General features: G+C 44.8%; 2 protein-coding genes across 5 annotated transcripts in view; both read left to right on the forward strand.

Moving 5' to 3' along the window:
• The window catches only part of PRKAR1B (protein kinase cAMP-dependent type I regulatory subunit beta), a 103,250-nt gene extending 98,901 nt beyond the window's left edge, over nucleotides 1–4,349 (forward strand). For all 3 annotated transcript variants that reach the window (XM_080617848.1, XM_080617850.1, XM_080617849.1), the window contains 2 exons: nucleotides 1,467–1,548; nucleotides 1,966–4,349. In XM_080617848.1, coding sequence (XP_080473974.1) covers nucleotides 1,467–1,548; nucleotides 1,966–2,138 — 255 coding nt within the window. In that variant the 3' untranslated portion in view covers nucleotides 2,139–4,349. The remainder of the gene's footprint in view (nucleotides 1–1,466; nucleotides 1,549–1,965) is intronic.
• Nucleotides 4,350–27,784: 23,435 nt separating this feature from the next.
• Nucleotides 27,785–54,227, forward strand: PDGFA (platelet derived growth factor subunit A; the record flags this gene model as incomplete). 2 transcript variants are annotated; one of them, XM_080619102.1, is made up of 6 exons in its annotated part: nucleotides 27,785–27,847; nucleotides 28,929–29,025; nucleotides 36,355–36,459; nucleotides 38,580–38,767; nucleotides 46,090–46,216; nucleotides 54,094–54,227. In XM_080619102.1, 6 exons carry the CDS (start codon nucleotides 27,785–27,787, stop codon nucleotides 54,225–54,227), a joined length of 714 nt encoding a protein of 237 aa, XP_080475228.1. The 2 variants fall into 2 exon arrangements, with proteins under 2 accessions (XP_080475228.1, XP_080475229.1); XM_080619103.1 differs by lacking the exon at nucleotides 54,094–54,227 and adding an exon at nucleotides 47,808–47,863.
• Between the last annotated feature and the right edge of the window lie 17,606 nt (nucleotides 54,228–71,833).

The following is a 71,833-nucleotide window of genomic DNA, read 5'->3' on the forward strand; positions in this document are numbered from 1 at the left end:
GATGTTTTCCAATAAGTGGCATCAATCTTCCTAGCATTACTAGCACATTGCTGTGTCTTCTCTTCTTCCCTATCCTGGTTGGGGCATGATCAGCCCTCAAGTATTACTTTCCAAACTGAAAATCTTAAAAGCCATCGAAACATCAATGCTCTCCAACTGCACTGTCAAAAAATGGCTGTCCAGTCTATGTAAAGACCATGGCTTTTAAAAATATTTTTAATTTCATTAAGATATATTAATGTTTTGCCTTTCCCTATGTTTTTGGACTCAGAAGATAAATGAATTTTTTTTCCAGAGAAGCAGATAACTGTCTCTATTCCTCTACAAAAGCTTTATGCCACAGTAATTTAAGATTTCCTCCAGGTTAGAATACTTCTGCATTAAAACCTCTTTGAAGGTTTAAATTGGCTGTAACTGAGTTTTGACATGTATTAGCATGTGTCAAGTACAGCAGTTATTAAGGGTAGTGGAGACAAGACACATTCCATCTCTCCAACGACTGACTCGCAGGTGTCCAGATCACTACAGGCCACAAGTTGGCCAAGCCACTAAAAAAATAATCACCATTTGTTGCAACAAGCATTAAAAACTCCCTTTACCAATCATTTCAGCAACAGATCCATGAATGATCCAGTGAGGAATAAACTCTAGTTGCTTTCTTACAAAATCATGTCCCAAGGTTGTGACTGGGAAAGTTGCCTTTTTTATTCCTTTTGATGTAAATCTTTTCTGTGCCTCTTGTAAGGTGCTGTGTCCACACAGAACATATTTTTAAAGTGTATTCAAGCATACATTTGCACAGCATGGTGGGCATTAATTAAACAGGAGTTACTGAGGTCTGACCTGCTCCTCTTCTGAGTGAGCTGAATCTGTCTGCATCCAAATAGTTTGTAAGAGAGAAATCATTTGCAATACTGATAGATTTTTTTTTTTTTAATCCTTTAATTGCTTTCATTGATTTACAAGGAACTAACTGAAATTGTCATCTCCCATAGCAGAATTAAAGGAGTTCAGCCTGGAGAAGAGAAGGCTATGTGGAGACCTCATAGCAGCCTTCCAGTATCTGAAGGGGGCCTACAAGGATGCTGGAGAGAGACTCTTCATCAGGGATTATAGTGATAGGACAAGGGGTAATGGGTTCAAATTTAAACAGGGGAAGTTCAGGTTAGATGTAAGGAAGAATTTCTTTGCTATGAAGGTGGTGAGGCACTGGAACAGGTTGCCCAGAGAAGAGGTGAATGCTCCATCCCTGGCAGTCTTCAAGGCCAGGTTGGACAGAGCATTGGGTGACATGGTCTAGGATGAGAAGTCCTTGCCTGTGGCAGGGGGTTTGGAACTGGATGAACTTTAAGGTCCTTTCCTACCCTAACTATTCTATGATTCTATGAGTGGGACATGCAAAAGGAAATACTCAGGACTCGATGCTTTTTAAAGCATAGCAACTGACCCTGCGCTTCTCTCCCCAGGGCACAGCTTCTGTTCTGCAGCGCAGGTCTGACAACGAGGAGTATGTGGAAGTGGGAAGACTTGGTCCATCAGATTATTTTGGTAAGAAAATTCAACTCATATGTGGTTCAGAAAGCCAGGCACATGGACGTTACGTCAAGTAGTCATTGTCCTAATTAATGTTCTACTCTTTCACACGAGAGGGGTTATGTGTAGGTCAGCCGCTGCTCTCTGTGAAACTGAGAGAGATCAGTGGAGCTGAAACTGTTTGTTGGTTTACACCAGTGCAGCTGACAGGAGGCAGATCCAGAACCAGCAAAGGAGTCTGAAAGTGTTTGTTTTCAAAGGCATTTTACATGCATGCATTATGCATGTGTGATGCACTTGTACTGTCAACAGAATTATGTAGAGTGTCTATCATTAGGTACATACAGGGAGATGTTCTACAAATAAAGCAACTGAATATGCACCCACCAAAAGAGTCACAGAGCATGTGACAGTGTATTTATCCGTTTCCAGGTGAGATAGCGTTACTGCTCAATCGGCCCCGGGCTGCTACGGTGGTGGCACGTGGCCCCCTGAAGTGTGTAAAGCTGGACCGGCCCCGCTTCGAACGAGTGCTCGGTCCTTGTTCCGAAATCCTCAAGAGAAACATTCAGAGATACAACAGTTTCATTTCTCTCACCGTCTAAATGATTCCTTCTGGAAAGCTGCCTCTGTGTGACCTTGTGCACTTAAATTTGCTCTGCGCAGCTCCATAGCTTTATGAGGAAAAAGATTAAAAGTGTGCATTTTAAGCGTATTTTTTCTGTTCATGTCACGTAGTGGATGTCAGTTCAAATCTCATGTATCATGTAAGTAGGAAGACAACTGTTTGGATAAGACTAGCTTTGGAAGATTAGGCTCTTGGCTTGCAGGCAAGATTTTTACCTGTTGTTATATCATGTAGCTTAGAACTGTGTTTTTAACTATTTAAAATACGTATGAATTTGTATTTCCTCCATTATCTTTAAAGTTGGTCTTATTCACCTTTTGTCAAGCATCTTTCATCAAGAGATGTCCCTCTGCCTGTCACTTTTAAAAGACTTTTCACTGGTTCAGGACTGGAGGTTTCTGAAATCCCATAGGGTGAGTGGCAGTAGCATAGTTTAAGAGGGAAGGTTGGAGGAAGGTTTTGATCATTCCAGCAAGCCAGGGAAAAACAGAGCTTATGAGAAATTTTGTTTGTGGCTTAGATATAGGGGCCATATTCCTCCGTGTTACAAGCCCTTTCAAGTCTGCTTTGTAGGATATGCTAAACCAGACAGCCTGCTCCAGTCTTCTGGGTGAAGAGGTCAGGGGACAATGGTTTCTAAGAATTCAGGCGAAGCCTTTAGGACCCAAGTTATTTGCCCTCAGATCTTTTCAAATGAGGGTTTGCATTAGATCCCTTAAAAGTCCAGCAGGAACGTCCTTGCTGAATTAAGTGGGCTTCAAAACGTATTTATCTGCAGCAGTATCCTCAGCCACTTCTCTGAATATTGTAGGTAATGCTGAAGAGGTGGTGCCAGGTGCACCTCAGAGGCAACAACAACAGTTTGTTTTTAATAAGGTCCACTTAATTAAATGCCTTTCATTTAGTATATGACTAAATTTTAGGACTTTTTAGGATTTTCTGAAAGTCAAGTACATGCTTCAGGATTGCTGCCTCTCCTCCAAAAGACATTGCAAAACCGAAAGCACCAGGATCTTGCAAGAAGTTCTTAGAGCCCAGGTCCCTGCAGGCGTGGGCAGCCTTGCTAGTGGTTGCTGCTGCCGTGCCTAGGCATGGGTCTCCTCATGGATGGAGCTTTTTGCAGATCCAGACCTTCCTGTGCTGTGCAGCCCTCAAAGGTGGGAGCATCTAGATGATTCTTTGTGAAGCTACTCCCTTGAAGGAAAAGCTGTCTTTGGTAACAACAGCAAAACTCTGCATCTCAGCTACTCTAAATAGCACTGCCTGCATCTCAGTTGTGGCAAAACTCTATTTCTTCTTTAGGGTAACATTTGAGTACATACAAACTTTCTGTATCTTGTATATGCCAAAGGTTATGCAATGAAATAAGGCAGCAGTCTCCCTTTTAGAACTAGAGGTGTTAGTGAAGACCATGGCTAAAATTACTGATATGCAATGTGCTTTCTTCCTTAGAAGTAACAAAAACTAACTTGGGACTTTCCTACCGACTCCCACTCAGAGGGCCCAATGCTCCAGTAGCTGTAACCACAGAGGTCGTTACAGACCAAACTGCTTCTCGGCTTCACACGCCTCTCGTCACTTCAAGGTGCTTAATTTATTTCAGCATATTTTCAGAGGTCCTGTCAGTGTATATTCGTTGCTACTATTTATTATGATTCTGTTGTGCTTCTTGCACTTGTTATCAGATGTGACCATTCACATTTTTCAGCCTTGCAGTTTTTATCACGTACATTTCTATAGGCAGACCCCCATTCTATATATAGAGAGATAAATGTTTGTGTTTGCAAAACTTCTGATTTGCTTCACTGGTTTTGTATTCTCTTGTGCAGTTTTTAAAAGAAACATTTTTTAAAGGCTACCAGTCACTCATGGATGTTCTTTTACCTGTTGCATTTCTGTTGTGTTGGTAAAAAATGGTGAGTGTTTTGCATAACATGCAAGATACATTTCTTGTTAAACACCAAGTATTAGCTTTGCTGTTTAGAAGTTACTCAAGCACACACACACACACCAGATCCTTTGCTTTAAACCTTTACAGCTCATAGAAAATACTTTTGAATTATGGTTCTGTTATAAGCAATTTCAAGAGGAGTGTAACCATTTAACACCAGGATTCCTATGCTTTAAGTGGAACAAAATGATATTCAATGACATTTTAAAGATAATTGTAATATTTGCAGTGGATGATGGGACAGGATTATGGTATGAATAAAATTCTTCTACATTATGTGCGGCCGTTGTGCATTTATGAATAATAAGGTCTGTATGAATACATGTTCTAGTTAAAATCTGCATATCATAAAAAGTTTGAACTCTACTGAAAATAATCGGATGCAAAGGGACAAAAAATAGACCACGAATCCCTGTGCGATACATAGTAATGGAAACCAAACTGGTTTTCTGGAGGATTAATAATCTTCTGTTTAAATGTAACCATATATGTCTTTATAAAGAAACAGGGATTCAAGGTGTCTCCTGGACCTTCACATTGTTGTTTGAATGCCAGTTTAGGCAGCTGTTGAAGCGCATGTGGAACATGAAGTATGTGAGCTGCTTGTAGGAACCCTGTGTAGAGCTTTGAAGCTCACAGGGCTGCTGCTGAGACTGTTGCACAGCTAGCAGGAAGACTTGGGGAAGAACAAATACAAATACTGCTCCTTTTCCCCCAGTATCATATTCAAAGCCCATGTGCAGGGCTGCTGGACTCCATGCAGCTTCTTCAGCTTGTTCAGCCTGGAGAAGAGAAGGCTCCAGGGAGACTTTAGAGCAGCTTCCAGTGCCTGAAGGGGCTGACAACAAATCTGGAGAGGGGCTTTTTACAAGGGGATGTAGTGACAGGACAAGGGGAAATGGCTTTAAACTGACAGAAGGAAGATTTAAATTATTAGGAAGAAATTCTTCCTTGTGAGGGTGATGAGGCACTGGCACAGGGTGCCCAGAGAAGCTGTGGCTGCCCCATCCCTGGCAGTGTTCAAGGCCAGGTTGGACAGGGCTTGGAGCAACCTTGTCTAGTGGAAGGTGTCCCTGCCCATGGCAGGGGGTTGGAACTGGATGAGCTTTAAGGTGCCTTCCAACTCAAACCATTCTGTGATTCTCTGTGGTAGCCCCCACACAGGAATCCTGGGCGGCTCCCAGCATCCAAGGGCTGTCCAGCTTTCCATTTTTGGAGTGTGTTATTTTTCCCCCCTTTGCTATGATTCAGGAGGGAAGGACTCGTCTTCCCAGAGAATTACTCACATTATGTAGTAATCAAGTGACCACTCTGTCTGAGGTTCTTCCAGAAGGACGTTACCAGCCCACGCTCCCTAGAAAAGAGCATCTCACCACTCCTCATTGTCATTCTTTTTTCGGTAGGTTTTGTGTCACAGCCATTTCAGGAGTCCCAGGACTAAAGAAAAGACTTTTTTTTAATAGAAACTAATTGTACCTTCAGGATTTTTACAAGGCCCATGTGGCTGACCAGGCTCTAGTGTGTTATCAGGTTACTGTCAGCTCTTCTAAGCATTCCCACTGCATTGTGGCAGTGGGTGCCTAAAGCTGTTGAGTCATATGAATCCTTGATCCTCAAGCACAGTGTGACACTGTGTTACATGTTCAGGTGTCGGTGGAAAACAGGAGCTGTTGCAGAGAGCCAAGTCACCCCCGTGTATGACAGTTTGTTCTTTGGCTGCTGGTGGTTTTTTCTTGCAGTATGTGGTCTTCAGAAGCAGGGTCACCACACGAAGGGTGACATTCCTGCTGTTGTAAAGGTTGCACAAATTGTGTACATCGCATTCAGTTTCAAGCCTTAAATAGTGCCTAAATCCTTTCACTGTCCTGTTTATGGAGGAGATCATGTTTGTTCTTTGCACACATTTCTGCGTAGCTGCTGAGAGAGAGAATATTTTCTTGTGCAGAGGCAAAACCATGACAATCTCCTTAAAGAGAGCCAGAGATCCCATTGCCTGCTGTTCACGGCAGTGCCACATGAACACAAACTGACAGCAACTGCAGTAGAGTCCCCAAATACTGTTCCAAAAACCATTGCAGGTAGATGGGAGTTAGCAGAGTAGGAAGACCAAGTAGCTGATGTTAATCTTAATGATCTTAAGGTCCTTCCCAACCCTAACTATTCTATGATTCTGTTGCACCATTGATGTCCATGCTCATTGCAGGGGGATTGGACTAGAAGATCTTTGAAGGTCCATTACAACCCAAACTATTCTATGATACTGTGACCCAATGAGCACTAACCGGCTTAAAAGCTCACATCTGATGTTTTGAAGACCAGCTCACTGTTTAGAGACCGAATTATCTACTCTGACATTCCCAGACATGTTTTTTTGATTTGTTTCTAATGATTTGGCAACTCTGGAGCTCATTTTCGCCTTCTTCCAATGCACACGCCGGCTCAGAAACTCGTGTTTCCACAGCCAGAGTCACTTCTGTAGGTCCCAATTCCCTCTGGAGAGCATATTTGGATGTGAGCGTGTGCGTAGCCTTGAAGATCCGATGTTATGGGAATGAATTGGCTTCGGTGCTCCTCCTTCTCCAAGGATTTCTCTTTGCTGCTTGGCGGAGTTTTATCTGGGATGCAGCACTTGCACGACAAGCTGGCCTTTTCTCTGGAAAAGCCTGGCCAAAGGAGCTGGCATCTGCAGCCATCTGGTATTTTTGTGAAGGCTGAAGATGTTTTTTGTGCTTGATCAGGCTCCAATACCAGAGTGATTCTTCTGATGTCTAAAATTCTGGGTTTGGCTTTTAGGAAAGAGGCTGCACTTTGCCTGGGAAAGGAAAGCAAAGCACGAATGTCTCCTTGGGCACATACTCTGCCTCCTGTCTCAGAAGCGCCCTGGTAACTTTTTCCCTCCGAGTGCTCCAGCCCTTTCCCAGCTGTGTTTTAATCCTGATTTTCAAGTCATTCTCTGCAGAAGTATCGCAGAGAGCCTCCAGTGCCCAGACAGGCTGCAACACATGTCCCATCCTCGTGTGCCGAGGCAACTTTAAGTGTGCAGAGTTCTCTTTAAAACAGTCCCGAGCTCTCACGGAGGAAAAAAGTGGTCATTTTACCGAAGAAGACTGCTCCTATTCCAGTATAAACTGTCTCCAAACATGGAACAGCAGCATGCCATTTTCCTGCATGGGCCAGCAGTGCTGAATGAATTGGCAGATGCGGCAAGATCTCTGGTAGCTGGGCTGCGAGAATGCTGCTCCTCTCTACTCACAGCTTCAGTTCAAGGCCAAAAGTGTTGCTTTGCCAAAAGAAGTGCCCCTCGCTCAAGCCCTGATGGGATAAATCGAGCCTCATACTGCCAGGACCCGCTGAGTGTACTCACCTTACCCTTGGTGGTTGTAACAGCCTCTGCTCTTTGCAGGAGCTGGCAGTTGGAGACAGGATGTATAGACTAATGATGAGGTAGGGATTTTCTCACCACTGCTGCTGTTACTGGCGCTCTGGATGTCCATACTGCTGGCTCGAGGGAAATCAAGCCTTTCTGGGAAGTGGCTACTCCCTATCCTCTTTATACAGAAAATGTATTGTTATTATTTGAAAGCACTTTTGTATTCCCGTTAGACTACAAGCATGGCGATTGTTCCATTAGAAGACATCATGGTGCATAGCAGTGAAATACGACGTACAGTACCATGCAGTATGTATTTTCCAGATAAACTGGGAAAACAGTGAAATGGATCTGCAAAAGAGGGGGTACAATAGCTGCTTTGCATTCCTCCACATGTGTGGAATTTATGTGCTCTACAGAGCGACTCTGTTCCGTTCGCATGTGTTTACGATGATCGGATGATGAGCTGTATTTCTAGCTGGTTTCATTTTCTCTGTTGTATTTGTGGGCCAAGCACAAAGTCGCAGCGACTTCAGATCGAACGCAGCCATGAATTAGTGCTGGCTAAACCCTCCCACCGTTTATTTCCACTACGGCAGCAAGAGGGAACAGACTTAGCAGCTGAAAAATACAAGAGGTTATTTCTCCTTCTCATCCAGGGGCAGCTCAAGCAATTTGCCAGATAGAAGCAGTTGGCTGCATTTGCAGACTTGGGGTTATTTGATTGAGACTTTCCAGCCCGGAGGTGCATCTCCTCCGCACCGCACCCTGCCTGTGGAGCTGGATGTGCTGCGGAAGCGGGGAGATGTGTCACTGATCACAGTTTAACTTGTGTAATGATGACTGCAGAAACTGCTGCCAGAGAGGTATCTGCATCTCTTAGCACCGGCTCCTGCAGAGATGGAAGAGCCCCACTCTTGGTCCTGCAGTCAGGAGGGAATCATGCCCCCACACACGATTCATGCAGCTCCTGGCGAGGCTGAAGGTATCTGGGAAAGCAATAGAGCTGCTCCCAAGCCTGGCAAGTGTAAGTCACCACTAAAGGTGGCTTACACCGGCAGCATCATGAGCTCCGCTCCCACTGACATGGACCCTCAGATACATCCAGCACATGCTGCCATGGGCTGAGTTCCCATGCGATGGCAGGATGGTTCATATCCTTGACACATATCCAGTAAAGCATCACACCCTCTCCTATTGCCTTGCATTTCTGGCTCATAGCCCGGGATTCAGCTTTTAGAGAAATACAGGATTGGCCAAGGAGGGCTTTTTCAAACTTAGATTTGCAGGGGGCAGGAGAAGGTACCGAAATGACCAGAGGTTCCCGAGGAACAAGAGAACCAGCCCAACAAAGGCAGCCTTGTGCGAGCGGGGAGATGCGGCAGAACCTGTGTCCGGATGAAAGCTGCCCTATCAAAATAGCCATAAACAAACCCGCCTCCTCTGCTACAGAAAAGCTGTTGTGCCAGGAGCATATTAAATTGTATATGCTTTTTCTCAAGGCAAAAGAATTGCAGCAGTGACGGCAGCTGTGTGTGCTGGAGCCGAGCCACTGTATTCAACTAATGAAGGCCTTGCTGAGGACGGGGTGGGGGAAGGACTGCAGATGAATGTATTATTCACAGGGACCCACACTGGAATAATCTACCGGCACTGGGGATATGTGGTAGGGAAAAAAAGGTGAATGCCCGGACACTGAAAGCTGATGCATTTGCCAGAGCACAGGTGATGGGCCACATCCCTTCCCAGGCTGGCCCCTGCACTCCTGCGGGTGCTGCTGTTTACAGAGTGAGGGAAGATGTGTTTTCCCCTCCCCGGGTTTCCCTGGGGAGGTTCTGGGTCCCAACCCACAGGAGCAGAGCTGGGCTGCAGCTACTGCTCTGACCCAGGCAGAGGAGCAGGTTACAGGCAGAGGCTGCTCAGCTTGCCTGGTATGGAGTGTGCAGGAGGTAGGATTTGGAACCTGTGAGTTGCAGCAGACGTGGACAGCCCCATCCTCCGCATCCGTGGGCTCTGCTAATAGCCACCTGGTTGGTCCCAGGTGTGGTGGGTGAATGGGAAATACAGTGGGCTCATACCCACAGAAGGATTGCCTCAGCCTGCTTCTCTTCTAGCAGGGCTGCTCTCTTGGCTCGCACCTATGTCCTGGAGAGATGGGGTGCAGAGGGCTTGGGACTCATCCATCCTGCAGCCAGTGTCCCCCTTTTATGAGCCCACCTCTGTGTGAGTGTCCCTACACTGGGGATACAGGCTTGGAGGGGTCCCTCTGCAACCTCTGGATGTTGGTTAATTATGAACAAAATTGATTTCATCACCACTCACACTGTCTTAGCCATGTGTGAGAGGAACCTTGCAGCCAAGCCCTTTGCTCTGAGTCTGCTGCCCATGATTTGCTCTGAATTGCTTGGGTTACTAGAGGTTCAAGACTAAATCTTGCAGCCCCTGTGCAGAGGAGACACAGAGGTCCCACAAGAGCCCAGATCAGCCAGAGTCCACTGTGAAGCATGGTGAGTATCTAAAGTCTTTTTTCCACCTTGAGCTGCAATTCCCTTGTGAGCAAAGCTGATTTGGGAGTAAAGAATACATGATAATTTACCATTCCTCACAGAATTTAGGAATATCAAGAAGACTAGCATGATGCTTTCCTTATTGACTCAGGAGCATGTTAGTGTAGAAGCACCTCATGTAGATCCTCCTTAGTAAGGAGCAAAATAAATCAGAGTAAGTTCAGAAAGGATGACTTCTGTGGAAACACCTTGCAGGTGCTTCATCAAAGATCAGTTTAGCCCCAGGCAATACAGTTCAAACGCTGCAGCGAGGAAATGGGATAGAAGAGCCTGACACCCATCTCATCTTAAACTCAGTTGCTGCAGCTGTCCCATTCTTTAAGGCAGAAGAGGAAATTTATGGCTCTCCTGCAATGTGAGCAATGCCCTGAGCACCCACAAGGTAAATGCCCTTTTGTGCTTGAATTTATTCTGTATCTGAAGTCACTGTGCACACAGAGCTAACACGATTCAGTGAAGGAAAACCCATTTTAGTTGCTTTTTAAGCAGATTACAGCAGATTAGCTGACTAATCTGTACGGAATCCTGTCTCCAACTATTTCAAACTGTAAACAAATCCAGCCACTTTTGTATTGCACATAAATATTTGCTGTGGATTATATGAAGATTAACTGCAAATTACATTTGCAACAATGGTTTGGTTTTGTGGCTTGCTACCTTCAGTAATGTAAACCCTTTTGGAAGAAACATACCTTCAGCAAAGTGTGAGCATAAGAACCATCAACTGTATAGCATGTTCCAGAGCAAGTACACAAACAGAAACTGAGTATGTTAGTGTGGACGGATGAAGGAAGCTAAGAATAAAAGCTAGTGGTTCAGAATAAAAATGCCAGGGATTATCATAACATGGAAGTAAAATCTTCCCTATAATATCCTCTGGTCCCTGTAGGGCTGTGCCTGGGGCTCTCCAGGCCATCCAGCTTGGGTACTACTGCTCTAAGAGAGTAAAGCCGGCCTTGCACAGCATTTGGTTGGGACATGGGGAATGTTGTGTCTACCAGGCTACTGAAGGAATGCTCAGTTTACAAGACAATGGCTTTTTAGGAAGCCAGAAAAAGTTAAACAGCCTTCCCAGATGGAAGATTGTCCCTTTCCACCCTTCGTATAATTAGGGCAGCTTCAAACTCCTATAAAGAGACAATCTGTTTAATATGAGAGATTTCCAAAGTCTTAGCAAATGAGCATCTGAGAACCGGCTTCTGATGTGGTTTATGTTCTTTTTGATAGATTTAGGTTATGGGAATGTTGGTTACAGAGGCAGTGAGTGATTCATGCTGAAACCATCCGGGTGCCATCTGATACACGCTGTCCACCCGAAGGTAGAGGGAGGAGGCTGCTGCCTGTGTTATATTAGTGCCTGTGTTGTATTAGTGCCTGCAGTGAAGCTGTTTTGGTGTTAAAGTTATAATGGCAGAAAAATTACTACAGCAGAGGAAGAAAGGGCTGCGATTTGCAGAAGACAGGCAATCCTTAGCAGATCAACATTTCCATAGCAAGCTGGGGTCTTACAGTGATGCCTTGAGACCTCAAACCAGCGTGCTCCCTGTAAGGAGCTATGCTGGCCCCTTATTAAAAGCAGGTCTCCCTGGAGAGTCTCTGACTGCTGCCTGACGAGCATAAAACAACACAGACAGGAGCTGATTGCTCTATTCTTACTGCCCACCTTGGAGCTGTCTTGGAAAACATCTTTCCCCCACTGACTGTAGTTTTGCCTCAGTAACACTTGCAGGATCAAGCCCTCGAGCAGATAGGGGGGAAAAGCAGGGGAAGAAATGGCATTCTGCTCTGTATTTTTCTCCCTGTAGTCAGCCTTGCCACTGCCAGATGTAAAATCCATCACAGACACACCTCAACACTGCAATGGGAGAGCAGGCACTGAGCCTAGCAAATTGGGTGACCAAAGCCATGGGGCGCAATGCTGGGCAACAATGAAGTGATTGCTATCATCCCATTGCCTTGCAGCACCTCTCTATGCTGACTCCTGTCATGAGGGCAGGGAAGGTGGGAAGCAGGGATACTCTTGTTCAGAACGCATGGATTCCCACTGGACTTTCATCACTTCTCCAGGACTTGTGTGAGAGCAGGGCAAGGCCACAAGCTCTGCTGCATAGAATCATAGAACAGTTATGGTTGGAAAGGACCTTCAGATCATCCAGTTCCAACCCCTCTGCAATCGGCAGGGATGCCATGTACCTTTGTTACCATGTAGTAAACAGAAGACTTGAGGATACTGTTTGTTTGTAGGTTTCCCCTCCCTCTATTGCTCCTGTTTCAATTATATTTAGATCTGGAAGGAAAGTTCGTGTCTTATATTAAATTTGCAGTTGAACTACAGGGGTTCCTTGCGCACTTTCTCTGAGTTGATTCATGTTAAAATAAATTCAGAGTCTCTAGGGATCAGCGGCTTGTGCGGGCATCAAAAAAAGCTCTTGAAATGTGTAGGGAGCTGCTAGTATGGAGCAGCAGCCTCCGACCCCCTGAGCCCTTTGTGTGAGCACCAGGACTATGCTAGGTGGCCTTGGAGCAGCTCTGTAAGGGGTCCTGTGTCCTTCTCCAGTGAAGCCACCCCTCTCTGCCTCCTGTTTCGCAGTGTTTTGCTGACTGTGTGCCTGCAGGGCTAGCGTATAAACCCCATTCACCTGCAGCCATTTCCTGGTGCAGAGCATCTCTGCTTAGGAGAGAAAACAGCTGCAGCAGGAGGGACATGTATCTTTTCCAACGCAGCATCCCTTTTCTATCCCAAGCTGGTGGCCTTGGCTGAAGGCAAATACTGCAGATAACAGGGCAGCAAAGAAAGCCTCCCCAGGCTGCAGAAACACTGGCCAAAGAGTAGTGCCAGCAGCTCCTGCCTGAGATAAGGCAGCGTGCTTTCAAGATTTATCGCCTTTATCCCCGTTTGCTGCCAGCCTGAATGTTTCAATTATCCTTCTCTGTTTCGGCATTTCCCTCACAAGCAGTGTTATTTTGTTGCTGCTGTTTCAGCAGGGACAGATGGGGCCTTGTTTTCCAAACATGACACACATGCATTGAAAAGCACCCGGCCGATGGCAAAGCATATTTGGTCTGCCTTGGCGGTTTGAAAGGTTATTATCTGACCTCTCTCTCATCACCTTAGCCCCACAAATCTATCATAAATGTAGCAAAGGGGCCATTCTTGGGCCTTTAGAAATGCATCCTGTTTCCTCTGCCAGGGACTCAGGATTTCATTGCTGACCCTACCAATTAATTCCCATAATTCATTCACTCCAACCTTCTTAGAAGTTAATTCGCTCCCCGGCTTGACTCTCGAGGCAAATTCAGCCCTGGGGCAACTTCACCCATAGCAGGGTGGAACATCAGCACTGACTTTAGCCCCCAGTTCCTGCTTTTGGTTCTAGCAGCATCTCAAATTGCTCACTGGCATTGGATGGTTGTTTTCAAGATCTCGCATAGCTTCAGGTCTTCCTCTCTGACGCTATATATACTGATAATGAGCTGTGTTAGCTGATCCCCCATCAGGATTCATAATGTTAGAAGAGAACCCTGATAGAAAAAGTGTTCATCGCAGATTGTTCTGCAGTACAAAAGGTCATTCTGGCTGCAGAGTTTGTCAGAAAACTATTGATTTGGTGTGAAAGTTTTTCAGGGAAAATTGTGAGTTTCTCCTCTGCAGCAATCAAAATGTTTCACTTTCCAGCAGCTACCAACTGCGCCCTGCGCCAGAGTGCAGAGTGAGATGTAAATATGAAAGGTCACTGTTTTCAAGAGTGCTCATTAAAATCTCTGCACATCTTCAGCAGCCCTTTTTGTGACCTTAAGCTGTCCATTACCCTCTGAAACCTCTCTAGATAGCCTCTGGACCAGCACAGCACCCACATCCCTCCAGCTCCCACAGGCAGCAAACAGATTTCCATAGGGCATGACTAGGCTGGCAACTGGGGGAGGATTATCTCTATTTGGATTCCACACAGCGATGTACAAAATTAGATGTTTAAAGGGAAGAAAAGCAGAAATATAAACTGATGAGAACTCCCCTTCTGCTGCTGCCAAATACAATCCTTTGGCATTAGTAGATTAACCTAAAAAAAATCTGGAGTCCAGTTTTCAATCCATTTCACATCCCACCCATCACTATAGGCGAGACTGTTGGCAGAGCCGGGTGTGTGTCTGAAGCAATAGGAGACCATGGCGGGGATGTGTCTGTCACCTGGGGTCCTGAAGAAACACCATCACCATTCCACCCATCAGAGTGTGATGGAAACAGCTTTCTGGGGTGGGACTGGATGAATCTGAGCTTGGTTTCATCATAAGCAGCAGGTGGGGAAGGACAAATAGTCCCTACAAGGCAGAAGGCTGCTGCCACCATTAACCATTAACCAACATGTGTGAGAGCATCTCAGCAGAGCCCCGGGCAAGACCCGTCTGTCCACCATCCAACACACACTCCTGAAAACAGCCTTGGGACAGCCTCTGGGAGCCAACACGCTGCGTTTTACCACCAGAAAAACAATTACACGCGAAACCTCAGCTCCCGGGAGGGCATGGCTGAAGGAATGTATTTGGCCAAAGGGGGGGAATGGATCAAATCTGCACGTCTGCACCCAGCAGCGCGGTCTGTTGGGTGCTGTGCAGGTAAGGGGAAGGCTGTCTGCAGAACAGGGCTTGCCTGGAGCTGCTGCTAAGCTCGTTTTTTAATGCAGCGTTTTCGATTATTTCCTATTCACTTGATACACCACCAAAATAGATCCAGTTCTCCCCTGTTTTAGCCTCTGCTAAAACCCTCAGACCACATCTTCTCCTATAACAAAAAGTATGTGGAATTGGCTAAAAAAGAAACATTCCTGTTCTCACAACACTTAAAAAAAATAAAAATCCACTCCTTTCCTAAAGAAAAAAAATAGCACTTATAAGACTTTATAAAACTGCTTCTGTCCAGAAGGCTCCTGCGTCAGATCAGCTTCATCCCATTAACTATTGCTGTGCCAAGCCTCACTGTAAATTATTAATCATCCCCAAATAGCTGATGAAAATAGAGGCAAAAGGCTAGATAACAGCAATGTGTATCACATAATTCATTTTGATCTTACTGGAAGTCTTTAAGATCTTGGGGCATGACAAGGAAATGATGGAACTGTGGGGATGCAAGGAGAAACCCAAGCATGGGAGCATCTGGCCTGCTGGGGGATGAATGTAGATGCCTTTGTTAGACTTCAGTGTGTAGCTATGAAACGGAGAATGAGAGAGAGGGAACTCAAGCGACGAGCTGAACTTGCAGATGTTTTTGGCATGAAATCATGAGGGCAAATGCAAAGCTATCCACCCACCAGCACATGTGTGGAGCTGCCACTTTATGGGGACAATCCTATATATATATGTGTGTATAAGGGAGTGAACGAGATGCAAGGGGCTTACATGAGCTCTTCACTGCAGAGAATACGACTCCTGGGCCACTCTACCCTCATGAGTGCAGCACAAGATGCAGCACTGCATAACAGCAGATGCCGGAAGGGTGACATGGGTCTTGGGCTGATAAAAGCACATCATGGCAGCAGTGCAGTGACTCGGGATGAGCCCTGTGGATGGGGACAGTTTGTGGGTGCTCTGTGCCCAGTCATGGGGTGACCCTGCTGCCTGCAGTGCCAGGGAGAGCAGTGCCGAACAGACTCTGCATCCCGATTGTGGGGAAGTGTTGGGAAAACTGCACCCAAGCAAAGCTGCTGGGAGAGAGAAGGACATTCTGTTGTGAAAGGGTTTTTCTTCTTCTGAGATCTCTTTTTTTCTTTCCAAGCTGCATTTCTTTGCGCGGCTTTGTGGACAGTGTGGGCAGAGCCAAGTGGAAGGAATTTCAAGGGAGAAGGCGGTTCAGGGTCATAGCCCGATATGCGGATATAAACCAAGCAGTTGCTGATGGTACGAAGCAGATCCCCAGAGCCGGCGTGGGGCTGCAGACATGCAGTGTGGCACCGGCTGCCAGGGGGCATGCGGAGCAGCGGCGCTGGCTGGATGAGTGCAGCCAACAGCCAAGAGCTCTGAGGCACCAAGGGAGCGTATGCGGGCAAAACAAGGATGAAGGCATGAGACGGATCCGCACAGGGAGGTGAGGCAGGGCAGAGACCTAAACACCAGCCTTGCAAGAAAAAACACTCATTTGCTCCATTGCCTTCACATACAGTTGAAGACTTCACCAGCAAGGGGTCTGATGCCCTATCAAGTTATTACGGCTTTAGCAAATGAAACCTGGAGGCTGGATTGCTTTTCTCCTGCTCCGTAATGACCTTGGTGCCATTTCATAGTCACCTCTTCTCTGGCACCTGCTTCTTCCTAATCCACGCACAGGAAGGTTAGAAAACAACCACCATCAGGAAGGAAGACTAAGCCACAACAAATTGTGGCTTTAGTATGGCTTTTGGCTCCTATATGCGTGACCAGATTTTGTTCTCACATTGTTTTTATCCTAGGGATGCTCCAGACACAGACTTCTTACCACCTTCTTACTCTTTCTACAGATACTTTGGCAAAGTGTCCCACACCTCTGAAGAGCCTTTCATTAGGTACACGTGGGATCAAAGTCAGACTTCTGGGACTGCAGGGTTACAGTCTCCATGAGGCTTAGCAATGATGCTATTCTAAAAATGGCTTGGCCGGTAATTTGGGATGGAAGGAAATGTCCTTCCTGCGGAAGCCAGCCAGGTGGGCAGCACTAGATTAGAATATCCCTTGCCGCAGCCCATGCACGAGTACTGCTAGAGCTGTGGTGACCACGTCCCCTTGTGCAGAGGGTGACATTGCACTCCGGTGTGAGGAGACCACCACATACCTCTGCAGGCCTCCCAGCCAAGCCAGTGGTGCTTTATGGGGGAAGTTTTTCTGCCATGATCATACATACACTAGAAATTGGCGTGAGACCATGGAGTTCGCTGGGGATCAAGAGCTGCATTTTGAAGCAGTGATGTAGAAGTTACAGACTCCATCCCTGATTCCCAGTCTCTGGAGCCATCTGGCTCCCTATAGCTATTTTATCTCTCTCAAGCGCTGCGAATGCTGAGGCCCTGCTCTGGTGGAATGGGTTTCAAATGAAATCGACAGCCAATTTGGATTACACAACCACGAAGCAAAGAAACACAAGCCACAATGCAGAAAGTCCCTCCCAACAAAAGGTTCCTGATGACATTACAGGAGTAGGTGGCTCAGGGCCTTCAGGGGAAATTCCAGATAGATGGGAAAGTGATACAGCAAACCCCTATAGAGGGTGGGACGAGGGGCACATGGTGAACCACCAAGGAAGATGTGGTTATGAGATCAGAGAGACGGCCTGGGGAAAATCAGCAGAGATGTGTGGAAACCCAGTGGGCAGCTAGCAATGTGATGCTGAGATGAGCATGAAATGGGAAGGGTGTGGTACGGCAAACTCCAAAAGGCTAAGTGCTTGCTTAATGCCAGGAAAAGAAGCAGGTCCATCCTAATGATGTCAAGAGAAGGCTCCACGCTCTGGCTTAGTCATGCTTTTAAGTGCTGGTTGAATCTGGGCTGTGTTTGACCCTGCCTCTCCATCCCTCAGAAAGCCAGAGCTGAGTAAGACCACACATCACACTGCACACCTCCGGAGGGAAGTGATTAAGCCATGAATAAGAGATCCACCAGCTGTTGCGCTTTGTGTATGTGCACACGCCGTGGAAGTACTGCATAAAACTAAACCTTAGGCCAAGAGAGCCTGGGACCAAAGGTGAGACCTCCATGAAAGACCATGACAACAACTACAAGACTAAAAGCATGAGCAATGGAAACGGACACCATGCTAGCCTGGATTTGGCATCTTAATTTTAAACAAAGGCAGAACAGAAGAGCATTTTCCAAATCCCTCTCATTAAGTAACGGCCCCAATTCCCATTTCAGTGGCAGCTGAACGTGCACACCTCTGATGCCCCTGGGAATTCCTACCCAACTTCGGTATCAGCCCTACAAAACAGGTGGGTTATTTAGGTAGAAGTCTATGATAGCTGGCTTCAGATTCAGCCTTTCCTTGCTTCCAAATGGCTTTCATGCTTTGCAACAGAATATTTTTAAAGTCATTGGTAACTGCAATAGAAGACTAACCCCCGAAGACTTTTACCACTGACTTCTGTGAAAGCAGCAGGATTTTACACACTGGTTGTTGCTAAGGATACATATTTTCCCCAGTGGCTTTGGACTTGGACATAGATCCATCAGTTACGTTTGTTGTGTGCATTCAGAATGGATGCTCAGTAGGGCAGGCACTCAAACAGTCCCTGATCTGGCCTTTTTCACTTTCACAGCAGCTACTAAACCCATCCAGGGCTGTGGCATCCCCAGTCAGCAGCCCCCAGACTCCAGACGTGCACTGGCTGGAGGGGCATCCCATTGCTCCGGGATCCCATTCCATACGGAAACCACAAACTGGGAAAAGGATGGGCAGGAACAAGGGAAAAATGCAGTGAGAGGAAGAATCAAGGAAAAAGTCATAGCAAAGGAACAGCAGTAATAAACCCTGTGATACAAACAGAAGCAGTTTAATGTTTGTATGCGCTGTGGCTGGGCTGTTGCCCACGGTATTTAACTTCACAAACTAACCCAGCCATTATGCACCAAAGGATCATTAAGGCAGCAGATGCAGCCAGACATACGCAGGAGTGTGTTAATATAACGCCTGATGTAAAACCCACCTGCTAGTTTGGCACCGTGTCTCAGGAAAGATACATGTGGCTCATGTGATTGTGCAGTATTTAGTGAGGTATCTGTTGCTTTCTCATCACAACATGTGTAATTCCCGTTTGCCCTAACCGGAGCGTCACGCAGTAACAGTGTAACAGAGACACTGGACTGAAGTTAGATGGAGCTGGTCCCATTTACACCAGCAGAGAAGCTGACTTCTTAAATGTTCTTCTTTTTCCTTCCTTTTGTTTGTTTTTTTTTTTTTTTCCATCTGAAATATCTAGGACATGGAGAGGAATTTTCTCTCTACAATACCTAGGCTTTAAGGCTACCTTGTTTACAATGGCTCAAGCTTTCATAAGCCTGAAGGAATTGTATGAAGTTACATGGGGAAAAGGCACTTTTGGAAGATTATAATAAAGTGGCTGCCTTATCCTAATCCCTGATGCCACACCACTGAAATGGATGTGTGTCCTTACTGAAGTCTTAGAGGAGCTGAGGCACTCTCCCAGCATAAGATTCTCTTACAAACCGAAGACTGAGCAGGTACCGGGCCCAGGCTGCTTCCAGCAGCATCCCAGGGATGGAGGGCTTTGACTTGCATGCAGAGAGCAGACAGCTGCAGTGGGTTAAGCTGTCACCCACAGCTGTCTGTTCAGGCTCTCTGCAGGAGGCTGCCCATAAGCAGAGTGTTCCGAATGGGACGGATGCCTGGGCCTCAGCTGTCCCAGCTCCAGGCCTGAGGGATGCATGGAGAGGGCAGATGGAGAGCTGGAGTGGCTGCAGTGTAGGCACCGATTCCTCTGCCACAGGCTGGGGAGGCGCCTCTGGCAGAGGGACAAAGCATGACGGAGGCAACACCATAGGTGTCCCAGGGAAACTAATTAGAGCTCATTTGCTAGGATGCTCAGCAAACAGGTTTCTTCTCTGCTTCCCCATTGCTCTGTGGATTTTCTTTCCTAGTGTTTGCCTGCTTTTGCCTCTCTCCTTGCCCAGCTGTCCTTACTGGAGCTCCGGCGTTTCCCACTTCCCACCTCTCCACAAGGCATATGCACAGGAGGAAGCCTCCAGTGCAGAGAGCTACAACACAGGAGCAGGCGGTGGGCAGCCAGAGCTACAGTCAGCCCTAGAAGTTACCCGAGACACAAAGCAGGGATGAAGAGAAAGCTGCTCTTTTATGCCCTTTTGGCTTTCTTCTTGGCATTTTAAACCTTTTCTGCTCACCTCAGATTTTCTTCTAGCCCAAAATAACTGCAGCAACACAACCCACTGCCTTGCGTTTCATTCTCAGTCTCGCAGTCGCCACTTTATTTTGCCTTTTCCCAGTTTCATGAAAGAACGCAGCCGCATGAATAACAGGATTATTTATCATCCTCTGCCTCCCCTTCCAGGATGACTTGCTGTTTATGGAAAGCACTCGAGTGCAGGAGAGATCGTGCTACAGTTAAACAGACAATGCTTAAAGGGCCATTGCCTGTGCTCTGGTTTAACGTTGTATTTCACACTAATTTCCAAGAAAGAAAGAGTTCTGTATCCGAACTGATGGGTACAGCACCACAAATCGCTGCTTAAAGGCAAAAAAATGCTACATTCAATAGGATGGAGAAGATGGTTCTGCACTGTACCTTTTACAAGATCCAAGAAGTTCACTTCTGGTGTAAATGCAGGGATGTGTGCCGTTTCCAGCCCAGCAGCATATCACGGGCAAAAACATGCTTCTAGTGAACATGTGATGGTGGCAAGCAGGTGACAGACCAAGCTAAGACATCTACATGTGATACAGACAGATTATGTGTCCGTTGGGTGCTTTTAAGAGGTCTGTTGGACCTGGAACATAATAGAACAGTGCAAAAATTGCCCCTAGGTGGTGGGTGGCCAAGAGAAGAGGGCTTTGGAAACGGTTGCTCCCAGCTTCTCATCTTCAACTTGGCCGCAGTCACATGGCAGGTTCACTGTGTAGCTTCATTACGTTCTCTCTGCGTTTCTGATTACTGGTGTGCCTTGTGGTCATTGAGGATCTTTATCAGCTTTTAGTAAGAAAATGCATAAGTCAGATGTATTGAGAATAAGAAGCTGGAAAGCACTGAATTCCCTGGGAACTTCCGCTGGGGGACAGATGCCACAACATGGATTGCCTGCTCTGATCTGGCCACCACCATCAGTGTGTCTACGTAACGGCGTGCCTCGAAAGGATGGAAGCATTCAGAGAGGATTAGCTCTGGGGGACTTTAACTTAACTTTGGGGAATGTTTTTAAACTGGTAGAGGACAGGTTTAGATTAGACATTAGGAAGAAATTCTTCTCTGTGAGGGTGGTAAGACACTGGCAGAGGGTGCCCAGAGAAGCTGTGGCTGCCCCATCCCTGGCAGTGTTCAAGGCCAGGTTGGACAGGGCTTGGAGCAACCTGGTCTAGTGGAAGGTGTCCCTGCCTGTGTCAAGGGGTTGGAATTGGATGAGCTTTAAGGTCCATTCTATCTCAAACCATTCTGTGATTCTATGATTCTCTGACTTCAATAGTGTGAGCTCCATGAAGCCCTCTGGATAGATACTACACTGGTCTGGGGAGTTCATGCATTGTCCTCTGAATGATGCGCAACACTAAGACCATGTGAAGATCAGGCTGCTGAATTCCTAGATGTAAGAAAATGGAAAGAAAAATGTCCAGAAAGAAAAGATGTACCACTCGACACTGGAGTTAATATAAAACAAAAGCAAGGAAAAAAAAGGCAGACCAAGCCTTCTCTTTGCTCTTCTCCTTTGCCTATATTGACTGGATTTCTGTGACAAAAAAGATCAGAAATTCAATTAGGAAACTTCACAGCCTTTACAAACATCTGCACTTCAATATAAATTAGCAATTCCACTACAGCAGCCTTCACATCTCCTGTGTCCTTTAGGTACTGCTGGATCCTGCAGCCTCTGGTGAGTGCAGAGCTGAATATGTGTGTATCATTCTCATGAGTTTTTATTGTAAGGGAGGGAATCTCACAGGACAAATGTGTAATGTTGTAGGAGCAACGAGGTTGCATGGATACGAGAACACAAACGGGGCGGCCTGCACTTTGAGAATACGAATTCTTCTGAAGAACAACTATCTCACTGTGTTTGGATGGAGCTTAATAAAATGGACTGCTCCAAGCTAGGCCTCTACAGGCTTCCAAGCTACGAACAATGAAGAATAATATCACAATTTTATGGTACTTAGCACGGCTGAGTTACATCCTGGATGGTCTCCACAGAATCCCTGTGACTGGCTTTGATTTGAGTCAGAGGAGAAGAGCTTTACACCCACACTGCTGAAGAGACATGAGCACACCCTGCACTGGACCCCAGGGGCTGAGCCCTGAGCGCACTGCTTGCATTTACAACCTGTATCAGTGTATCTTAAGCTGGGCTGGTACTTTTACAGTTATTCAGCTGGATGAACTAAGTATTACTGACAGAACACAGTCCATTTTTAATAGCTTTATCCACCAGGCAGAGGATATCCTGCACTCGCAGCAGCTCTGTTGTCCCATAGGGGTGGAGAGCAGGGAGCAACTTCATATACCCACTAAAATAGCGGCCTGTGCTGGTATGCAAGTGCCCTCATTTAATGCCTAAACATGGTATCTTGCTACCCAGGCTGGCAGGGCTGCCAGTTCATACTCCAGCCCTGAAGGTGAACTGTGTGTCACTCGGCAGTGGCTCCTGCTGCAGGGAAGGTCAAACGGCCCCTTGCTTTCGGCTGTGCTGCTTAACCTCCTGGGTGACGAGTAGCTGGGCTGCGGGAAGAGAGCAGCACATCAACATGACTGCCACTAACTCTATGAAACTGAACCATTTCTCCAGGAAGAGTTGGGTCTAACCCCCACTGAAGTCAAAGGGGCAGTTTTGGGGGAGGGTCAGCACTAGTGGGACCCTACCCCATTCATAGGAGGGCAAAGCATCTCCAGAAATAATGTGTCTTTAAGCATCCTCTGTGTTCAGGGCCAGGGACATCATAACAGTTTTCTGAGCCCCTTCTGAGCACTCCACTTAGCTGAAACTTCATAGCAGATTTGCATCTGATGACTATTTAAGAAAATTATCAACTCTGCAAGCAGCTGGAAAGCTGCACCAACACAAGTTTCAAAGACAACAAAGCTCAGCCAGAAGGATGGAGCCAGTGCAAGGATCCAAAAGGAAGAGCTGGAAAAGGAGGAAACAATGTTTGCAGGTGTACCAGCCGGAATAATAACCGTCTTGCTTGTCCTTCTTGCAGCTTTCCTCATTGCTCTTTATGGGCGAGGTTTCAGGAAAGGGGTTGCTTTGCCTGCCATCGGCCCTTCCTGCATTTGCAATCCACTGCCTGTATTTCACCTGTGTCGCCGGCAGCTCTGTGCTAGTTTCTGTAGGCAGGCAACAGTCGAGCTGCAGAGTGGGAGAATGACCTTCCCCCACCATGGCCTTCTGGATCTATAGGCCAAAGAAATGTTCAAAACCAGAGAGAAGCCACCCAAAGTGATGAGCTTCCTGTCTAGCTTTTTGGGTTTTATGTTCTGGACCTTTATCCTTCGTATTACACTGTGTGGCACTGATGCTGAATAGTATGGGTCCAAATCACTAACAGTATTTCTTGTGGTTCCTTTCTGGAGCCAGGTCCTTTTTCAGCTGCTGTGGCAGGATGTATCCCGCTGAACACATGGAACCAATCTAGCCAGCCCCAAATGGCCACTACAATAAAAGCAGGCCACCCTTCTCCGAGAAACCCTTACCCAAATTCTGGTTTGTTCATTTTAATATATTCATCAATGAGGCAAAACCCCCATTAAAAAGAAGCCTGACAAACACTTGGATGGGTTTCCCAAGACTCCCCCAGCAGGAATGTGATTGCAATGAAGTAATTCCTCTTGCAACTTTAAGGCTTGTCAGGGGGGCCAAGCAAGCGTCAGCATTTCAGGCTGACCTCTGAAGTAGTCGCATGGGTGCAGGTACCATTTGAAACCAGCCCTGTGCCCTTGGTGGCTCCAGCTCCTTCCCAAGCACTACAACACTTGCCTTGCTGTCCACTCCTGGACCGTGCTTCTCCCAGTGCTCTTCCTGTGACTCGGTTGTTCTCATGCACCGCAGTCCTGGCATGCTTCTCTGATTCGTAGAATCATATGATGTTTTGGGTTGGAAGGGACCTTAAAGCTCATCCAGCTCCAACCCCTGCCACAAACAGGAACACCTTCCACTAGACCAGGTTGCTCCAAGCCCCTGTGTCCAACCGGGCCTTGAACACTGCCAGGGATGGGGCAGCCACAGCTTCTCTGGGCAACCTGTGCCAGTGCCTCAGCACCCTCACAGTAAAGAACTTCTTCCTAATATCTAATCTAAATCTACCTTCTTTCAGTTTAAAACCATTACCCCTTGTTCTATTCCTACATAGCCTTGTAAAAAATCCCTCTCCAAACATGAAACTCAAATTGGTCCTGCTACATGGCTTGACCTGTTTCTAACAACTGAGCCAGCAGAGATTTAAATGAGCTCTGTTGCCAGTGCTGGAAGCCTGATCTGGGGCACCCTGGCCTCATGCGTCACCGCCTGCAGAAATCACTGGTGTCACTGAAGTAGTTTCATTTTGTGTCAAGGAGCTTCTGCATCCCTTCCCCCATGCCAAGTGCTGTGCAAACCCTGGGAATCCTCCCTCTCAACTCTCTGGCATGGTATAATTCTAGACATTTGAGGGACCTCTAACAGTACGTGCTTTAAATGAGACAAGCAATATCTTACTTGCTGCTCTCAAATAAAGTGCAGACTCTAATTTTCTAGTTCTCTGTTCTTTGCACTGATTTTCTTTTACACGTATAGATACCATCCTGTCACTCCTTCCACATGTGTGGCTTATAGGTATTACACAAAAGATGCTATTTCATATTTGACTCCCATAAATTTAATAGGCTTGTGGACTGTAGGAAGGTGCCATGCTGAAGTAAAGATGCACTTTGCGTGATGTTTTTCACACAGATGTATCTTTTCATGCCTGCAAGGACTCACATGGCACAAATGCTTCTTTAGATCAAACAATAGACAAGGAGGAAACGTGTTTTGTAAGCAGAGAGACGACCCAAGTATAAAGTTGTTTGCACAATGTGTGTGAATTTTATGTTTCCTAGTCTTTGGTTTCTCCTGGGACCTTACATATTTTGCATTATTATCAAATATTTGCAATGATCCATATAAACAGCCTCATGTTAAAGGCTACTCCAAGTGTAACTTGACCCAGAGGAAAGATGCTTATCTGAGGTCCACAATGACAGATTTAAAAAAGATGCTGATGCAGTTTGGCTCTCAGAAAACGAGGGAAATGTAAGAAAAACCAAAACTGCAGAGATTTTTTCTTTTTTTAACCAATAGATAAAGTAGGAGTGATCTCTCTGTCGGCTTTCACAGTGGAATACCACTTGAAAACGCTACGCATACCAGCCCTTCTGCTCTGGGACACGCTAGGCAGTGAAGGGAGGAGAGGAGTAGATGCTCCACGCGCCGGTACTGTCAGAATCTATTTCACTGTTTGGTAATTATTTTTTTGTTATTACTATGACAACACAGACCGTAAGAATTGTTTCTTTAACCCCAGCAAATGATAAGCGCAGATGAGATCTTCTTTTTGCTAACTGAACTCATCCCTTTTTACACCTTCGATGCCAACCCCCGCGGAAGAAAGTGATGGCAAATATCAGGGTGACTTGCCCTGCCCTGCCTCCTGCTCGCCTGTGCAGCCTGCAGCTGGGGCTGCTGCAGGGTGGCACTCGGACCATTATTGTGTATCGGGAGGCACTGGAGAAAGGCTCCACACTGGCTCAGCACTTTCTGTCTTAAAAAAAAAAAAAGGCAGCAGCATTCTCCTTTTAAAGTGCTTCCAAATCTTTTACATCGCTTTTCCTTTTCTCTCTTTTCAACCCCCACCTTTTTTTTTTCCCCTCTTGTGGTCCTGGAGACCACCCTGTAAGTCTACATGACATCATGAGAGAGAATTAAATGTACTTGAAAGGCCACTTCTGTTTTGGTGGGAACTTCTATGCAATTGCAAAGTGCCCATTAAAGCACAGGTTGTTTCCTAGAAGCATGTCCAAGCCAGTAGCGTGCAAACCCCTTCAGGGCTTCTAGAAAGCATTCGCTTTTGAAATGCTGAAGGAAATTCAGAGATGAAAGGATAAGTCTCCCTGGCTGTGCATTTACAGTCTATTGTCTTCCATGAAGGATAGTATCACTCCTCAGTTGTGTTATTGCAGTTAATCCACTTAAATGCTATTGGATTTTCAGATGAGCTGAATTCTTTGCATCTGCTATTAAGATGCTTTGTTTAGATGAGAAAGGGCTGTTACTTAAATCACAATGAGTTCAGGGAGATGTCAGGGTGCAGCGGGCACCTTGTCCCGGTCTGCGCGGGGGGACAGGGGACATTTGCTCTCCGGGGAGGGAGGAGGAAAGAGGGAAGCGAGCTGCTGCTCCCGCCCGGCTCCGGTGCTCCGCTGGCCGGCACTGGGGGGGCGCCCGGGGCGCCGCATCTCCGCGGCCGCGGTGGGGAGCCCCGCTCCCGCGCATGCCGCAGCCGGGTGCCGCAGGGCGGAGGGAGCCCGCTGCCCCCCCAACCGCCTGCCATTTATTTTTGTGGGGTGCTTTTCTATTTCTTAAGGAGGAGGTGTGTGTGTTCTTTGCAATGAAGGCTGCGCTGCCACAGCAGCGAAGAAGCTACGTTAAAAGAAAAATCACAACACAACCCAAACCACCGCCGCTCTGCCCCTCCCCTTCGGCAAAAGGCAAAAGTGTGTGTGGGGAAATAAAATAATAACAATTAAAAACCTCACCAACCCACCCAACCCCTCCGTGGCCATGGCCATCTCCTCCGCCTTACATAAAGGCAGGGGCACAAGGTGGATCGCGGGAGGTCGGTTACCCGGAGGCTGCTGCGCAGAGCGCCCGGCCCTTCCCCCGCGCCGTGCCGTGCCGTGCCGTGCCGCAGAGGGACGGGGGGCGGCTGACCCGGCCCCCCCGCTACTCCCCATTCCCGGCTCCTCTTCCCCCCCCCTTTCTGACATGTGGGCAGAGCCCCTGTGCCCCGCCAGCAGCCGTGCAGCGGGCGGCAGCCCCCACTACTTGTTGTTTGTGGGGCTGGTGCCAGGAAAACCGGGGGGAGGGACGGGGGAGGCGCATGGCGGGGAGCGGTATATGCTGCTCCGCGCCGGAGCCACGCTCCAGACCGGCCACCGCTCCGGAGCGAGCCCGAGTCCTCCCTCCGCCAGGAGTTGCAGTTCGTCTCCGATCCCCTTGGGATTTAAACCTTCTTGCGTATATATATATATATAATTTTACCCCCTTTCCTCCTCCTCCTTTTTCTCCCGTGCAAAGTGGAGAAGGAACTGCACCAAGGCAGCCCGCGAGATCTCGCAATATTGCTCCTATTTATCACTGCTGTTATTCGTAATTAATTATTATTTTTAACCTCGCCCCAGCCGGGGAGGGGAGCGGGACCATTCCCGGCAGCAGCAACATTGCCATCCGTATCAATAAAGGTTTTTAATTTTTTTTTACCCCCTCCCCCCCGCTTTTTGAGAGAGGGGAGCGGGTGGAGGTTGAGCGCAGCGGGGTGGGGGGAAGCCGGCAGCCAGCTCCGGCCCCCGGTCCCGGTCCCGGTGTCGAAGCGGGAGGCCGCGGCGGCGGGGGGAGGCGGGCCCCGGCGCCGCCCGCCGAGAGGGGGGCCAGCCGCCCCAGACAGGTGATGGGCGTTTCGGCTGCGCTCCGGATCGACTCCTTGGGTTTCACTTTGGTCTGATCTAAGCAAATATGCAGAAGTACCGGCTGGTCTAGTCTTAAAAGCCAAGAGGAGCGAGCGAGAGCGGCGGGAAGGAGAGCGGCCGCGCTCCCGTAGCGAGGGGAACATACAAACAGCGGCCGCGCCGCGATTCAAGCACCGCCGCCCCGAGGCAGCCCCGACCCGCCCTGGATGCGGAGCACCCCCGAGCCGCCCCGCCGCCTTTCCCCTGAGGGATGGTACTGAATCTCTGCGCGGCAGGAGCCGGCCTGCAGCTCCTCTCCATCAGCGTTGCCTTCCCTCCGTGTCTAAAGTGCACTAGACCGCGATGAGGACCTGGGCTTGCGTTTTGCTGATAGGTTTTGGCTACCTGTCCTTTACGTTCTCCGAGGTAGGTGAGAGCGGCTTCCTGCGAGCTCGGTCCCTGGGGCACGCCGCGGCCGGGCTCGGCGGAGGGCGGGGGGGGTTTGTGCTGCCCACCTGGGCTCCGCGGCATCCCCGAACCCCTCCGGGAGCGCACGCCCCGAGCCAGCCACAGCCCCGGCGCGGCCGAGGGAGAGACCGAGTTGCCATTGCATGGGGGGTCAGCGGCGGAGGGGAATAATAACCGTGCATTCCGCTCCGGGGCTGCTGGATGCCCTTGAAATGTATGTATATTATATACATACTCTATATTTTATATATATATATTTTCACGCCCCGCGGGCGCTGTCGGTCTGCGGCGATTTGCGGGCAGAGGGGTGCTTGGAGCCGCCGGGCAGCGGCCGCCCCGCCTCGCACAGCGCTGCACGCACCCGACCGCGGGCACCGTCAGTGCCGCGGGCAGAAGTTGGTTTAATTCCCCCCACCCAGACGCCCCTGCCGCGTGTTTGAAGAGCACTGGGCGCAGGGCGGGTGAGGCCCGGGGGCCTGCCTGTGGCCGCTCGGGGAGAGGAGCCGCTCACGGGGTGGCTACAGGTGGCCCCGGTCGGGGCGGGCGCGGTGCACGGCCACCGTAACTTTTCCCGGGACCGGGTGTGCTGGCACTGGGAGCCGCGGTGTGGGCGCTGGTGGGATGGCGGCGGCCCCGTGGGACACGGTCCCCCCTCTCCTTCTCCTGCTCTCCCCGGGTCCGGGCAGCACCGCGCCCGCCGCGGACTTGACGCCTGCTGGGGTGAAGTTCGGCGGCGGCTGCCCGGGGCGGGTTTCCAGCCGTGGAGCGCGGCTCGCAGGCGCAGCTCTGCCGGGTACACGCTCCTCCGAGCCGGGCTCCCGCCCCGTGAGCCGTGGCGCAGTTCAGCGGGCGGGAGCGCTCCAGCGCCCGGCGGAGCCGGGGGAAGCGTGTGTGTGTGGAATTGACCCCCGTTTCATCAAACACGTCCAGCAAACACCCTGCACCCTCCGTAAAGCCTCCCCCCCAGCCCCCAAGTGCCAGATCCCTGGTGCTGCAGGGGTGCTGCGCAGTGACCCGCGGTGTGTGTGTGTCTTTGAAGGAGGCCGAGATCCCGCAGGAGCTGATCGAGCGGCTGGCGCACAGCGAGATCCACAGCATCCGCGACTTGCAGCGCCTCCTGGAGATTGACTCCGTAGGTAAATTAGTCCCGTCCTCCTTCCTTCCGCGCCGTCGGCCGCCGCCGCCCCGGGGGGGAGGCACCGCGGGCGGCCGCGGAGCAGCACCGCGCACGCCTCTCCCCGCTCCGTCAGGCTGCATCCCCTCCGAGACGAGAGGCGTGCGGGACCCAGCCTCGAGAGCCAGGCAGCCCTGGGCAGGGGAGCTTCATTTCAAAGGGAGGCGGCGGCCAAAGGGACCGATCGGGAATTAAAAACTTCGGGGGGGGGGGGGGGGGGGGGCTCAGGGTGGAGAGGGACCTGGTGACCCTCTGTGTTTTCAGACCTCTCCGTCTCTCAGCGGAGAGGAATTTCCATGAGGTTTGTTGTTGGTCTTGCATTGCTCTGTTATCTTTAAACTACTGTCCTAGAGGTATTTAAAATATTTGAAACAATATTTATGAATGAAGTAATGTCTCTTCAAGCACTGGGCTTTATTAAAAGGAAAATAAACCATCCGCGCTGATTTTAAACAGGAACCTGCATATGAAGCTTAACCTTAAAAATTACACTTTTTTTTTTTTTTCCTCAAAAAAGAAAATAGCGCAGGGTTATTTTCTGCATCATTAGGCATGCAAATGGGTGTAGTGAGAACGTGCAGCTCAAGCAGATCGTTGCAGCAGTAAATCAGATCTAGAAGCACGGTAGTACTGGGTTTCTTATCATTTGGTTTCACTTGCTGCACTTTGTTCCTGGTGATTTCTTCCCCCAGTTGAGAGAGAATAAGCCCGGCACCTTTGATGTGCCCAAGGGAAACCTGCATCTTTCTGAAGAGCAAACATGGAGAAAAATGAATGAGTTCTTGCTACGTTGGTACTGGGCCATCTCCTTTTAAACCATATGCTGTGTATTTTTGTAAAGTCTGTGCCAGGTTCAGTCACCTTCATTCAGTGTTGCAGGATCCTTCTAGAGTTTAACTCGCTGCTTTTTGTGTAGTGCTGTATTAATGAGCAGGAATGCACTAGGAACGTGCTTTACAGACAGAGCTTTCAATTTTCATGTGCTTAGGGAGCAAACGGTTTCCCATTACACTGAAAATGGGAATATTTCTCTCTTACACAACACTTTACCATAGAGGCTAATTACTAATTACCAGATTTGTTGGCATCAGTTTCATATTTTTGGAGAGCAGCACTTCATCATTATTGCTTATCACTGCAATTAAAAAAGCTTTCACAACAGGGAGGGGATATGCAATACATATTTCCCCACCGAAGACTGTTTTGGACCAGACAAGTGCACTACTGCTAAAATCTCTTTTCCCAGTGAACTCAGTGGAAGGCTTGGCTGCTGTTGCAGAAGGGCTGGATCTGAGTGTTTTAAAATACTGCATGCTGCTTCTGCATGTGAGGCAGTACTCTGTAGCTACCAGAAGACATTATTTTTTCAAATACCCCAGTGTAACACGCACACGCTTCATTTTTAAATACCACTTGGAAGGAGAGCAAAAGTTCACATGGCTCCATTGCAAGGGAGTCAAGCAGACAAGTGAAGCTGAATAAATTAGTGGATGTAGCAGAGAAATTCATTCCAGAAAATAATTATCTACCTCGTGGCAAATATTAACCAGAGGATGCACGACCAAAAATTGAAGAGGTCAGCCACAAGTTTACTGTTTCATTTTGCTGCTTTCGTGCAGCTTGTCAGGTTAGAAACCATTAGAGAAACAAGACACATAAATATTTTACTATTTCAACATGAAACAGTAATGCCTTAAGACATGAACTCAAGAGTAAAAAATAAACCCAAAATACTCAGCCTTTCATCCTCTTCTTGCTTATGTGAGTGCTCTTTCTGCACGTGTGCTAAGCTTTATTCTGGGCTACATAGGCAGGACTGGATCTTCACGGGGAGTAACTGGTCTTTACTCCCTACAGTACGTTTTCTGGGTACAGTCCTTCAGTCTTTAGTGTCATCAGTAATTCCTATTAAGGGTTTATCAGAGTGACTAATCAAACATTGAAATCACCATGTTTTCTTCAGGAAACTCAATTAGGCCTGTTTACTATATTTAGTTTTAGCTTGGATTAGCAAATCAAATGTTTCCTAGTTGTCACTGGTAAGGTGGTATCTGAAACATATTTCCTTAAGGCTGTAATTGCATTTAGGGAAAGGCTGGTTCAGTGAGGGCTTGTCCAGTAGATACATTTCTGTTTTATAGCATATACTGGTTTAAACTGAGGCTCAGAATACAAACACTCCAGTGATTATTTTCTCACTCATTTTAGTGCATGGTATTGCCAGTCCTTCTGCATGTGAGTAGCCCTGTTTAAACTCAGTGGGTGGACTTGAGAATTAAGAATGATCTTGTAGGGTAAGAGTTTGCAGGATCAGGCATGCATGCAAAAAATGTCTGATATTCCTGAGTAACAAGGCAGAATCTGTGAAAAACGAAGGAAGAACAGTAATTTTCTCTCCTGCAATGCAAAGCATATATTTTTAATTGGAAAAGTAAGTTTTGTAAGTCAGAGTGGGCAGGTTTTTCTTCTATTCTGACAGATTTGGTCTCTATATTGTAGCACAGAGATGACTGATAACCCCCTTCATAAAATTAGAAACCACACCCCCAGACCATCTGGCATATTACTTAAAGAAAAACAGTACCCAACATGGAGCTTATCATTGTATTCAAAAAAGAAAATCCAGGCCAATTTGTCAGAGCCCAGTGCTGCATGTCCAAAGCAAAGAGAAACCCCTGTAAGGGCAACAGGAAAATTCTCTGTTTCTATCAGAAAACGGGGTCTTGAATTAATTTGCTACGATTGGGATCCATAGTTGGCAACGGCGTTTCATTGGCGTGACGGAGAGCAGAGTCTGACCCTATTTAAAACAGAAAGCGTGCAGGATCCCAGGAAGTAGGCAGCTGTAGCGTGCAGAGTACAGTTTTACTACTAACAGCCTAAATCACTGAAACGGGGGCATTTCCCATGTTCCGCCTGTGAAGTGCTTTGGCTTAGCAGCGTGGTTTTTCTCCTCGCGCTTCACCTCTCCCATCTGTCCTGTGGGAGGTAGGGTTCATTTCATCACCTATTATGTTTGCCTCCCGCTGGGGACAGATTTTTCCCCCAGTCATCTCCCTGCGTGGGGAAAGGCAGGGCTGAGTGTGCTTCTTCGCATGGTTTAAGGGCATCAACCACAGGGTCGCCTTAGGCCATGTGAATTTAACGGCCTGTGATTAAGAACTAGCAGAGCAGCTTTTGTTAAGTGGGGAAATGTTCTAAATTAACAGTATACTTTCAGGGAGAAGTGTTAGATTGCTGCAGAGCTCAGCCTATTGGAAAATCTGCTGCAGACTTTGTGGCTTGTGGCATGGCACTGGAATTAAGGATGTTACAGTGCAATGTGGTCGTGTTCCTTGCACCTCTTAAACATCATGAGAGGCGGGCATCTGCCATGTGTTTTTCCTGAGACAGACAGAGGGAATACTCCTCCTCCTCTACAGCTGGTTGATCACATCTAGGTAAATGGAAAAAAACCCTAAACAAAACAGGATCTTGCAGGCTGCTACTTATATTTCCTTTAATAGATCAAAGTTGAAAACTTAATGACATCTACCTCTGCAGTTGGATGTCAGAAGGGCATATTTTGCATCAGCCAGAAGGAAGATCAGGCAAACAGATTGACGTTGCCTTGGGCTTTCTGGCTCTAGGACTGATGTGTAAGACAGACCAGTTCAGTTTATGGTACCTTACATTGATTTCCTGGGAAAAATAAAAAGATAATAATTTCCTAAACTGCTGCCGTTGGTACTGGAAATCTTGGACCTCTACTTTCTGGATGCACATCAAAGTGATGTCTAGAAGGGTTTGTGTTGACTGCGTGCATTGGGAATTGTACCTCACGTAAAATTGCCTAGGAAGGAAATGGCAATGTGAAAGGATAAATTGATAAATAGAAAATAGCAGTAGTCTTAGGATGCTTTCCACATGCTTGTTTAGTGAGAAGAGTAATCACGTATTGGCAGAATGTCACAGGAACTCTGTGATTTATACTCCATGACCCCATGGAAAAATGCCAGTCTGACAAAAAAGAACAATTTCAGCTACACTAATGGCTTGACCAAGGCTAATTGCAAGAGTTTTTATACCCATCATTGGTGTGTTGTCAGTACAGAAAAGATTACAGAGAAATTTCTTGATCAGCTGCCATGAAAACATTTTTTTTATTATTAAAACATTGAGAGCTGCGTTAATCTGGCTCCGTGCAGCATCCTCCATCTTCACTTAGTGACAAGCAGTGTTCAATTTCTAAACTAAGAACCACCCGTCTCTAAGCTTTCTGCTTTGAGCCTCATTTTGTGAGGCGCTAAGCACCCATAAACTCCCATTTGCTTTGCTAAGAGGTATCCTTATCCTGCATGCTCCTAGATCAGTACATTAAGGAGAAAAACCGGTGCAAATTAGGCATCAGGCTTCTTTAAAGTCAAACTAGGGAATGCTATTTATTATCATTGTTTTAATGAAGTAAAAGAAAGCCTTCTGGCCACACATCCAGATTCAAGTGTGGGTTTCAAAGCTGACTTTCTGATTTTTCAGTCCTGCTCAGGCAAGACTCCTGTTGGTTTAAAGATTGCTCGAAGTGCAAGTGATTTTCCCATTGGCTTCACCGGGAAATGGAATTGCTTCCAAATACCTGTGGGGCTCAGGGGAACCCCTTTAGCATTGTAGCATCCTCTGGCTCCAGCCGTGTGCTCCATCATTCTGTTTATTAAAAAAACCCCAAGCACAAACACATCGATGCTGTGTCAATAGAAAGAATACAATTTGTGATGCATAATGCATTGAGGTTTGACTGGAACTCATTTTGCAGTCTGCTGTGCTAGCTGTGTAGATCTCTTTCTTTAACCCCCGCAGCGAGACATGAACTTTTGAAATGATATACATGCCTAAGATATGTAGTGAGACAGTGAGATACAGTATGAGCCAGAGGCCTTCCTCACCTTAGAAATCATCTTATAAGCAACACATGCTCCTCGACATGTCATTTTGCTTTATAAACATGATGATAGAATATGGCTAATTGCAGCGGAGTTGAGCAGTTATATATAAGCACATGGCTTAACATATTGGTTAGCTGATCATCCTATTCCTTTAGTCTTACTAGTTTCTTTAAACAAGGCAGCAAGAATTCAGTCATGTTAGGAGGGAGCTGTGCCAGCGTGTTGAATGTGGGATTAGGACCTGTGGCTCAGGCCTGCCGTACAGTTGGCATCATCAACAGTTTCTCTTTTCAGCAAGATGTCTGAGCCCACCAAGCAGTTCGGATTAGAGGCATTAGTTTTGTGTTTAATCTTTTTTAAACACTGTTTATATGCAGACAGAGATGCTTCTTGCTCTGAGGCTAGCTTAGATCTTACGCTGAGCAGAAGTCATGCTGCTTTCTTTTGAGTATCACTTCATTGCCTCAGATTGAGGGAGAGATTGTGACAACTTGAAGCTGCCAAACAGCAGGTCAGTATGAAGGTATTGGGTGGCTGAGTGCTAGGAAGCAGAAGAGGGATGGAGGAACATCAGAACGGATCCTCATTTTGGGTGACACCATTTGGAGACAGGTGGATGGCCTGGTGCCATTGGAATAGGGTACAGGAGACCTGGTCCACTCTCCAGCTCAGTCACAAACTTCCTGTGGGGTTTCAGGCAAGCTGTTCTATTTACCCCACTGATGAGTTTTCTGGAGTATGCTGTACAGTAAAAGCAGAAATAAAAGCCATTAGCCATTGCTGTGTTACATTACGGGAGTGGGACTGCAAATAAGGCCCGCTATCAGCTAATCAGTTTGGTGCCGAAACTTCCCATTGAAATCAATGGGAAACAAGCACTCTACATAGGAAGCAGGAGCCAACTTATTTGGGTAAACTGAGATTCTGGATTTCATGCTGGCTTATTTCAGACAGGAATCTGTTCAGCTGATAAGGAAAATAGGACCAGTGGGTGATCCTGGCATTACTTCTTGAACCTCCCATTTCATCTTCTCTTAGCTACCTATGGTAGTATTTTCCAAGAAGTGAAGATAACCCTTGAGGCACAGAGCTCTTTCTCAGGTGCTGAAGATAGCACTATATTATGTCTTATCAAGCTCTGCAGGTGATTTCACGGCCAGCATGCTCTTTAGGACAGGACTTGTTGGAGGGAGGAGACAAGAGTTGATGTGTTTGTAAAGCAGACCCTTATGATGTGTATTACTAATAAAGCTAAGAATAAAACAAGCTCCAGAGTCAACTCAAAATGAGCTGGAAGCAGGAAGCTAACAGTGCAGAAGACAGGAATGTAGGGTGTCGCAGAGAGGGTGAGTATTGTGTAATAGTAGTTTACATTTTTTGGTACACATCGCAGTTTTCTTTGGAGCCAGCAGTGAAACCTTGAAACTCTCCAGTGACGTTACAGAGGGCACTCCAAGAAGCAGCGTGCTAAAAGTCTTGGTTTTGGCGTACTGGAATCTGTATGTAGTCCTTGGTTTGCTTACATCTGCCTGATCCCCTGTTTGCAGATTGTGCTTGTTGTTTTCAGAACCCCACTGTATGGGACACGACCTGGACTGCTTCACTTAACAAAACCAAATAGTTGGAGCAGTTATTTTGTTGGTTTTTCATGATAACTGCAATGCCAAGTTTTCCATCTTTGCTTTTTCTCATGGCCCTTTAACCCATGTGGTAGGCTTATTTAAGGAATAAGACAGGCCTGGATGCAGTCCCAGAGTTTGCAGTAGCTTCAGATGCCCCTCCAAAGGTTAGGATACTTCACAGGGGATTTGTTCTGCAACAGAGAGGCTAAAAGGAAACCCATGCTAGTTACTTCTTGCTTTTGATTCTGTCCTAGTACTGTCCTGAAAAGCAAGCAAGAGAAAATTGACAGAGGCAGCATTGTTGCTGTTGGGTGTGTAATACCATGTTTTCTACCGTAGCCTCAAACCAAAATGTCAAAAATCTTCTAAGAAACATTACACATGAAGTATTATTCTTTTTATTTCTACACCTTTCCAGAAGGAAAAAGCTGTATTATGTCTTCCACATAAAAATGCAATTGTTTTACTTTAGATATGGTTTTATTTTGCAGTGTGTGCACTGTTTCTGGGGACTTGGAGTAAAATGGATGTTAGAATTAAGTTGTGCATGCTTATACATGACGTTTAATGTATGTGTCTCCCCTGCCTTATGCCCTTGCAATTGCACTGAAAGGAGTTACGTTAAACTAATCGCAGCAGGATTTGGTCTTGTGCGTATGAATAGCACAGATTTATATGTATGGAACAGCACTGTAGCGGTACCGATGCGAATAGCATAGCTGAGGTTTAATGGTTTGTTTCCTGTTCTAGGATATGATGATGTTTCAGAAACAAACTTGAGATCTTACAGTGTTCATTCTGCTAAACATGTGCAAGAGAATCGTCCTGTGCCCATTCGCAGAAAAAGAAGCATTGGTAAGAAACAAGCTATTTGTACTTGGAGAGTAAAACCAGAGGGGGTGCTTTTGGTCAGCCAGGCGGGACGTTTCACTGGAAAAATGTGTCATGCACAAAGGAAAAAGGCCATTTATTTCTGCCTTTCTTTTTGCACACAACGAGCCGCTGCCTGAGAAGCTGTCTTCTGGAGGATGTCCATAGGAGACAGACAAGCACAAATTCTTTACATTCACTGTCTTGTTGCAGCATGTTAGAAAGCTAGACCTTGGTTAGAAAATGCTGTGATATTCGATGTATAATTCATAGTGTGGAGAACAACCAGAGCAGTGTGCTTTAAAAAACATCAACAGTTGGTAGAGTTTTCAGTACAGAAGCTCCACAAAAGGAAACAGCTTGACTCTTTATTCACAAGAAAAAAACAGTTTATCCAAAAAATTAAAAGCCATTGATGGAAACGCTGGGGCATTGATTTCCATCACTGCATAGGGCACCAGGCATGTTTACAAAGGATTTTGTTCCTATTAAACAATAATGATGGTGATCCAACAAAGCCCAAATATAAATTTAAAGAGACGGCTACAATAGGATTTGTATGCAGTGCTTGTTCATCTGATTAATTCTGAGTGTTTTACCATTCCATTTGGCTATGGAAAACATGATCTTATCTATTATAGGTAATTCAGAGTCAGTGTATTTGTACTTGAAGCTATGGTGGTACGCAGGAGATAGCACAGCACGCTGTCAGCATGGATTTGCAGTGTGAATTGGCAAGCGTGCTCGTCACATTGAATGCCTCTAGAGAACAGCGGTTCTGAAACAGTCTGCTACACTTGGCACCCTACTCTGCAAGGTGTTGAATGCCTCTCCGTAAAAGTCAGTGGGAACTGGGTATGCTCAATAACTTGGAGGAGTTGCCAGCTGTTTTGCAGTATTGGATCTGTTAATTTTCTTGAGTTCATGGCATTGAGAACAAGAATTTTCATTCTGTTTAGCTGACTGAAATGGATCTCCTTCAAAACTAAGCCTAGTTTTTCATATTACAGGAACAGGCCAGGCCTGAACTTCTCGTACTTCAGCAGTAACTGAAGAAGTGCAGGCAGTATTCCAGTTCCTTGACACATCTAACCCAATGCTATCAGTGCTTACACTGTAAGGCAAGGAAAAAAATCCAATCTGTCTTCAGAGAATGTACCATCAAACAAGTTGTCCCCACAATACCTATTATTTTCTGGATTGTTTGGAATTACCAGCTTGATTTCTTAGGCAGTCCCTAGGCTGAGAAAGATACATGATACGTATTTTTTTTGCAGCAGCATCATGTCACAGTACAGAGCTACTCTTTATGATCCTTATAGCAACTGTTGCCTATAAGGTTACCTTACCTGAGCCCAGCAGAATATTGATATAGCTGCTGGATTTTTGGTCATGCGTCTCTTGTTTATTTGCCTCATTCAAGAAATAACAAATTAAATAAAGCCCACTATGCACAAAGCTTTGATAACTTCAGTCAGAAAAAATGGCATTTGCCCTTTGGGATGGCAGATGGACCCGACTCCCTACTGTGGGGATGTTAAGGTCTTGGAAATGGAAACCTAAGACTTGAAAGTTCCAAGCTTCTGTGGGTTGTTTCCCAGCTCGGCCAATTTATGTGTGGTGTAAATACTCTCAACACAATTTCTGTGGTGGTATTTGCCAGGTATTGCATGTCTGTGTGGTGGTACATGTGTGCAGTGATGGCCCCAATGTCATAAAATAACAGCTGCTGTTACGCAGTTGCTATGAGGCTGTATTAGAGGATCATCTGATCCGGACAAGCCCCTGGCTTGCTGTCACTTCTAAAGAGCCAGGATTGTCTTATCTAATGGTATGCACTCTGAGCTATGTTGGGAGCCAGGCCATTGTAAACCCTCATTTTAGGGCTGGGATTTTGGGAGTGAGTCAAGCTTCTCCCTAGGATAGCACACACAGTTTAGTGGTAGTCAGATAGTACTCAGCACTGACTTGTCAGCAAGCAGTGGGAACTGAGAACACCATCTCAACCCACCAGCTAAGGGTGCCACTCGTAAATGTAAAGTATCTGGGTGCTCTGAGGTGCGAGCAGATGCTCACCTGGAAGTGTGAATTTCTTGTGTTCGCAGAGGAAGCTATCCCAGCTGTCTGCAAAACACGGACGGTTATATACGAGATACCTCGGAGTCAGATTGATCCCACCTCTGCCAACTTCCTGATATGGCCACCCTGCGTGGAAGTGAAACGTTGCACTGGCTGCTGCAACACCAGCAGCGTGAAATGCCAGCCCTCGCGGATACATCACAGAAGTGTCAAGGTGAGCAAACTGTGGCTGCAGAGCCCCAGGAGGGTCCTCTTTTAAGTCTAAAACCTCCAGGTATCCTTGTGGCTGTTCTGTATGACCTGGATCTGTGTTACCCACCCTCATAGCTGCAGGATCAGATCCAACGCTCCTCTCCATTTTGAGTGCACAGATGGCTTTTTCAAGTTACATGGTCACTGGAATATCTTGGGTTTGGATTTGATTTTCACACGATTCCCTTTAGATTTTGCTTCTCCTGTAATGAAAATAAAGCTGGTTGTGTCTTTCCCATGATCTTACACAGTACAAATCTTAAAAGTTAAGAAGATAAAATGACTCAAGGGGCATTGGACTTAAAAAAATAAATAAATCACAGTATGGAATGCTGTTTTCTTAATTAAATATTATGCAGCCTAAATTGGGCTTTTATATTTGACAACATTACACTTTTGATCTGAAAAAATGTGTTTCAAATTATCTTACCCCAGGGATAGAAGACTGAACGGCTTCATGCTGTATTTATTCATTAGACAAAATCCCTGTTGCAATTTTCCAGTAAATACTACGTGAAATATTTCTTATGTTCATTCGGCTTCAATGTGTTCTAATTTTTATCAGTATTTAAACAAGTAATGTTGATCTACATCTGCGTGTAGGAGATCAGACTTGCACTTAGCATTTATGTTGTTAAGACTCTCGAGTTCTTGTTGCCCTGAGTATTTTAAGAGCAGAATTAAAAAAACCCCACATTCTTGATCATAGAATTGCCCAACAACACAGAGCATTGTGCTTGCAATGGATTTCTTATTGAGAAAGGTGCTGTTACTGGACATCCTAAACAGAAAAGGCATCTAAGCTGTTCCACTGTTTTTCACACACACAGGCACACATCTGAGCAGGGTTTTTTTCTCATTTCTGTTTCTGAACATCTGAAAAATGTTTTCACACCTAAATAAGCTGGAGAAACATTGAACAGATTCCCTCAGTGTTTTACACTTGCTGCCCTGTGTAGGATATGCTTTGCAGAAGCAGTTAAAAATTAGGGAAAAAATTGGGATGAATAATTATTCAGTGGTTGAGAACAAACTTGGGAAGTTGAAGCACTACAATAGTAAGCCATTCGCAATAGGAGCTAAACAGCAAAGTGCTTCAGGTTATAATATACAGTGCTGTTGCCTATGAGTCTGGTACAGCTTCCAGTTAATTTTGTGTAACAGCCACTATGTACAAAGCAGCTGGAGATGCCTAGCAAAGAGTTGAGCCCTGTATTGTGAACTTGCTGTTGGTGCCTGTGTGTGACACTGCAGCTGTGTCCTTGCTTCCTACCCCTGCAGTGATGGGAAAGATTATAGGCTGAGAGGTTTGGCTGTTGAAATCCCCTGCTGTTGGGGCACTGAGGGTTCCCTAGAAGGTGCAGACTCCCCAGCTGCAGCAACTTTGCAGGATGTCATTGCTGGGGCTGTTTCCCAGCACAATGCCACAATAAGGAAATCTTAGTTTCTCATTCTGTCTGCTGACATAGTTTTAGTGCTTTTAGATGTGCATTCATTTTAGTAGGGTGCAAGCTCAAAGCAGGCTCAGCTGAGCAGCTGCTTTTTGTGGCTGTGTAAATATATTGCCACCAGCAATATCAATATACGTCAGCCAGCTTCGGAGGACTCTTTTTGTTTTTTCCAAGCTGCAAGACTGCTCCAAACAGTCATTAAATAGAAGGGAAAAAAAGGACAAGAGGTCAAGCAGGAACAGGATGTTCATTGTAAAGGTTGTAGGCTGACCCCACTGTCACACCAGAAATCTCTGAACAGAATCCATATTTATGCCCTCCAGAGTCAGATCGTCTTGTAGCTTTGATATAATTGATGGGTTTATGAGCCTTTTGCCAATCCTGTGTTCAGAGCTGAATGTCTGCTCATGCCATTAAGTAGCTGGCCCAGAGTGAGGGTCACTGGAAAGGTAGGGGGGAGCGGTTTTGGAGAGCCTTCTCAGCTATGCCTGCAGTGCAGTTGGAAAGCTGTCTTGTGTTTTCCCCTGATGTCAGACTGCATAAAAGCCCTCTTTTGATTGAACATTGAAAAGGCTTTCCCCACTTCCCCTTCATTGACAAGGTAGTGAGATCATAGCTGGCCCATTCACACTAGAAAAATGTTCATCCAGAAAGGTCAGCAAGTGGGTTTGCATCACCCAACTGGCAAAAGCAAAGGGGGTTTTCTTTGTCTTACTGAGGGCCACTGTAGTCAAGGTTAAGAGACGGCTCTGGCAGTGTGGGAGGAGTAGCAGAGGTGCCTGTATTGGGGCATTCCCTTCCTGCGACACGATTCAAAGTCTGTAGGGTTCAAGGATGTCCTTACTTCGCCTTCAGGTAGCTTTAGTCAGTGAAGTACCATTAATGGGCTTGTGGAATTGGATCTGTAGGGTGGCTCTAAGCCAGGGGTGTTGGTGGAACAGCATCCCTGGAATGAGTCCTTTAAGGTTTCCCTTTCATGGGGTGGGTTAGTAAAAGGTAGGTTTGCGCTGCACAGTAGCAGAATGAGCCCATGAGAGCACAGGCTCCTGCTCCTAAAGGCATCTCTGTTCATCAAGCTGTACCTGTACCACACTGCAAAAATCAGGAGATGAAAAGGCTGGTTGGGGGTTGCTCTTTGATAGGAAGGAAAGTACTGCATTTCTCTTCTGATAGAGTAGTGGTGACAAGGACTGGTGAATTAGGAGTGTTGCTGTCTGTTACAGAGATATTTCTTGCCCTGTCTGCAAAAGCATTTCAGTAACTTCTGCAAATTCTGTTGCTTCTGCACAGTGAGATCAAGTGTTTACCAAGTACCAGGCCATAATTTACTTGGGGGGGTTCTGAACCGAGGCTTTCCAAGAGGTTTCTCATAATGTTGAGCATGATGCTCTTGATGTTTCTGGTCACAGCAGCAAAAACCAGTTAATATTATAGAGCAAATCCTGCCTATACTGCTGATTTTGAATAGCCAAGCTGAATATTGTGGTTGTTGGCAGCAATGCTCATTTCCAAGCTAATAAACAAGAACTAAGTCACTCCATCTACCTCAGCTTTGCCTTCTGCTTGGCCTTTAGCCATAGCCATGCCAGCTTTAGCCATTTCTGAATAGTCAGTGTTGAGCTGCTTTGGGGGCATTTAACTTAGTGTATTCTTGCAGTAAATCAATATGAGGGAAAGACTCAGAGCAAAGGAGCTGTAAAGGAGGGAATGCAGGAGCAGCTCCTCAGCTGTCATCTGGGAGTTGTTCAGAAAGGTTCCAAAGAGAGATGGAAAACAATGCTGAAATTAGAGATGAGTTGCTCAGCAGAGCTGCCCAGCCTCTGAAGAGGTTAAAAAGGCCTTGCAGAACAAATTGTAGGTAAAATGGCTGTACATAAGGAGGTTTTTCTTCAGTGACTGGTTCTACCATTAGGATAAACAGCACTTAACAGGACATTACCGCCGGTTGGTGGGACCTGCAGGCGAGACCTGCTGACAGGTATCAGAGGTCAGTTTAAGAATGGGAGAAACAAGGGAAATCCTGACAAGATGGAAAAGCAGAGAGGTGCCCTCGGTGTGTGACAGGTACCCTGTCCTCATGAGTCTAGCTGCTCCTGCTCAAGGAGAGAGAATATAGAGACCCCACATCAGCCATTCCCCTCACTATGGGGAGCAGTAGGGAGCCCCCTGACCCTTCCTCAGGCTGAGCCCTTGCTGAGGCACTGCCACATCACCCATGAGGTGGCTCCTGGTACCGGGGAGCTGTGATGGGGCTTCTCCCTGCCCTGGGTGCAGGCAGAACCATGACTTGTTGCTGGGCTGTGTGAGGTGCTGGTGGCAAAGAGCACCCCTGGTCCTTGCTTCCCTGCAGGGGAAAATCTCCCTACCCCACCCTAAGAATCTGTGCACGAGGCTTTCCTGAGGTAGGGGTTTTGCCAAAGGAGTGCCCTGTAAATGTTTTTAATGGGTATATTAGGATGGGTGGCTGCCAGGCTCGGAGGCGGCTGGCGCCAGTCCTGTGTCTTCTGCCTGCAGCCATGGCTCCGATGGCTTGCCAGGTCTCACAGGATCCCTTATCCCTGCTTAGTCCTTCTGGTGTCTTTAAGCCCTGTTGACTTACGTCTTGCTCACAGATCTGAGGGCTGTAAAGATCACGGTTGCAAGATGAAAGGTTTTTCCTTCCACTGTGTCAGCACGGGTTTTATTTTAATACAGAAGAAATAGATGCTTCCAAAAAGGACCCTTATTCAGTTGCTTTTTGATTTGATTTCCCATCCTGTATTTAGCTATCAGCCACGAGTTTTGCCGTTATGAGGAATCTTCTGTGCTGAGACTTCTCATGCAAGTTCCTGCCCATGATAAATTTTGGCTTTGTGCTAGAGGTGTTTCAGTCATTTTTCCTTACAGTCTTGTTTTTTTCCTGTTGTTACTCCCTGATTCATCTCTCCTGGAGAAGATCTAGGAGGGGTGTTTCCATAATGCTTCCCATTAGGAAATCCCATTGGATTTTATTCTCACTTTCACTTAGCCACCACACCATACCGCAGGATAATACTTAGAGTCTACAGTGGTGCAAGTATGATGCCACTGATTATACACCCTTTAACTAAACTAGTTGGTTATTTCACTGTCTTTGTCTTCGAGAGTTTTCATACAGTGATAGTTTGTGGGTTGGAAGGATTTGAGGATTTTTAGTTCTGTTGCATTAGAGACAAATGAAAGAAGCTGATCTTGGTTTGCTGAGGACTGGCCATCGCAAACCATGGACCATGCACATGACAGCAACTGCACAAAATAAACACCAGGATGAAAAATACAAAGAAGAAAAAAGATGCTAGCATAGGGCCGAATCCGGTGTTGCTAGTATAGATACCCCTGTTTATACCCACTGAAGATCTGACCTGCAACCTTCATCACTTCAGATTATCATCCTGTGTGGCAGCAGGTGTTAACAGATGACCCAAGCACAGCAACTTATCTGGTTTATGCTGCTTCAGTTTGAGTATTTGCAACGTCTTGCAAAATAACATTTCTTTAACTTGTGTAGCATGAAGTAGGGAAGTGGAAAGTATGCAGAATTTTTAGCTATATTACAGTGAAACCCAGTTTTTAAATTGGTACCTGAATACATTATCATATTCGTCAAAGTATATATGTATTTTTTTAAAACTGTTGTTTAATACCAGATTGTCACAGTTTGGAAAACCAAGCAAAACCAGAACAGACTTTAGAAAGCTTGATTACAGTTTATTTTTGTTGCATATAATTTTCAATAAGACTGGTTTATTCTAACAGCTGTAATAAGCACAGCAGATCTGAAAGCTGTTTCATGACTGCTGGGTCTCTTTCTTTGTCTCTGATGATGGAGGTGTCTTAATTACTGTTTGTTTTTGTAAATTTTAAGGATTAGTCATCCTTTGATGCCAGATGACTCAGTTGTAAAATACGTTTTCAAATCTTTACGTTCAAAGGCTTGATGGAATTGAGTTCTGATCGGAGATTTTGAAACATACTGCTCAAACCCATAGCTGGTCTTTCAGCAAAAGCATTCTAGTATGTCGTGGCCAGCTTTTCATCTGTTTATATGGAGATCTGACAGTTTTGGAAGATACTTTTTACTGTGGACACTTCAGTTAGTGCATCTGTCTCTGCAGCTTTTGTTTGCTGGGTAAATGAAAATCGTCTCCAGATCCTATTGACACAAGAGGTGGCGACTAAAATGTGGATCTGAACTCATTGCTCTGTGAAAGCAATGGCAGATCTCCCATTGACTTTAATAAGGCCAGGCTTTTTGCTCTAGCTTCTGTTACTGTCATTCAGCGGCCCTTGGTAGTTTGTATTCACAGAGCCAGAAGTGTTCTGGGAACTGGGAATGTGATATTTTTTCCAGCCACTGCTCTCATTTTGTGACTCTGTTATTCCAGTTTTGGGAAGGCCAGGGAATGATTTTCATAGTGTGAAGACTGATTTGGAGCATGAAATCCCCACCAGAAACACCATTACCAGGAGAGTCTGGTGTAATTGTGGATACTGTATTTGTTAGTAACTGGAGCTTTCGGTTGGATCAGACTTGACGGCTTTGTCATGTAGCTGTTGTTGAGACAATCATCCTTTCTTGTCCTTCTCTTCTGCTGTCTTATCTTATTCATAATGTGTACCTGTACTATGCAGTCATGTTGTTCGCTGGGACAGCTACAGTGCAGCCCCCTTTTCGAACTGAGAAGCCATGATTTCATTTTGGTGATTTCCATTTCAAGCAGTATTCATGCAGTGTTTAACACAATTGTAAACTAAACACTGGACCCCTTGCATACTGTTTCACACTCTCTTTGCCCACCTTATGCCCTATTCCCTTGTATGGCTATGACCACCATACCTGTTACACGTAGCAAAAGTCAGTGCCCAGCATCTCACAACCCGTTTCAGCACCCCAGCACAGCAGTGTTCCTGCCCCCTGTGCTGTTCTTCCTCTCCTGTCATCTGGCACCAAGTTGGTCAGGATGTTCCGTATCTCCCCATCCCAATGTCCTTCTCTTTTGCACTGGTTCCTTTCAGATGAGAGACCTGCATGTAGCCAGAACTTCTCCAGCATGCTCTTTCCTTCAACCTCCCCTTGCCCTCCAGACCATTTTTTCTTAAGAATGCCAGTGTTTCGGCCCAAAGTGGAGCAGTGCAGTTGGAAGCAATTGGAAGGACTGGAGAGAAATAGCATACCGGCCAGCTATCCACAATAAAACCGAAGGTTGGATCCAGTTTGCAAGTGGTAGCTCCCTAGAACCTAAAAACAGTGCATGTGAGCTCTTGTAACCAAGTCCCGGGTCATTGCAGGGAGTAAGATTGAGATTGCTGCTTTCTGAGCTGATTCAGATCCTGGTTCTGCAGAGATGAGCACTTTATTTTCAAGGGCCTCTGGAGACATCAATTTGTAAATTGTTAAAATGCGTTACAAACTGACCTAATGCCTTCACTGTAAGCCTTTAGTGGTCAACGTGTACCGAAGATCATGCCAAAAGGGACGGTCTACAAGAGCAAGCACTGATTTGAATCCGTATAGCAGTTTATTGTGATACATGTTAAAACTGACTTGCTTCAAACTTCAAACTGAAATGACTGGGAAATTGGTTTATCTCTTGGGGGAAAAGAAAATTGTTTCAAACTGCTGAACTTGAATAAACAAATAGTCTGTGCAATAAATAGTTACACGATGCACAATTAAGATAAAAGATGATTAGTATGCTAACATGTTATATGAGTTTGGCTGCATTGAAAAATAGAGGTATATAGTTATCTGTGTTCAGTTCTGAACTGTAACTATGTTAATGTGTCTCAGTACATACCTCATCGTATTTTATAGGTGGCAAAAGTGGAATATGTTAGAAAAAAGCCAAAATTAAAAGAAGTTCTGGTGAGATTAGAAGAGCATATGGAATGCACCTGTACATCATCAAATACTAATTCAGATTATAGAGAAGAAGAAACTGGTATGTTTTCCTTTTATTTTTGCATTAATGCTGTTTTCATATGGTGCTTATTTTTATATTAGTAAAGAATGTAAAGCAAACTTTGCTTCCAGCGAGCACAGTAGAGAGGCTCCCAGCTGCTACTCAGTGTGTTGAAGATGCAAAATTAGGGACAGTTTGTGCTGTATAAAGAGGTTGGATTTGAAGCATATCAATTCTTATTAGGTTAGCTTTTAAATATATGTAAATGCCCAATGGTATTCAGGTCTTGCTTAACTAAGTTAAAGTTTGTCATGTTGCAGTTACTGGTGAACTCTGTTGCCTAATTTCTTTAGGCGTTGTGGAGAGATGGCTAAGGCTGAGATTTACTGTACATTGGGGAAAATATTAATGAAGTGAACGTAAAGGACTTAGGAATACGTTCAATATTCAAGAGTAAGGGGTTTTGAAACAACACTGCCCATTCCTGTTGTTTTCTTACTAACATAGTCAAGAATTTATTGTCACTTGTCAAGTTAAACCTAAGTTTGCTGTACCAAGACAACATTTAAGTTACCATGGGGAAAGATTTATGGGGAAAAAGATCTACTTTCAATCCGACTTTCATAAAACCACCTAAAACTGAGATCCTTTTACTAAGCTGTAATCAGCGCAGAATTTGACACATATGCAGGAAGCCCACTGCAGTAGAAAGAGCACCTCCCTTTCTCCTGATTTTGGTTGAAGGCAGCCTCAAAAGTTCATTTTGCCACCTCTGCTGGGAATTTAGGGGTTCAGTAGACCCAGCTCAAAACTAGTCAGTGAAAAGCAGGTAAATATAGGAGGAAAGCTACCTAAAAAGGTGGCTAGGTAAGGAAGGGTTTTCTGTCTGTCTCCATCCAGCATGGAGATATAAATCTGATCTAAGCGAATGTTAACCTCAGTTGCTGTGTACAGAGAAGAAGAACTAGAATTTGTAGAAGAGCAAAGTTAGGCCTCTGCTGTGATTTCACTGGATATCAATTTATAATCTGAGCTGAGTGTTTTAGCTGAAACTAGGTTGAGTTATGAGTAGACAAACCCCACATTTTAAATGGTTTTTATGTGTGTATGGTTTGGTATTTTTTCTGTGCCTTTTATTTGGAAAAAAGTTTCATTGGATCAGTTTCAGTTTTCCAAAATGTCTTTAATTGCCAAAGACTAAGCAGTTAAGATTATAAAATGAAAACTTTTCTTTCTGATGTGTGTGAAAAATGGGGTAGAATTGCCATGGAGGAAAATGTATTTCTAGGATTTAATTACTGATAGGAACAAAACTTGCACCAGCAAGTGGATGGTGAGCTGAAAATAGCTTAACTACAGAGCTGAAAGCAAATGTTGAATACTGCATGGTAACAGTAATTATAGATGGATCTTGGAAATGACGTATGCAATGCCAGCTTCGTTTATTATTTCTCTACTTTTGTATAATTACTTTGTAAACGGAATGTCAAATCAGGCGTTATAAAGTTATTACTTTAATGCAAAGAATAATGAGATTTCTTTGAAATGTAAACGGTTTGAGTATTACTTCAGTGTTCAACGAAATGCATTACCTTAGGGCTTTTTACCAGCCCTGCCCTTATGTTAACAGGAAGGCCTAGGGAATCAGGTAAAAAACGGAAACGAAAAAAGTTAAATCCAACATAAAACCTACTGGAACTATTTGATATTCAGGTAGGACCTATATGCTGAACACCCTAATAGCACAAGTACTGGAAAACTTAATCAAATATCATCACTTCAAATTAATCACTGTTCAGAATCTTGACACTTGCTACCTCAAGGCTGCAAAGAGATTAGATTTGATTGGCTTTGATAATTCTACCTGCTGGTATTTTCCCTTTAAGCTCCACATCACCATCAGCATCTTACATTCTTCAGCTACTTCCTTTTCTTGCCTTTTTTGTTCTTTTTTTTGGAGGGTGCTAATTCTTCAGCTTCTGAAATCTCAAGTTCCATTGCCTCTGCTTTTGTTTCATTATTATTGATTTCTGAGGTCAAAGCATCACATAATAATGCATGAATGAATTTACAGGTTACAAATTGTTGTGTTTTCAGTCATTGGCTGTAAAAGATTGCGTGTACATACAGCAAACGCTATTTTATGCATGACTATCAAACCCATGTTTTGGCATGAACTGGGATTGATTGTACATGCACCTCAAACGGTCTGATGATCTGCCTACCTGACAAGGAAGATGCTTAGAAATGCCTTTTTTTTTGTGTTGTAGGGCCCTGTGTTACTTACACCAGAAAATTAAGATCTTTTTTTCTTTGGTCTGTTCAGTCTCCGTACAGTGATGACAGTCAATCATCAAAATTCATGAGGTTTTCAGTGTAGTAAAAAGCTAAAACCCTCTCAATGCAAAATTGACTGAAATCCTTTGGCCAACATATAGCAATGTATGATTATGGCAATATACATTCCAAATTAAATATGTAATTTCCATTTCTTAATGACTTGAAATTACATAAACTGCAGCACTTGCAATTTATTCTAGTATTTCGGAGTGGGAATGATTTGGATTTTGCGGTGTATGTGCCTAACGCCTGGATGATGGTGAATTTAATTTCAAGCATCTATTGTTGCACATAAACTCCCAATGGCGAGTTTTCATTTATACTGACGTATCATTTCTAAAGAATGCTAAACTTGATATCCTGTTTCAGATTAACAGGTATTTATTTGGAGTAGTATGATAGAAGCAAAGATTTTCTAAAATTCAACTTTAAAAGTGAGCATGTAAACTCAATCAAAACAGCATTTAGAACTTCTTGTCCCAGGTTAGTGACTCTTCATGCAGAATAGTTTTTTTAAAGTCATCTACTTAGAGGATAGGACCTTTGATTCTAATCATAGAGTTATTGTATCTTTTTTCTCTCCTGCAGATGTAAGGTGAAAATAAGCTAGGAAAAAAACTTCTCTCTGGGACATGGATGTACATGGTTTGTTACATTCCTGAACCTACTATGTATGGTGCTTATTGACTGTATACTTTATTTGTTCTCCTGTGTGAAAAAACTGGCTCAAAAGAACACTTAATGAGAACAAAGAGACAATGTACATTTGTTTAATGTGACATCAAAGCAAGTATTGTAGCACTCTGTGAAACAATAGGAAGCTTCCCTGTCCAAAAAAGAAAAAAAAAAAAAAGAAAAACAGAAAAGAAAAAGAGACAGTTGAATGAATGGAGGATACCAAAAGTACTCAAAAACATGACAAAAATCTAAGTGAATAGTGGATTTCTGTCAGAGCAGTCAACGGTGCTTTACGTCAAGAAATGTGCCTGCGTTCTTGATGAAGACGGATGGACACTGGTGGACTTCAGGCACAAAAAAAGCAGGAATGTATGAAATGATCAAATGCCACGCAAACACTATAGAACAATACATCCTTGCTTGGTGGTGTTTTAAAAGTCTATACAGAAAAAAACCTTCTGGGGAGCCTTAAGTGGATTTTTTTTTTTTTTTTTTTTTTTTTTTTACACCATAAAGTGATTATTAAGTTTTCTTTTTACTCTTTACCTAGCTTTTTATTATCTCTTGGACTACATTTGCCAATAACACATATAAAAGACTGGTATAACAATAAGCAGAACACAAAACATTATGGTATTTCTCCTAGTGGGATGCAAACTAATGAGATGTATTAAAATAAAAATGGTATACCTATGCATAATTTTCTAGACGTTTCTTGGTTTATGTTCCCCGACCTCCCCCGTAATTTAAAGCGTTACGTAAAAAGAAAAAAAAAGAGAAAAAAGAGAGATGTGCGTAAACAAATCATAGGATATCCATGCAAAAATCCTTTTTTTTTTAACTTTAAGACTTATGCCAGTTGCCTACTAGTGATATTGTGTTAGCAATTGTCATTCTTATCAGTATACAGATACTTTTATTTCACATGTTGGAGCTGTGTGAAATGTACAAATTCTTGTATCTGCATTGTATAATGTCATGGTGGCATGGGAACTACCTTGCTGCAAATATTTGAACAAAACCTAAAATTCTTTATTTTTGGTAATAATGTTATGCTTTATGTGTATTCAACAGAAATATGTGTTTTTGTAAAGGTGAAGTTTGTATTTTTATCTAAAAATTAACAGTTTTATATACCTGAGAAAGCCTGCTATGTTTTCTTGAACCAAAAAAAAAAAAAAAGAAAAAAAGAAAAAAAAAAAAAGCATTTTGTGGTCATATTTTTGTAGTAGAATAGCCCAAATTATAACATCAAAATCTATTTTAACTATAGCAGGGCAGATAAAATAGTCTGGCACCAGCTCCTATGTTTTCAAAGTGCCAAAGGATTAAATGTTCAGTTCCCCATGGATTGCAGTGGGAGCCACACGGCTGAATCCTTCTGTACTGCTTTGGAAATGTAGGGCTGTGCCAGGTATGACATGGCTACTCACTTGGCCAAAATCACTGCCCCACCCCAGTAGTTTGGATTATGTACCCTTTGTTTTATTTGGACTATCACATTGGGTATGTAAAATGAACTACTGGATTCTTTTTCTTTGTGAAACATCTACCAAGAGATGAAAGAGTTTTCTTAGTTTGGAACGACAAAAAAGTTTGTCTCGAAGACTTGTTTCCACTCTAATGAAAAATATCTTCAAACATGAATGAACTGCAGAACCTTAAAACAACAAAAGAGAGATTTTTAACCTTTCATTTTCTTTAAATATAGTTCAAACATTCCCCTCCTCTTCCTGTAGCTATGTACAATTTCAACCAAACAAAGCAGCGTTGGCTAACGAGTCATCGGCTTCAGATGCTAATGCAGAGATAGATTTAGTCACCGTTCTATTTTGTGATCATTTTCCCAGTGTATTTGTTGAGCACCAAAACTGGAAGTACATTTATCTAAGATTGTCTGTGCTTGTTTTCCACTAAGTGTACTGTTCACAATGTTATGCACATGAATGTATGTGTCTGCGTTTAAAAAAAAGTGTATAAAATGTAATTTATATATTTATGTTTCAGTGGGATGCCAATAATGTTGCTCCGTTCCTTTTTTGTCTAAAAGATATCTAATGAAAAAACCCCATATATCCATTAAAATCATGTAGATGAAAGGCATTATGTGACCCACTCAGACACTGTGCAGGTATGAAAGGATGTCAAAAGTCACTTCAGTGGAATAATTTGCAAAACAACTTCTTGAGAGTCCTGTGGTTGCACTGGCATAAGAAGGTTATGTTCAGATCTGCGGGCCAGCTTCCCTGGGGTAACTCCATTGAGTATAATGGGGCTCTCCTGATGTACATCACGAGTGAGTCTGGCCCCACAGTAAAGTCTTGGAAAAAAAGCCAGCTGAGAGGCATGCATTTTGTTGGTGCCAGCAAATAAATGTGTTATGCCAAATTCAGAAAACCAGGAGAGAGTGAAGACTGAATGGAGTCTTTTCTAGTAGTCATTTGTTTGAGACTTGTAGTCTCAAGTTAATTTTGTTGCAAGGAACGAAATGCACATGAGTCTTTGTTCTCAAGCACAGTGTTTATACGGTGTGCAGCAGAAACCAAAAATCTCAGGGCTATGTTCTCAGATAGTATAAATTGGCAAGTATTTTTGACTTCAGCCGCCCCTAAGCTAATTTATATCAGATGAGGATCCAGTCCATGGTTTTTAAAATATGAGGAGTAGTGTCATGACGTGATCATCACTTACTATAGCCCAGCTGGGATATAACCTGCCAGCCCTTCAAACATTACAGGCTATGGTACCAGTCCTTCTTCTTCAAAGTGGCAGATACAACCAGAAGGAAGTGTAATGTTAAAGACTGTGACACAGGAGACATTAATTCAAAGTTAAGTTGGACATTTCAAGGGCCATATCCTCAGCTGGTGTAAATCACCATCACTCCATTGCTTGCAATGGAGCTGTACCAGCTTACACCACTTGAGGGGCTGGTCCCTCATTCTTGCTCATCCCTTTTCGCTACTTGGTCCTGCAGGGATCTCAGATTGTTGTGTACGGTTAATGTAATCCTGTGTTCTCTAATACTTAAGCACAATAAGTGAATATAAGAATGAGTGTCAGACTTAACTTTGAATGTCCAAGCTTTGAAATGGTTTGTTTCACCATTGTGGCTGTAAATTAAACAGTTCTCTGTGCATTTGTGAATGCTGTGTCATATCTTCTTCCGCTGTGTATTGGAGGTGGACTCCATATGGACTTCTAAAGTGCTGCATTTGGAGTGTTACAGGGAAGGGGGTGAACAATTGGAGCTTCCAGATAGATACGTGATTGACCGCTCTGTGATTTTGGGATGGGGGACTAGCACGGGGCTTAATGAAGGAGCTGAAGATGGTAGTTGTTGTAAGTCACATTTCCATGCAGTCCTTTTAACACCTTGTCGCTTTTGTCCTTGCACATACTAGGAAGAGACTTGGGAATAAAACATTTCTGTTTCACATTCTGCAGTCACTTCTTCTGCCCAGAGATTCAGAAGTTGTTGGTCTGATTTTATCTTTTTTGAAGTATTTTCTGGTCAGAAAGTGTATGTGTAGAGGACTGCCCGAAAACGATGTTACGATATGGTGCATGGTCACTGATTCTCTGGTTGATTCATTACATCTAATGCTGTGCTTCATCTTTCCAGAGCCCTTCAGTTGTTTTTGTTGAGTGAAATCAAGGATTACGTGCCAATTTGCTTTCCTTTTCTCCTGTGCTCCGTCCTGCTTGGCATCTGCTTTATTAGACAGTGCGCGGTGACTACAGGCAGTTGCTCTTCTCCAGCCCTGGAGGTTCCTAGGCAGCTCCAGCACTTCTGTGTCTTTGAGCTTAGGCTTTTTACTCTGCTTGGAACAGCATCTCATGGGTCTCCTCCCTCCAATGGGCTTCAGCATTACGGCTATGAGGTTCTCTTGGCTGTCCTCCTCAGGTCCATGTTGCCTTTCTGTGGTCTGCTTTCTAGCAATTCTCTGCCTGACTTCCCCATCCCTTTGTTTCTGTTGCTCAAAAATGATTTTCCCTTCCTAGGATCTGTCTCATCATATATCTCTTCTCTCCTGCCTGACAGAACAGCCTTTGATCTGTTTATCTCCAAATCAATTGCTTTATCTAGGCATGTCCCCTGAGATCCTGTCTCCCAGGCCTACAGGCCCATAACTGCCCCTCACATGAAAGACGAATGCTGTTATTTAGACACATGTTTGTGGAGACAAAAAGATTCACCTTTACATTTGGAAAAAGGCTTATTACTGGAGGCTCCTTGCTAAAGCTGTGTCCAATTCCAGCTATAGTGTAACTCTGAAATAGTAGCATTGAAGCTATTCCAGACATCTGACAGGGCAATTAAGACCAGTGGACCCATTTACAATTTGATTTGAAAGTGTACCCAAAACCAAAGATGAAGTTTCAAAGCTACCTCGGATTTGCATGCTCATGTTTTACTGTAAATTGAAGGAAATTGCGTTTGTAGGCCCCTTCCATGGCTTTGAAAACCTTACTCTGAATATTTATCTGACCCTCTATTGGGCTGGAGATCATGGTTGCTTAAAAACACAAACAATGTGGAGGTTTTCAATGAAGTATTTTTCTTGGTGTTTCTAATACACAGCTTCTAGTACTAGCTGAGAAAAAAGAGTCAAGCAAAAATCATTTAAACCCATAAGAATCCCACTTAAGTTTGCTTTAATTTCAGGTATCAGAGAAAAGCCTGTCAGTGTTACATTCCTCAGAAATCACCTTATGTTTTGTATTTATGATTCCATTTAATTACTGTGTGTTTCCCCGCATTTTAATATCAAGGTATTATTCCGTGTCTGAGCTTTTCTGTGCTGCTCTTGCTGTAGCATCTCTGCAGCACAGCCTTGAGCTGGTTTGTAATCATATCTCCTCTGAAATAAAGAACTATTGTTATCCCATTTTAGGCGAGACCGAGGCATGGAGAAATGACTGTGCAAGGTCACACAGCAAGGCTATGGCAGAACCAGGGATAGGACTCAGATCTGAGTGCTCATCCAGTGCCCTAAATCACACGACCATCTTCCCTTTCCAAGAATGAATCCTTGCACCCTTAGAGCTAAATACTGAAAAGATTGAGGGTAAGTCATTTTGCCTAATTATTGTGCATTGGATACATGATAAAAAACACTGCCATTTCATCAGAGAATGTAGTGACTGATGAAAATCCAGCTTTCTGCCCATGCAGTTATGCAGCCTTTTATGCTATCACAAGCTAGTCATTTCCTGCATCTCTAAGGAGTCAACCTTTTGTGACTTACAGTGAAAATTATGCACTTAGAACAAATCAAGACTCAGATTTTATGGGAATTTACAGAAATTCAGTAGGCAATTTTCACTGCACTTCCCTTTAGTTGAGTGTCATTCATTCCTTTTATGGCATGGGTAACATTTCCTAAGGGAACTGTTTTTATCACGGGCCCAATCCTGTTTTTTTTCCCAGGCCCTAACGTGGAAAAGCACTTTAAGAGGTGCCTGTGTTTGCCCTTCTTCAGGCTGGTGCCTAAGCATGCTTATAACTTCGGACAAACATCCCATTGACCTCAGGCAAATGGAGCAGAGTTGATGCATTAGGGCGTGCCTTCCTGCCACAGGATTCCAGTTGTGGGATGGGGGGTCTTCATGCTCTTAGAATGATGAAGTACTTTGTAAGCAACCCCAGAGATGAAGCAACAAGACTAGAATATACAACCAGAAAAACAGCTGGGAGAATTCTACTCTCTTCTCCTTCTGTGGAGGTTGCCATTTTGAAATACGTATTTATTCTTTTTTGGGGAAGTACTTCTTTGGTGTGGGTGGATTCAGGACTGCAATTGCTAATGCCAATGAGCCCATTTAAGATCATCTGTTTGGGTACCTCAGAGAATATAATTTGAAACTCTGCAAGTCATGCCCGTAACAGACAAATTTGAGATGGCGAAAAAATAATGAGAGCAAATTTCATGTGAAATTTGGCAACTTTTAGTGTAGGAAAAAAAAGGGGGGGTGAATTATGAGAAAAAATTAACAGGTTCAAAAGCTTGATCATTCATTTTATAATGGTGGAATGTTGCCCATAGTCATTCTAATTATTTGCCGCATCAGGCTAAATTATGTGCTGAAGTAGCTGAGAGTCACTACAACATGTAAAAAGTCCTGGCTGGTTCTCATTGAACTGCTGCCTATTATCATGGCATATGACTGTGAGGTGGGGCCTGCAATCGGAGTTGTAAATCAAAGAACAAGTCATAGGTTAGGTACTGTTTTCCTTAGATATTGTCTCTAAGTTTGTTTTCTGTATGCTAGTCTCATGAGTGACGTTTGGCAAGCTTTTGAGTTAGGTGTAAAGTCAAGAACCATAGGTCCCAACCTGAAACTAAAAAGTGCCAACTCTTTGCCTTGTTCATGATCAATAGGTTAAAATCTGGCAACATCCTGGTGATATAATTTCTGTCACTGAAGATTTCAGTGTCACATTCTTCTAGTGTTACTTATTCGCTTACAGGGGAATCAGATCATTATGATATTTGACTCACTAGTAGGCCATCAGATCTGACTTGGTTTGAGTTTTCAGCATCCAAAAATTTGTTTGGACTGATACTTGTACATGCCAAATGTCTTCCAGGACCTTAGACAAAAATACACAAAGAAAGGCTGACTTGTGTGCTTCAACAGAAAAGAAATCCACATATGAAGGCTAGAGTAGTCCCTCTAACAGGGAAATGAGGAGCCAAGGTTGTAACAAGTGTTGCACACCCATCTTCCCAAGATCAAACCTGGTGCTTTGGCCTCTGCGTACTATCTTTGATCTCGCATAATAAAGGCGACTAGTTCTACTGTCCGTCTTTGAAACTGAGAGTAGCTGTTGAGTTCAGTATGCAAAAACCAGAAGCACCCGGTAATGCAGTTGAGCCCATAGCGCTTGAAATACCCTGGGGCTTTTGAAACCATCTTGATTCTATGAAGGCAATCACAAATTAGTAGAAGAAAAGCATTTTAAACACTTCTGAAAATCCCACCCGGGTTTATTTGGCAAGTGAAAAAAGAACCTATGAAAGATTGTACATGTAATGATCATTCAGTCAAAGTAGGTGTTCATAGAAAATGCTCATGCTTAAATCTTTTGGCAGTTAATGATCATCTTTACAGACCATAATACTTGAATACTTCAGTTATCAATACATCAGGGCTTGGATGAACTTTGAGACGTATGAAAGTGGGACACTCCTTAGGCCCTGGTAGCTCTGTGTTCCAGTAACTGATCAACCAATTACATAACTGGCCAGATTACCAACTTGCATAAATAGATACAACTCTGTTGACTTCACTGAAGGTGACAGTTACCTGAGAATTGACCCGAAACTCTTGCCATGAAGCAGATAATGGTTTCATATTTTGCTGTTTAGTGTTGTTGTAAAAATAGACTCATTTCCTGGAGCAGTTAAATCAAGAAAATCTTTAAAAGCAATTTCTCACAGAGACTTGTCCACACCGGCATTTGCCGAGGTCCCCGGATGTGAATGTGTGCTGTTAGAAAACAGAAAACAGCAACTTTGTTTAGGAAAGTCTCTGACCTGCAGAGCATTTGTTAGCAGACTTTTCCTTGGCAATTAGCGGGTAGAATTACTCATAGAAATTGTTTTGTTTGCTCACAAGGGGAGAAGCAAGACATAAATTCAAGTTATCCCCTGTTTAACCACAAGAAAGAAGACTCTGTTCATAGAGGGCCTGCGGATGAAGTGCTGAGCAGCCTCAGCTCCCTTTGGGGTATGGACTCAAACTTGTAGAGCTCAGTGAAGTATCAAGATCCCTCCGGAATATTTTTTTATCAGTCTAAGGAATTTGGGCAACCCATTTTAATTTATTTTTACAAGACTTCCAAGAAACCTCGTTTGGCTTCAGAACGTCTCTGTCTTGGTCCTGCAGAGGCTAATTTTGACCCAGGGATGTCACCGTGACTGCTGTCTTCCTTCTCTATGTAGCAGCACTCAAACCTTATGTTTTCTTTCTACTGTTTGGTGTAGATGTTTCTCAGCAGTGATGTTTCAAGTGCTCTGTTCACTGCTGGGACAGCCTAACATTTGAAATGGGGAGTCCTACTTATGCTAGGCATGCTTCACCTTTTCCATAGTACTTTGGCTTTACATGTCTTTTCTATATAAAAGTGGTGCTGGTTTAAACTGAAGACCAGGGAAGTTTCAAGAAACCAGATTTTCTGGTGTGGGCCCTGTTCTGCTGGAGCCTGATGCCCAGCTGTACCAGCTGTGTGGGGCCAGAGAAAGAGGGAGAGATTCTGCAGCACTTCAAGGAAGCCAAGATACGCCTCCTAATGCTCAAATGGTTCTGCCTGGACACATACTCCCTGGCTGCCACCAGGCACTGCAGTTTCCCCGTTTCCCCTTTTCCTTGAGGGCTGATGTTTCCCTGATGCCAACATGTCCCTCACGCAGAGGAATGTCTCATGCTGCACTGTGTGGTTGAGGAGTCATGGTACCTACTCAACAGCAAGATCCCCATGCAGACTGAGGGGTCTGTGCTCATGCACTTGGGAGTGAAGAGATTTCTTGGTCTAAACTAGTCCACAGTGCATTAAGCTGCTCAGAGGTCTCCTTTGAGCCAGGAAGCTACTCAAAAATGTGTTCAAGATCTGAATTCTCCTTGGCTACAATGGGTTTCCACAGCAAAAATGACAGAAGCAATTTATCCCAGATAGAGTGGTTTCTTCAACAGGTCACGTAGGAGTCCTGCAGGTTAATGCTCAACTTGCATACTTTACCGATTGCCACAAATACTGCTTTTAAATCAAATTGTCACTATTTATTCAGGGATATGTTTCTCTGACATATGCTTCAAAAGATCTTGCCTAACAGCTTGTATCCATTTGTTGTGAAGAGCCTGCTGGCCGATCCAAAATGGTTAGGCTATGTCTGCATATCTAATAGGGGTTTGGGGACTTTGCAGCTGGGGTTAGCGAGTGCAAATGTTTCCCATTAGCTTCCTGCATTCCCCTAAGTTGTGATTCAGCAAGACAGTGGAAAGCTGAACTTGAGGCATGTGAGATGTTTCTTTGAAGTTACTCGTGCTTAAAGTTAGGCATGATCTGAGTTTGCTTGCTAAACTGAGGCTCTGAAGAGCCTACTGTGCTAACATGCTCTAAGCTTAGCCTTTTCCTCTTATGCATTGTCTGGAGTAATGTTAGTTTCAGAACCGATCTGCAGCCTTTCGGTAGACTATTCCATAGGAATGAGGGAAAGTTTTAACTATTCAGTGGCTTTCTACCAGCAAGCTCAGCTACGCTAGAAAGCCCATAGTAGTGCTTGCCCTCTTTGGGCATTCTGAGGTTCCTTATTTTCTTCAGTATGTTTCTTTTCTTAAAATAGTACCTTAAAAAGGTGAGGAATTAAGCAGATCATATAATCTTGACTCCTATATCTCAATTAATTAGAAGTTTGCCAATAGTCATGTGGTATTTCCTAAACCAAGCATATATGAAGAACACTTTTGAGCAACTTCAAAAGAATTTTCAGGCTAGATCAGGAAAAGATAAAAGCAGAAGTGGAAACTTCTAATATACTTTATAGCTCATTACTTACAGGAAGTGCATTGTTCTGTCGGTTACTAATGAATTCTGCAGGATGAGGTTTCCAAAATTAAAAAAAATGGCACCTTCTGTATCTTAGAGGGAAGGTCTGAGGGTTTTTGCATTTGTGATAGATACGCAGTGGGTGTGTATGGTCATATCACCTGGAAAGAGTCTCCCCGTGGAAAAAGGCTTTTTAAAGTTTCAAGTGTGTACACTATTTCTGTAGCAACTTCCTGGTCAAGCTACGAAAAGTGATAAAGGGAATGGTAAAAGTCTTATCTTGGTTTCAGTTGCCCTGTTCTACACCTTAGAAGGAAGAAACATCGCACTGAATGTATCTGGCTGCAAAGAGGACAGCAGGAACATGGATTTACTGTTAGTGAGTTGATGGTCTCAGTGTTGCGAGACAGGAATACTTCATATTTGTAAAGCACCCAGAGATCCTACAGATAACAAGTAATCAGCTCTTGTATTTCACTCAGATTGTAAGGATAGCTTTGCTGTCTGTATGAACGTATTTTAGGCAGCAAGGCATTTCCATCAGCGCTGAAGCACAAGGGTAGTGAAGCTTGAATATTTCTTTCTTATGTACAGGCAAGATATATAAACATTGGGTTGGTTGCTCTTTGCATCTTTAGGCACCCAGATGCTTCTAAACTTGTGGTCACTGGAAGGCTGTCAGTGAAAATCAAGAGGCATTTGCCCTTGTGAAAGTTTCTGCTCATTCTTGAAAGTGAGATTTGGGCTCCTAAGTCACAAAGATGCTTTTGCAAATATTGTATCTGTCTTTCTGCTTCTCTATAAATCAACCTGCTTGGCCTGAACTGAATGTTTGAATAATAAACAGCTGAAGGACAGTCTCATTGCTTCTTTCTATTTCCCTTATGGAGCGCTTAGGGTCACATGGCATCTGCTCTGACCTTAAGGACCTGCTTTTTGGAGACTTTTTTATGATGCTAACAAACCCCACATTTTAACTAGCCGTAAAATAAACCAGTCAGTGGCAACTATTCAGGACAGGGATTAGAAGAGTATTCTTTCTGGGATACAAGATGGCTCTATCCATGTGCTGGCCAGGGATGAAGGGCTGGAAAACTGTGTGGTGGAAGAGACTATTAATGTGATTTTCCACAACTTTCCTTGCAGCTGCATTTTTGAGGAGAGAGAGAGATGGCTAGGCTTGCAGTAACATGTTGTGCCGTCATAAATGCTACAGCCACCATCTGTTTCCAGCCCACGACTTGAAAGAAAACCGAGCAGTAATCTCATAATTCACATGAGCATTTTACACTTGTGAACCCTTCCCAACCTTTGTCTAATAATGAGGGGAGTGCGTGGTGCTAAGGTTTGTATTTTTCCTGCACGTATTAGTGTTTATTTGTATGTCTCTTTCTGTTTGGTTGTGTTTTGTTTTGGTTTTTTTTATGGGCCCATAAAAAAAATTTCTCTGTGAGGCAAGTCAGACCAGTTCCATGGTCAAAAGAAACATAATGAAGGCGAAATCCCAATCCCGTTGACCCTGCTGGCAAAATTCGACAGGAGGAAGTGCATTTAACATTCCTTGTTGTATCTGTCTTAGTTACTTGTTGATTAGAAGAAAGACATTAGAAAGTGAAGTGGCAGGTTGCTGAACTGCCCTTTCCCCACAGAAACAGAGCTGCTAGATTAGCTGGACATGTGCATTTTAAACCCGCACCATCAGATAGGATGGTAATGGGAGGTTGGATTTTAATGAAAACAAATTCTTCTGCTAATCTTCGCTTCGGGCTGGCCCTCCGTGGGATTAAGGACACCACCTGCTGTGCCAAAGACATGCTCAGGTTCGAGGCTGCTAGTGGGTGGGAAGAACACAAACATCCGAGAGTGCCTCTGGAGAGCGATCTCTGTCTGTCCTGTTGCAGTGCCCTCAGGGAAGCCAAAGAATTGAGATCATTCAGTTGATGGAAATACTGTTCCCCTCCAGCCTGCAAAGCAAGGCGAGCATCATTAAGGATTCCTTTTTGACTGTTCTACAAAACCAAGGGCTGCTGTTTCTCTGGGCCTTCTCTCGTCTTTGGACCTAATTTGCACGCCTCCTCCTAGCACAGCCGAACCCGCTGAATGAACTCCTCCTCTCCTCTGGCCTTAGAAGCAATGACTTTCATCATCTTGACCAGACTGCTGAGCAGTTTAGGGATGAAAGGGCTTCTCATTTCATATATCTCACTGCTGCTAGAACTATAAATCCCTGATGGACTGAGTTTATAGCAAACTGCTACTGCAAGCAAATGAAATTTATTTTGTGTTGTCATATGTATGGTCAAATTGTCCAAGAAGTTGCCAAACAAAGAACTGAGCTGCTGATGGGCAACCCATTCAATCTCTTCTCATTTTATTTAAAAATAATAAATAACTATCAATCCAAGGAACTTATTTTGACATGTGCTACCTTTTGGGTGACCCTCAGTATCTCCCAGATGTATATGTAAGTGGAAGAAAGCTGCCAGTTGTTGCCAGGTCCAGCAGTCATGACCTGAAGTTCCACCAAGGAAAGGTCTGTGGGCTCAGTGGGACTGGGGACAGGTGAAAGGCCACCTTCTCTTTTAGCACTGCTTGCTGTCCTGAATGTGTTTGCTCAGGTAGCAAGGGTATGCAGAGGCCACATCCAGCCACGCTGACCTCTGCTTGAATCAATGACAAAGGTTCATTGACCTGTGTATGACAGTGGTCCTTCTGTCTTGCAGTTTAATCAAAGATATATTGTTGGGGGATCTCTGGGGTCTAGAAAGTTGGCCCATGTCTATTTTGGTGCCTTGTGATGGCAGATAAGCTAAAAAGAAAATAGTAGAAACTCTTCAAGCTGGTGGGATCTGAATCATATATATTTCTGTATCATTTTCTTACAGAGCAAACAAGCCTGAAAAGTTACCTTACTTTTATTTTTTACCAGGATACTTAATTATAGCTGGGGTATTGGGAGCTGGGGCATTAAACAGACTTTTCCCACTTATTCCTGTCATTCTGCTGGATTCCATCCCTGCAGCCTCCCTTGTCTGTATTTTACGGCCACATCTGGCGTATCTGCCCTGCACACGTGCTGGTCCGAGCCTTCTCCCTGGCAGCACACACGTTGTGGCCTTTGGTGTCCATGGAGTCATAAGCATCTTTCCTGATGCTTGTTTTTGCATGAGAGCAAGAGAGAGAGGGGGCACGGGAAGGGCAGTGGCAGGGAAGGCCTCTGACATGAAATTCCCAGGAACAGGATTTGCACATTTTGTGACCGTTCAGTTGGAAATGCAATGGAGCTGAATTATTTCTCCTTAATCCTGCTTTCTCACTTTCCTCCCAGCAGCCTCCTCCCCTCGAGTTTAGGTAATACAGAAGCTTATAAACAAATCCCACCACGTGAAAAATAGCCAAGGAGGCAGGGGGGAAAGGACCTGGGTTAGGGCTGTGATGGATAGACAGGTGGAAAGCAGGCACCAGAAGGGAGGATGAATGGTAAAGGCCTTTGATGGAAACACTAAAGAGCTATTGAAAATCCATGGGGTGGGGGAAGGGAGGAGGAAGAATAGCAAGAGGAGGGAAAGCAAGGGAGCCGTGCCCCCTTCCCCCCCGCCCTCTTTCTCAGGATGTTGAAAGTATTTGTCCTTCGTTACAAAATGATTGAACTGCCGCCAGGCCAGGCCACCCTTCCAGTCACTGCGCTAGGAAACTGGCACTTCTGAAAGCCTCGTCGCCTCTCAAATTTTATAGCTTTCCCTTTTTGTGGGAGTTTTTGTGTTGTGCTGCTTGCAGGACTGTTTTCAGATTTGCTGCCTATCAAAGAAACTATATTTTGTTGCTCTGACAAACACAGAATCCAGGTAGTAAAGGAAGAATTAAAAAAATAAAGGCCCATTTTTATCAGAATACCCAGCTGTCTGCGTTTCATTGAGTCAGAATTTCATGCATTTGGTATTCACGATGTTGCATTAATATTCCTTTGCTTTATCTCCAGTGCTTTTTGAGGGAGAAATTTCATCCTGTAAATAAAGCTTCTACTTTATTAATGTCTGTATGTACACAAAAGCGGTTCCTATTCTTTATAATCAAAGTAGTGAAAATGATCCTGTTATAATTGAAATGATTTTTGCATTAGGCAAATGCAGACAATGGTGGGAAACAATAAACTTTCTCCTTTTCCAAATGGTCCCTGAAGTTCTGCAATGTCAGAGTCCTGCAAGATCTACAGATAGAAAGAAGCGTTGAAGATATGCATACAAGACTGTTCTTGCTGCCAGAAGCTGTATTTATATCATGTATTTATATGTGTATGTATTTATATAAGCCTGATGCTTGGAAAGGACTGAAGCCACGTGTATCCGTAAGAATTAGATTTGTGGGTCTGTACACACATTCTCCACCCAGGCTGTTGTTAACCATGGGAGGACCCAGGGCCATGCTGTTGACCCAATGCCACTCATGTGCCATCACTGCTTGTGAGGCTTCATAGCCAGGCAGGGTGAGAAGGGTCCTGGGTGTCCCCTGGGCTGATACTTGCTCTGTGTGCTGGATGGGTGTGTGTCCTTCCTTCCCATCAGCTGCATCGCCCTCAGTGCAGCCCCAAGGGCGCTCCTTCAGGTCAACAGTGCAGACAGCTGTCTGTTGCCTCCAAGATTAGATCCTGGGATTAGGTCTCTGATGGGCTGGCAGTGCCATACAATTAAAATAGGCCTAAGAGAACAGAAAGGCAATATGCAGCCCATACACAGCTGAATTCTGGGGGGCCCATGCAGCCTCTGCAGCTGAAAGCAAATCTCTCCACTAATGTAATTGTGCAATAGCACTTTCCACCTAAGCATCTCCAGTGCCTGGTTACATTCATTAATGTCTGCAATGCCCTGAGAGAGGTAACACTTCCAGAAGAAGAGAAAGGGTAAGTGATTTGCTCAAGGTTAGATGGGGAGTCGCTGGAGATGGTGCTTCAGTCTCCTGCCTTCAAAGGAATTTGCTGCAGTGACCAAAGCAAACAGCCCCTGCTGTTATAGAGCCGGATCGTGGCGTGTCATTTGCACTTTGTATCTGATATGCTGTGTCTGGGAAGGTATCGCTGTCCTTGTGAACTAACTAGTTCTTGAGCGTGGGTGAACACTTGTCATCGTGCCAGGATGACACAAAGTCTAGAAATTATGATAGCAATTCAGGTCATGGTATAACGGGTAAAAAATGCTGCCTCAGAAGTGTCCCCGTCTTGTGTCACAGCTAGCGATTATTTAAGCTGCAGGACATGGCTGTGGCAAAGATCAGGTTGTAGCTGATATGAATCATGCCTTGAAATAACACTTTCCTTCTTACATTGTGAAAATTGCAGAAGTATGGGAAGTGAGGGAAAATGGGATTTCCCTGGAGGTTAAAGATTTTCCTTTAATCAGCCTTCATAATGTTAATTAAATGTTTGGAACAATGGCTTAGTTGCAGGATCCGCCCGCTCTTGCATAACTATCTCACAATACCGTTTTCACTTTCATGTTTATTTGCCAGCGTGATTCAAAGCAGGAGCTGAGCATGACTGCCGCACCAAGGAGCTGCTTGGCTTTGGGGAAAACTCAACTCTCTTACCTCTCCTAGAGAGGGAAGACCCAAACTCCCCTCCTGAGAAGGACCAGCCTAGAGGGATCACAGCACTTTGTCTGTAATCATTACCCCTTCTGCAAATGAGGCTAATAAAAACTTAGTGGTATTTTGAGACTGGTACATATAAATATATACCCACCCATATGGAGAAATGGGTGTGTTTATAGAGATCAGTACATGGATATATTCTGGGTAGGTAAGATATATTACAGTGCCACTTGTTCCCTGAATTTTTCTCTCTTTCTGAAGTGTAGCTGCTATGTGCCCATGGGAGCCAGGGTTCCTGGTCCTTTGAGCAATGGGCTTTATATAACCCAGGCTTGTATCACACACATGGAGTGCTCAAAGGGAAAGAAAATTTGGGGGATGGTTTACAAACAAGGGATAACATTGATTGCCCCAGGGACCGTACACCATGGGAGTGGGAGCTGCACCAGGCGTGTTTCCATGGCCAGGAGATCCTCTTGGTGCCAGACTGGGATGTCTGTCCTGCTGGGTCTGAGGTGTGTTAGCCTGTCCCAGAGCTGCTGTAGCGAAGTGCTCAGGACACTCACCAGCTACAGACGTGTGTGGGGTGCACATGCATGCAGAATCACAGCCCACCTGCCTTCGGTCTTCAAGTTAGAAAAGACTTTTTTTCAAAACTAAGGTATTAAAACTTACAGATGTCAGCCTTTATCAGAAAAAAAAAAAAAAAGAAAAAGAAAAAATAACCTATTATATTTTAGGTCAAAGTGTTATCTAGCCCAAGATTTTTAAATATGTGCAAAATGCAGTTTCTGCAGAAGGACCATTAATCAGCCACTGGAAGAACTGCCTTTTTCAAGCTGCAAAGATGAAAACAGAAAGCTGTGAGTGCCGGGGCAGCTCCATTTTCCCATTGTAGGGACGGCAGATCTCAGTGCACGAGGGCACCTATATCCGTGCAGGCTCTTGCTTCCCTAGCAACATGTTAACATCTTTGTAAAAGCTGTTTAAATACGCCGAGCCGCTTGCCACACAGACTCTACATGGCAGTTTCCCTGTTGACACATGCTTTTGTCTGCTTAGAGGAGGTGCTCTGTAAACATAAATGTTAGATGGTTATGTTACTTATTTCTGGTTATTGGTTCTAAATTAGTAGCTCAGAGGCACATACCTTTCACACAGGCAGGGCAAGGATTGCCTCTCTTCTCCCTGCCTTTGGAAACTTTGACCTGCTAAGATCACAAGCTGTAGGAAATCTTGGAGGCGAAGTCCCAGGTACTGCCAGCAGTAAAAGCCTGGAGTAAACAGATTAGGTGGGTTTGAAAGATGTTTTAAGGGAGCTTGGACAATCTGAATCAGTTTCCACATACCACAGGCAAGATTAATTTCAAGTCTGATTTTGATAGCATGAAGGCTTCTTCCTTAATATAGGAATTGTCTGTGTAACTTATACACACATATATATATGTTCTTCTGTTTGGCAGTGCGGGATATGAGGAATCGAAACCTCTCCACACCCCTTTGATTAGCACAGGAGTGGCAGCAGGAATTTTTTCTGTCTTAGTCATTCTGGGCAACCTTTGAGCCCAGTTTTTCCACCCTGTTCCCATTAAGAAGCTGCAGAGGCCACATGAGTGAGCCCCCAGCCAGCTGGGATCTGTCAGGTGCCTCCAAAGCCTCATCCAGACTTTCCATGATAAATCCATGGTGAGGTGTGTAATGTGCGTGGTATCAGCCCCATATCCCACACAGTTCCTGTCCCAGCAGGGATAAAAGTTTTGTAAAAACCTGAGTACAAAAGGGAAAACCCAGTTCTTGAACTTTTTAAGTCGCTTTATGGAGTAGTAAAGGATATTCGGTTTGGGTCTTACTTGTCTATAACTGACAGTCCTGGCTGTAGGTTTTGCACTGCAGGAGTAGGGTGGCAAAGCCATGAAAACTGAGCTGTTCCCTCCAGGATCCTCCAGTGCAGATGGCAAAGGACATTGTTAATTTACACACAAAAGAAATGAAGAATCCTGTCTGCACATTTTGGGCTGAGAGAAATGAAATTTTTGTTGTCAGTCTGGCTTGGCATCACCTTTCCAATTCTCTTTTGTTTTGTCTCTCTGTGATTCATCTCTCCATTTCACTTCTCTTTGGTTTGTTCAATAATTGCTGGCTTAACCTGGAGGCACGAGGCTTCCTTGTGGAAACATCACCATGCTGTCAATCAGCAGAGGAGAGGTGGTACAGCTGGAGCAGTCCTTCCTCCCTCTCAGGAGTGAATGAATCATCCCTTGAATATGCAATATCATCCAGGACAGGAGCCAGGATCCTCAACAGGCACATGAATTCCAGCATCTCTGGAAACATTATTTCCACATTTTGGGCAGACTAAGAGACAGTAAGTAAATAAGCAAGCTGTGGCATTTGCAATCTCTGTAGTTTTATTTAAAGTGACTGCCTGTGCTCTAAACGCTTCTGTGGGTATTAAAAATACAAAGAGAAAAGCATGTATCCTTGATCTGATACAGCCCAAGGCAGCTTCACAGTATGGCCCATTTAATGCCATTGAGCAGTCCACTGAACAGTTAAAAACCCACCAGAAAAAGTAACTGCCTGCTTTCCCCTGAAAAATCACATGAACCAGTGCATCCCAGAACCTCTGTGTCACTGGTCTCTGTACTTCTCCTTTGAAACAGTGCCAGTACTGTCTCTTGGTCCTGTGTAGAGATGTTGCCCGTTACCTATGCACAGGAGCAGCACAAGGCACACCGAGTCCTTCTCTCATTTCTTGCTCAGAAGTGTTTTCTCTCCAAGGAAAAGGCCAGTTTTCCATGGTTGCTCCTGGGCAGTGGCTGGGACGTAGCCCGGGAACCAGGGAAGATTTGCTGCATGATCAGGTAGTCCCTGATGCAGCATTTTGTAACATCAACTGGTTTTCCTAAGCTCCTGTGTGTTGTGTTTATGAATTCAATAGAACTGGCCCTGAATGAACATAAAATTAGATTTCGCTGTTGAATGTATGAGAATTACAATGGGAGAGGCACACTGATCCCATCAAGCAGAGAAATAATGGTCAGAAGGGCTACAATATCATCATAACAGCTCTGTTATTAATACCAATAGCTAAGACTTTTTCTGCTTTGTTTTTGTGCCAAGGTTATAGCTACATGTTAACCTTCATCAGTCCTTCTGACGATAATGGTGAAAGTGAAATACCATTGAAATTGTCTTCTCTTATGTTTAAACCACTCTGGCATTTTTCCAGGCAGTATTTGTGCCCCTGTTTATGCTGCAGACCCTGGTGACCTTAGAATACTTTTATTTACGACAGCATAAGCATCATTTCCATGGCAACATCCTTTTCAAGCTGCAGATTGAGGATTGAAATTTCCTGAGCAATAGAAGAAGCAATGGTGGATTTTTTTCCCCCCTAATCAGCTAGTAGCAACTTTCATGTGCAAAATGATCAGCCACGACAAATCATTTAAAAGCTACATTATCATCAAGGCAATTTTAAAGCTCAGCATGGCTAGCCTAAAAATAAAAGAGTTAGATGCAGTTGTTTAATGGAAAGGAAGATCATGCAATGATATGCTCACTGCTACTCTAGTAAATTGACTTCAACTTGCTCTGCGATGTAGCCTGATGAGGAACAGAGCAGTTTACCTCCCTAGAATGACACATTATTTACAGGAAGACTACTACATAATTATAATCCTATATGGTTGCAGACAATGCTTTCCCATATTGGAGGAGATTACAAAGTCTGTTTGAAAATGATCCAAGCTATCAACAAAGGAATGTTATTAACAGATACGTGGGTTGGTAGCTCATGTGAAATTGCACTTAGTGCTTTCTGCCTTCAGAGAGCACCAGGGTGGAGCTGATCTGCGAGACGGAAAAGCCGCCTGTTCATACAAGGATGCCAGCAGTCATAGAATCATAGAATCATAGAACAGTTAGGGTTGGAAAGGACCTTAAGATCATCCAGTTTCAACCCCCCTGCCATGGGCAGGGACACCTCACGCTAAACCATGCCACCCAAAGCTCTGTCCAACCTGGCCTCGAACACCACCAGGGATGGAGCATTCAGAACTTCCCTGGGCAACCCATTCCAGTGCCTCACCACCCTCACAGGAAAGAATTTCTTCCTTATATCCAATCTAAACTTCCCCTGTTTAAGTTTGAACCTGTTACCCCTTGTCCTGTCACTACAGTCCTTGACAAATAGTCCCTCCCCAGCATCCTTGTAGCCCCACTTCAGATACTGGAAGGCTGCTGTGAGGTCTCCACGCAGCCTTCTCTTCTCCAGGCTGAACAGCCCCAACTTTCTCAGCCTGTCTTCATACAGGAAGTGCTCCACTCCCCTGATCATCCTTGTGGCCTCCTCTGGACTTGGTCCAACAGTTCCATGTCTTTTTTATGTTGAGGACACCAGACCTGCACACAATACTGCAAGTGAGGTCTCACGAGAGCAGAGTAGAGGGGCAGGATCACCTCCTTCGACCTGCTGGTCACGCTCCTTTTGATGCAGCCCAGGATACGGTTGCTTTCTGGGCTGCGAGCGCACACTGAAGCCGGCTCATGTTCATTTTCTCATCGACCAACACCCCCAAGTCCTTCTCCGCAGAGCTGCTCTGAATCTCTTCTCTACCCAACCTGTAGCTGTGCCTGGGATTGCTCCGACCCAGGTGTAGGACCTTGCACTTGGCATGGTTAAACTTCATAAGGTTGGCATCAGCCCACCTCAGAAGCGTGTCGAGGTCCCTCTGGATGGCATCCCTTCCCTCCGGCGTATCAACCGAACCACACAGCTTGGTGTCATCAGCAAACTTGCTGAGGGCGCACTCAATCCCCCTGTCCATGTCACCGACAAAGATGTTGAACAAGACCGGTCCCAACATCGATCCCTGAGGGACACCACTCGTTACCAGTCTCCAGCCGGACATGGAGCCATTGACCACAACTCTTTGCATGTGGCCATCCAGCCAGTTCTTTATCCACCGAGTGGTCCACCCATCAAATTGATGTCTCTCCAATTTAGAGACAAGGATGTTGTGCGGGACATTGTCGAACGCTTTGCACAAGTCCAGGTAGATGGCATCAAACGCTCTACCCTTGTCCATCAGTTCTGTAGCCCCATCATAGAAGGCCACCAAATTGGTCAGGCAGGATTTCCCCTTAGTGAAGCCATGCTGGCTGTCAGCAACCACCTCCTTGTTTTTCATGCGCCTTAGCATGCCTTCCAGGAGAATCTGCTCCAAGAGTTTGCCAGGCACGGATGTGAGACTGACTGGTCTGTAATTCACTGGGTCTCATCCATTTTCCCCTTCTTGAAAATGGGGGTTATATTTCCCTTTTTCCAGTCGTCAGGAACTTCACCTGACTGACATGATTTTTCAATGTGATGGCCAGTGGCTTAGCAACTTCATTCGCCAGCTCCTTCAGGACCCGCGGATGGATTTCATCAGGTCCCGTGGACTTGTGTACATTCAGGTTCTTAAGACCGTCTTGAACCAGATCCTCTCCTACAGTGGTCCTGGGGTCCTCATTCTCACAGTCCCTGTGTTCGCCTTCCAAGACTTGGGTGGTGTGGTCAGAGCCTTTGCCAATGAAGACTGAGGCAAAGAAGTCATTAAGAACCTCAGCCTTCTCCACATCCAGGGTAGCCAGTTCTCCTGATAGCTTCTGGAGAGGGCCCACGTTGTCCCTAGTCTGTCTTTTATTTGCTATGTAACTATAGAATCCCTTCCTGTTATCTTTCACATCCCTAGCCAAGTTTAATTCTAACTGGGCCTTAGCTTTCCTAACCTGGTCCCTAGCTTCCTGGAAAATATCCCTGTATTCTTCCCAGGCTGCCTGTCCCTGCTTCTACCTTTTATAAGCCTCTTTTTTCCTTTGAATTTTCCTGAGCAGCTCCTTATCCATCCAAGGAGGTCTCCTGGCCCTCCTGCTGCACTTCCTTCTAGTTGGGATGCAACACTCCTGAGCTTGGAGCAGGTGATACTTGAATAACAACCAACAGTCTTGGGCCCCCCTGCCCTCTAGGGCTATATCCCATGGAAAGTCCTTCCCGTTGTTGCAGATATAAATAGAGAACTGAGTCTATGGGGACACGTCATTAGCCACAGCATTGCTTCCCTCCCCAAAAATCAATATTCAATACTGGTAAGTGTTGTCACTGCACAAATAGGGAAGCTAAGATGCAGAAAGTTGCAATGATGTATCTGCAGTTACTTTAGGTGACGGTCAGAGGAGCTCCCTGGAGTCCCAGGACACCACCCTGCCTATGAGAGGCCATGAACCATTTATCAGAGTAAGGTGTTTGAAGTTTCCAGCTGTCCCCTGCTTGGCTGGCTTGGTGTCCAGCACCACTGGGACCATTGCTGTTCACTGGAGGACAGCACTTCTCACAGCTACTCCTCACAACATCTCTCATAGGCAGAGAATTTTCATTAAAAATACCACTAGTACCAAATATGCTATTAATACTAACTCAGAAAAAGGTAAATATTTTATTTCCCATTGAGTTGTCCTGAGAACAATGGAATATAATTCCATATCCTGGCAGGATTTGATGCCGACCTGGCCAAGGCCAGGAAAACTGCTGTGTACCTAAACGGGTGAGCTTAGCTGAACTGACTCAAACCTCTCTATATTATTGTTACTCATGTCTCTGACCTTAACAGTGATGGTATCATGACAGAATTATCAGAGATAAATTATCTAAGTCGTGCTAGAAATTATTTCAAAGAAAACAGGAGTTGCTGTTGTTTTTCTTTTCTCCAGAATTATTTGAGGTGACAGGTAAAGAAATATTAGCCTACATTCTGTAACGATAGAGGTACATTCCTACTTGATAAAAAACATGTTCATACTGATTTGCTTTGGGCCTCCAATATTTTTGGGGACAAAATTTCCTAATGGCTTTGAAAGCATTAGGGCAGCAGAGAGGCCTCCAGGTTTAGGGGATTCCCACATCTTGTGAGGTACAGCTGGTCACTAATTGTCCTGGGGGCAGCTGAGTAAATGCTATTTCTAAGCACTAGATTTTCCATACCAGCGACTGGTAAAGTTAACATTCTAGGGAGCAAAATATTAATAGCTTTCAGGACATCAAGAACTGCAAGAAGCCCTGGACTAGATGACATTTTAAAGTCCCTTCCAACCCAAACCATTCTGATTCCGTGATTCTATGACTAAAGCACTGCATACTACTGTGTAAGGCCAGCTTTAGCACCCCAGCATCCTCCTCCCTTTGAAGTAGGTTGTCAGACTTGATTTGGAGTCTGAGAACCTGGGTTAGGAGATCAGGGAACCACCAAATGTGTTCTGACCCAGGGAAAGTGCTCACCCTCATGCTGGCTGGCAATGGAAGAGGAGGAAGGTTTTCAGCCTGCTCTTATGGTTTCAGACTTGAACTTGGAACTGTTTGTTTTTGCTACGCCACCCCTTCCGCCCTAGTTAATAGTCAACTTTGAAACCCAGCTTTATGTCCCATGTGTTTGATTTACATTTCAAATGCAGGGCCAGCA

The sequence above is a fragment of the Psittacula echo genome (assembly GCF_963264785.1).
Source record: "Psittacula echo genome assembly, chromosome: 5".
Taxonomy (NCBI): domain Eukaryota; kingdom Metazoa; phylum Chordata; class Aves; order Psittaciformes; family Psittacidae; genus Psittacula; species Psittacula echo.